Source organism: Rosa rugosa, chromosome 3 (assembly GCF_958449725.1).
Source record: "Rosa rugosa chromosome 3, drRosRugo1.1, whole genome shotgun sequence".
In the NCBI taxonomy this organism is placed as follows: Eukaryota; Viridiplantae; Streptophyta; class Magnoliopsida; order Rosales; family Rosaceae; genus Rosa; species Rosa rugosa.
Window position 1 is genome coordinate 34,908,405 of NC_084822.1, and position 71,645 is coordinate 34,980,049.

Genomic DNA, 71,645 nt, shown 5'->3' on the forward strand with positions numbered 1-71,645 from the left:
AGAAATTCGAAGAACCCTAGATTCCCAATCTTCCAAATTCGAGCTCCATAGGTTGAATCGTTGTAAGACGCTTGGAGGGAAGCATCTATGTCCTCTGGGCTTCAAAAGCCCCCAAGAATCACCACCTGAAGTGGCCGGAATCGGAAGTTCCGATCTGGGTTCGAAGCATCGCCGGTCCCAAAGTTCCCGGCCTTGTAGCGCCGTGTACAGGTCTACCCATACCGTGAAACTTCATTGAGACGAAGTCAGGACTGAGGCAAAGAAATATGGACAAAAATCGCGGCCTATGGTGGCCGGAAGGCGGAGAACGAAGCCGCCGAAGTTGGCTGGGTGGAACTGAGGTCGGGGGAGAAACTTTCCCTTTTTGGAAATTTTCGGGTTTTCTGAAAATTTTTGGGATTTTTGCTATTTAACCAAAATGGAAACTTTTTCCGAATGCCATAACTTCCTCATATGAACTCTGATTTTCGCGTTCCACATGTCCACGAACTCGTATCGACGTGCTCTACAAAGTATTCCCAAATTCTGTACGTATAAAAAGTCAAACTTCGTAACCCCCTAAAACGTGCACTTCGAATAATTATTCGTCCGAAAATAATTCCACTCCACCCTCGAACCACGAAATCGTACAAACGAACAGCTTATTAATCCCAGGAAACATTTAGGAATTAATAACAAATTTCTGAGGTCTTACAGCTATCTACACCTCTCTAATCTTCCTATAATGCCCATCGTCTGATAAAATCAATAAAATCTTTTTTTTTTAGATTCTATTCATACTTTCAAAAATCATTAGTTGGACCTCCTTTAGTTTTTGAAGATTTGGAATTGCAGCAATTTTTTTTTTTTTGGAAGTTCATCCTCCATATACGAGTTACAGTGGTGCTAGCACTTTTTCAATGAATTGTAAACTCTTGGTTAGTGTAGGCAACAATACCATGTTTGCTCATCATCTCATACAAATATGTTTTCCAAGTATGATTTTCATTGCATTTAGGTGTCATTGTCCCTAAACTGATTCAATAGCAACTTGAAATGAACATGGTTCTTTTGTTTTAGATATGTATGAGATAGTGAAGGAAATTACAATAATCAACCATGAGTCTAGTGCATTCTATATAGATTTATATCATAGGGTTGAATTTTTCATCATATCGATCTATAGAATAGTTCCACATAAAATTGCTCTGACTGATGATGTGCGGGAAGATCTTGTGGACAACTATTCATTGCTACGTTTATCATATAAACGTGCTGGAGTACTGCTTTTTGTCGCCGCTCGTTCACATGTTTGTTTGCATTCAGAATGAGTAAGGCTTCATCAACTGAGGTGTCTTTGTATTTCCCATTTTCTCTCCTTTTATTTTTTATTTTTTTATAGCACAATGATAGATCTTGTAAATTGTCAGCTATCTGAGCAAGGAAGTCTATCACTTTACGAGGACAAAGTCAAATTCTGAAAATTTTGATTACAACGTTAAATAACTTTTGGCGATATATATTTTAGCGTTTACATTGGAAGAGAAAGTTTTCCCCAAGTTGAAGAGTATTACTGTTCGTAGAGATAAGAAGGTTTTTTTTTTTTCCTTATTTATGTCTTTATTGGTAATTTGACATGAGTTGACAAAGTCAACTATTATTTGGAAAAAGAGAGAGGTCCAAATACCAATATTGGAGGTGATTAATCTCTTTCATTTTTCTCTTCAACATAGTTTCCCCTCAAATCAATCTGTCATGCTGGATGATACATCCATCATGTTAAACAATTGATTTGAATTGAATTTCTTTTATAATTTTCAAAGTATAACAACTCATAAATTCTTTCTCCATCTCTTCTAACCTGTAACTCCAATTTGTGCATCAAAATCAATGAAAGCAAGTGATGGTTTAGTAATTGAGAATTAAATCTTCTTTCGAAGCCTTCATATATGCATGGTTTTGCATATTTCCATTTTCCCTTTTTCTATTATTTTTCAATATGGGCTCAAAGAACTTCTGTTTCATAAAAAAAATATGGGCTAAATACTGTTTAATATCCTGTGGTATGAGTTCAACATCAATTCAGTCCCTAGACTTTTAATTTCATCTAAAACACCCCCACACTATCATTTCTCGTCCAATAGGTCCATCCGTTATGATTCCGTCAATTTCAGCCGTTTAGTTGCTGACGTGGCGATCCAACTCAGTACAGGTGGGGCCCACATGGAGGCGAATTTCCCAAACTGACCCTGACTCTGTTTATGGTTGACTATAATAAAAAAACTTATTAATTTAATACTTTTATTATTATTATTATTATTATTATTATTCTTTTTTTAATAAAACACCAAATTTTGCGGTTCTCTCCCTCCCTCTCACCCACCATCACCACTGCCACTACCACCGCCGCCACCCAGTCCCCAACCTAACCGGCTGACTCAATTGGAGTTAACACTGAGAGCATCACCTTGAACTGGTACTTTGGAAATGACAAGTCGATGCTGCTACCCAACTGTATTTTCCAGTCCGGCGACCGGCGATTCTCCTCTTCAACAAGCGCATAACTGGCCCAAAAATTTCAAACTTCAAACCCAACCCCATTTCCCTCAATCCTTTCCATGGCCTACTCGGCCATCGTCGTCGATCTTCCTCCATCAACCACTACCTGCCGCGACGCCTCCTACAGACGAAAGCAGAGGTCCCTGAGCCTCCTATGCGAGCTCCAATTTCCTTAGCCTCTACAATCGCGACTACGTCCATCTCCGTGATCGACCTCGACGCCGCCGCCGCCTTTCTCTTCAGCGTCGTCCGCCGCCTGATCTACGACATCGTCAACGTGCTGGAGAGCGTTAGACTGCTAACAGAAATTCGACCAAACCAACGAGCATGGGAAGTGAAGAAAACAAAACCAAAGACAGAACAAAAGAGCCTTGATCTAGATACACAAAGAATACCAAATTGCAGAACATCATCAACTAGACCCGATCTTTCAATCTTTGATTATGGCGGTTCCTTCCCATTCTCCATCATGAACTGTATCAATCTCACCCAACCATACCCAATCACCCATCACTGACCCATTCTCGACTCAATTTCTCGGCCTTTGTTCATCTTCTGGGTATTGCCTCTCAATTCTTGACTCAATTTCTCATTTTATCTGTTCGTGTTGTTTGGTTTTAGTTCAATATAGCGAATCCTGGGCTGGGAGATTTGAATCTAATAGAAGCTCCGAATCACATAAAGTACGGCATCCCTCTCACGTCTGAAAGAAGCTCAAGAAACGAAGGAGGACAACGACGACCCAAGACAAATTCACCATCCCAGATCTGGAATTTTTTTTTTACACTAAGAACTCATGGTAAAGCTCAAAACAAAAGAGAGAAAAAAGAAATAGAATCAGAAATTAAGCAAGAAAAACAAAGTCAATATTATCATGATGTGAACAATTATTATTTCTTTTTGTTATTGTAATTCAATTTGTTTTAATTCAAGACATCTTTTCAGTCAGGGTCAGTTTGGGAAATTCGCCTCCATGTGGGGCCCACCTGTGCTGAGTTGGATCTCCACGTCAGTAGCTAAACAGCTGAAATTGACGGAATCATAACGGATGGTCCTATTGGACGAGAAATGATAGTGTGGGGGTGTTTTAGATGAAATTGAAAGTCGAGGGACTGAATTGATGTTTGACCCATACCACAGGGTACTAAACAGTATTTAGTCCAAAAAAATATCCTCTAGCGTCTTCTTCAACCCCCTTTTTGTTTTTATATCAATTTGTTAATGGTTTATCAATAAGCAAGACTGGCATTTTTAATAACTTTGAAGCTCTAGATTGTTTATGTACTGGGCCATTTAAACATGAAGGAAGAAAACAAGCTGCTAAAAGGCAATTCTAAAATTCTTGGCTTATATGTAAGTATCCTGATTAATCATGTTTCAATTATATTTCAATATCTTTGCTTTAGCTCATTTTGACTCCCTTGTTTCCCTTGCCCTTTCAATGATGGTCTCGTCCGATTCCTTGGGTAAACGATGAGTGGAAGGAAAACTTGCTTGTGGGAGTAAAAAATTAAGGGCATTTTAGGGAGATTAGAGAGGTGTAGTTAGTATATTAGGTTTTTGAAAAAGCAATTTAGAGGTTTAATAAGTCGAGAGGTCCAACTGCTAATTTTGGAGGTTTGAATAGAAATACCCCTATATATATTATTGGTCTTATTTTATTGCTTAATTATATGTATAGATCGAGATGTTTAATTATGGCATTATTTGTTGATTAATAATGTGACAAGGAACCAACCAAAAGTACAAAAAATTTGCTTTGATCCACTATATATGTAGAAATATTACACTGTACGTAATACCAATAACTCTTTTCAAACATCACAACCAAGAGTACGTGCCATCTACTTGGGATTTGGCACAAGTGGGGAAAAGTCGGAAAACAATATATAAGTAGCTAGCTAGGATAGCTAGGGTTTTACAATTTCGAACATAATATCATCGACACTGTGACATTACTTTTCAATCACGTTGGTTTGAAGAAGCTCACCTTAATACCAGTATCAATTACGACATAAGTACCAGACACAATCAAAAGCACGCTTAAACACATACCCACAACCCCAAGTACCCAATTGATCCACCAGCTTGGAGTGTACTTCTTTGGCTTCTTCATCTTGAGCCACATGAAACATGGATAAGCCAAAGTCACCGGCAATGCAATCCCTCCTATCAGTCCAGCCAAGCTTCCCAAGAAGGGGATGGCCACGGCTACGAAGTAGCAGCCGTAAGTAAACATAGCTCGCATAATAGCCCTGAGCCACCATGGAGCAGCCTTCTTGAACCTCCTAGTGTAATGGGACTCCATTTCGTCGAACATGGGCATGCCGTAGATTTGGAAGGAGCTCAGTGCATTGACTATCACAAACAAACTTGCTAGCCCTAGGACGAATTGGGAGGTGTCAGTCGAATGGAAGGTGAACAAGGCTGCAAACATACCCCCTTGTTCCGGTATCTGTGAATCAAAGACAATGTTATTTAATACCAAAACGCTATTTTAGGTGGACAAATTGTTAATTCTGAAACATATATGCGGAAAAAAATTCACGTACCTTTTGACCATATGCCCAATAACCTCCAATTGCGAGAGGGAAGATGCACAATGCTATAAGTGTGTATGAAAACCGTACACCTCTCCACATAGGCACGCGTGATGGGTGTTTTTCACTAGAGGGCATTGTAGCCTGTAAAATTGAAGCAACAAAAAAGAGGGCGATTAGTATAATTAAAGTCAGAAGTCATGCACTCTAAAATTGCAAGCAATACAAATTGTTTTTAGGTTCAAGAAAACTTTTTTTGTTTTTTTTTGGCAAATAGGTTCAAGAAAACTTGAATAGCCATCAGCAATTAGTAGGCAGTCAACTCTTTGTGTGTTGAATTGTTGTTGTTGCCCTTATCATATGCTTAAAAATATTCAACTGAATTGTTGAGGTTTCATTGTCGAGCAAACAACGACTTTGTCGCCACCACATACATCTTGAGAATAAAATAATTACTCAAATAATTTGTTCAATCACATGGCAGGTACAATCCATGATTTGGGAAGAGAGAAACTACAGTGATTCCCGCTTGTTTGATATGCTAGCCAAGTTTGCTACGTAAGATTGTAATTATTAAAATAAAAAAGAAAATAAAACACATGATTATTTGTCTCGAGTCTATTAAGTCCATTAGGTAGCTGTTTACGATATTTTCAGTGTTGACTTTGTATATGTTTATGTTTAAAATTGCGTGGTTTGAAAGTTAATATAACTGTTTTCTTGTAATATGAATTCAAATGTTAAACTGTACTCGGTTAAGTTTTGAAATCCAAAACGAAATCATTTTGTACACAACTCAACATGAGTACCAAACAGATTGATAAAAGATTATAAACATACAGTTATGAGATGAATGAACATACCTGGATCTCAAGGATAAGGTTGTGGCCTCTGAAGCCAAAAGCAATCATTCCAAGAGCATTCAGAACATCGAAGAATTGTATGAATTGTTTGTCGGCCTTCAGGGGATTGTAGGACACATGAGGTAGTCTACCCTTGTCAACAGACACAACCCAAATGAGCGTACAATAGCCGATAGCAGTGATGGCACCAACAAGAGACACTCCGGCGATGGAGTTCAAGTTGGGAAGCTGAGACAGGATCACTGCCGCGCATGTAAAGACCAAGTACCACTCTGCGGGTGTTAAGGTCTTGATGGTGCATGTTTGACCGCACACGATTTGGAAGAACATCTTGCATGTTGCTCCTCCGAGGACGATTAACGCCACGCAAGTTCCGCCGGAGAGGTAGAGAATTGGGAACAGGGCTAAGAACTTCGATAGCTTCTCACCTGATTGAGAAAACAAAAGTTAAAAATTGCTTCCAAATTGGACATATCTCAAGTAAAGTTTAACAGAAATAGATAAAATTTTTGAGAATTACTAAAGCACTTCAAGTTCTTTTAGAGACGCATACTATTGGAAATATGAGATTTATAGTACTTGAGTTCATCATAAGGTAATTACTTGGGAGTAAATTAAGAAAGTGCAAACCAGCAAATATTAATTCTACTGATCGACTAGAAACCTAGTAAAGTGCTTTGTACGATAGCACTGTAAGAACTTCCAAACTAACTCATATATATCTCGGATGCAGAAAGCACTTTAAGAACTTCCAGACCATGAGACCAAATAGCCCATATATCAGATGCTAGCTCTTACCAAAACATGCGTTGCAAAGTTGAATGTATCTGCAATAGCGAAGGCCTGTTTCAGAAGATTCATGAAGCTGCACGAGCAGGAACAGAGTGTAAAGTTGCCATAAGAACGCTAACGTCATGCATATAATCCCCCATGTCCTGTAAAACCAAAGCAAAACAACCATAAACACTGGTAACTTCAAAATATATAGGGTCAGTAATTGCATGTCGTTCAATTAGTTTTTGATCTTCGTCTGACTTACCACCCAAGAATGGTGAAGGCGACAGGGATCACGAGGGCCTGAATCCCAATGCCGGAGCAAAGAGTGTGGAAGGCGGCATAGTAAGCGTTACCATTTCTAGACTCGGTGATGGGAAGCCAGGCGTCTTCGGGGTCAAGCCTCGTGAGCTGAAGAGCCCTCCTAACGGGGCTCCCTATAGGAGTCATGAAGCGTGGAGTACGGGATCTCGGAGTTAAGGATTTTGGGGTTTTGGCCTTTATCTCTATCTGGTCAACTCCACCGCGTGGCGGAATCACGAGCGGTTCCCGGGACACGGACGCCGCCTTGGACATCTTCGGCTCTGAGCTCTGAGGAGCAGCGGTGGTTGCCGGAGTAGCATCGGTGGTGACCGGCCGGGGTGTAATCGGAGCGGCGGTTATTTCCTCCATACTAATTTGGTTTTCTTAGTTAAGCTAGCAATAGCTGCTCACAAGAAGCAGCCACTTACATGAAGCTCTATATATAGACCTTGCATTTAATACTGTTCAAATTAGGGGTTTGAGTTTAATAGAATTGGATTCAGACTATTTCAGTACAACTTTTTTGACCCGATTTTGTTTATACTTGTGTACTAATCATTGTTCCTCTAGCTAATGGAAGGCGATACAGAAAGATTATTTGTAGTAGCAAATCAAATGGATATATATTTGATATATTATTCAAACTATTGGCGGCCATACATTTAATTGTGAGGTATGTGTCACTATTTGGTCATAACAAGCTGTCTTATAGCTTAGAACATGGATGTTCAATATAAACGTACTTAATTAAGGGCCGCTGGGATTCTTTATCAAATTGGTTTTGCTCTTATCCTCTTTTTTTCTTTTTCGCTTGACTTGGACTTGGTCATATTGATCATCCAATTTTTCATTTCATTTCCGTTTATGTCCCGGAATTTGACTTGGAAGAAGGCACTAATTAAGCACTTGAGGCCTTTAGCTACGGTACTTTTGTCACAAGGAACCAAACTATGTATAATAGAAGTCTTGTGAGCTATCTGAGCCGCTGTTGTTGCCTTTGCTTCTGCAGATACAGCCAACATGGCATGTCTAATTCTCCAACAAACATTGTCTTACATGATGATTTTATTAGTATAAGAAGATGCATGGAGAAGCAAGTACATATAATTATAGGGTATAGCAAAACTATTGGAAGAATATATGAGGTGGTGCCGTAAAATTAAAGCCTTGATTTATGGGCAAATGGGATTAGAAAACCAAGAGAATCTAAGGAATCAACCTCAATATATCTATAATATATATATAAACTGTGTACATGTGTATGTGTGTGGCTATATATATATATATATATATATATATATATATATATATATCAGATCCTATTCAGAGTAAAATTTTGTTTTGAAATTAAAATGCCCATTTAGAGTTTATGGTTACTTTTCGGTCGCATATTCACATCTCAACCGTTCAGTTTTTAGGTACTAATGTATAGATCATCTCTGAAATTTTTTATCAAATTGATGATCATTAAGATATTGATAACTGCCTTAAAGCTAGTACGGTTCAAGTTTGACAGATTCAATTCGTCCATTAGTTTAAGCGAGTTAGATACCTTAACGATCATCATGTTGGCTGAAAATTTGTAAAGATAATCTATACATTAATACCTAAAAACTGAAAAGTCGATATATATATATATATATATATATATATATATATATATATATATATATATATATATATTCGTATTATTGGGTATAGCCCAAAATTATTATGTTATATTATTCAGAGTCGTGGTAAGGTATTGTGGGGTTATGGCGCGTATAATGAAAAGACACGAGTTGAATAGTCTTGCCTTGTGTTTGTAGGTGAGGGAAAAGATGAACAGAAACAAAGGAGAAGAGTGGAAGATGTACCAGAAAGATGAGGATGAATAGGGTTAATTAGGAGCCACTAATGACCTATTCTCTGTCGGTTTTAGTAGTAGGGTTTTCATTCTGCATTCATCAACTGCAACTAGTAGTAAAGATCGTAGACAAATAGAAGAAGACGTACGCAAACTAGTAAAGATCAGAACGGCTTCTTGGATCTTCTGTGGTATTTCTTCTTCTATCTTTAATGTACATGTCATCTGCCTGGGGTAAAGATACCTACCTGCTAGCTAATGAAATTAATAGAATTGGCATGGTTGAATTATTCATTCCTATCACATTAATTAGGTTGGCTAACGTAAATGAAACTAACATACATACCTAGCTGGCTAGCTCGATCAATCTCCACCTACCGTAACACTTTAAATTTGCTCAACTTCTCCTACCAGTCCCAGATATTTAGTCTCTCTCTCTCTGTGGAGAAATATGAGTTTGTTGTATTTCATTGAAGAGGATGAATATTACACATACGCACATGATCAACTCAACTTAAAAAAGAAAATTAAATCATTTACCTATAATAATTATACGCATGCATGTGTGACTCATTGAGACACCCACAATGTTAATTCACGTACACGATACATCCAAATTGCTCTATCTTAGGTTAGATGCCATTTACTTTTACCTTGACATCGGATTAATTCTTAATCTCATGATCCGTATATCGTTCTTAATTAGTAATAGTAAAGTTGTGGTGTCAGCTACGTCATGAAGATAGAGCAGATTGTCTGAGATCTTGAGTTGTATGTTTTAGTCTTTGAGTTTTGATATCAACTTATTCGGGACCGATTTTGAAATGTAGTTTTTTTTTTTTTTTTTTAATTCAATTTTTTTTTTAATTTTAAAATATTTTCTAATTTTTTTTTTAATAGGAGTTAATTGCATTAGTAATCAAGCCATGAAGACAGACCAGAGTCTAACTGAACTTACATAAGAAATCCCGGAACAAACCGGGTAACCTATCTAAGCCACAAACTAAACTCATTAAAATCTAAAGGGACGCTCACTGAACAACAAGCCTAAACTAAGCAAGATTAATCTCGCTCTCTAAGGAAAATAGATTCATCTAGTCTAATATGCCAATCACGCAATTGTGGTACAAATATCAACTAGAAACGTCTTAGAAAGCCTATAGAAATTATACCCCTACATCAAAAGGCTTGTGTTCAGAATGTCTAAAAGCTTGGAGAACTCAAGAAAGGGCTAGTCCCTCCGCTATAGGGTTGGAACCAGCACCTTTCTCAGCCTCCTCAGTAGCCAACAACCTCGGCAGCAGGTTGCTCCTCGAGCCCTTTTGGAGATTCTGCAGTATAAAGCCCAAATTGAGCCCCCTACAAACAGGCTCAATCAAAGACAGCGACCCATGAAGAGCAGACCCAAATCCAGCCACAACCTCAGGCCCAATCATAGTCAGTGGCCCAGTATCCAGCCCGGTCAAACCAGTGAGCAGCCCTAAGTCAAACCTAGAGTTTCCCGTCGGTTTTTCCGACCTCTCTTCCTGCGCGCAGCCCGCTGCCGCAGTCACCTCCAGGACCAGCAAAACAATCCCAGCCAACTCCAAATCCTGCCCAGCCATCGCCGGCGTCACGGCAAACCCTCCTGCCGCCGCCATAAAGCGCTGCACACTCGCAGCATCACAACCCGACGCCACCAAAGGTATTACCTCCAGCCACCCAGATCTGACACAGACCAACCAACTCCGACACCACGACGTAGAGCCGGATCGCTGACACCAAAGTCGCAATTCCGACTCGATCCGCCAACCCACAGCCAAAAAGACACCCTCAGCCGAGAAACACCTCAACCGAAGCCTTCGAGAATTTTGGTCGAGATCCCGACGTCGTTGCAGAAGAGACCACGGACTCTTCAATCCCACGCCGCCGTCATCTCGCCTCTGCCTGGACTGGAGAGCACAAGGCTCGCTGCTGCCATCACAAAAATGAATTTTTGCCTTACCGAGTCGCTCCGCAAGTTTCGGAGACCCCCTCGCCACGAGAATTTTAATTTTAAAATATTTTCTAAAATGTCTAAATATCACTTGTTAAAATTCAAAATATATTTTTTTGCAGAAGTATAAGTGCTTCTCAAAATCACTTTTAAGTGTTCTTAAAACTCAATCAAGACACATTCTATTAATTAATTTTCTTTATCAATTCAAAAGTGCTTTTGGAAGGCTAAAAGCAATGTGATCAAAACAGGTTTATTTCACAAAAAACTAGTTCTATCATCAAAATGAATAAATGAGATTGCTAATTAAGCTAGATTAGTGACTTTTCTAACGTGGTTCTTAGGATAAGTCGTTATATATAATTTTTTGTTTATTGAGTATAATCGAATGCGTTCTGCTCTAACACCACCTCCTATTTTCGATCACCTTTTATTTTCTATATTTAGCTAAAAGTCACATGGGGATTACTTGTTGATCGATTTAATGCATGTTTTGAACTCATTAAGAAAGTAGACTTTGGTTTTAGGATTTAAAGTCTATAGTACTCTTTCAGACCTATCACGGAATACAATTTAGAAAAGATAAACTTAATCCATAGCCACGTCGACTGGCCAGATGGTTTAAGACTTGGATGCTTAATCATAGAAAAAAAAAAACTGAAGAATAAGCTATCTTTAAGTACGTAGAAATTGACAGGGTAGTTTGTTGGATGGTAGCTAGCTACAAGTACAAGCCTATAAGTCTCTTCAATTAGCTAGGATTTAGTTGCAACCTCTTTCATTGTTTAAGTCCACTTACAACAGAAAGAGGTCATCACAAGCAATGTATAGTGTGCTAGCTAGCTGGAGAAAGATCATTCACACGAGTAGTTGAAATTAATTATCTTCTTCTCCTCCTACTTGTAATTATCAATGATAATGTTAATTTCTCAACATCGCTAATGAGAACTTTAAAATAAAGACTCAATAATGATTAAAATAACTTTTGGATGTTAACGACTAAAATTCTTAACACATTATCCAATCGTTTATAATTGTTATTCTAACCTCATTAGATAGACTCTCCTCGTAACATATCCCACGTAGTTTATAATTCACTATGCATACGCCTTCTTTGACATTCCTTTCTCATCAATTTCATATGAAACCCAAGGACATAAAAAATGGTTGAACTATTAATTGTAAACATTAACAAATTTACAACAACAGTAATCTTGGACGATATCCAATTCCAACAAATGGTTTGAAATTGAAATTACAGTCAAACAGCCTTTTTTTTGTTGATGAACTCAGTCAAACAGCTGAATTCAATAGAGTAAGCTCAAACTGGACGCTTAGTTATCTGATTTGTTTACATGCATGTTTCAGCTCCAATTTGGTAAAGAAGTTCTAAGTTGCCGGCTAACAATTCTGCCCAATCATACGACATCGACGGATATAGCACTAACGTGTATAAATGAATCACTAATTGTTTATTTAATTCGTGAATACTAATTAATCAATTGTAGTGCAAGTGGCCATTAGTGACAACGGATTGCATTCACGGGGTTTAATTTAGGCTTTGGTTAGGAAATATTAGGAGGCCGTCGACCAATCGATATGTGAGTCCTTGCCAAAAAAAAAAAATCGATATGTGAGTCATCTGTGAGACCAGTAAAAATAGTATAGGATTTGTGTTGGCTCTAATTCTTCGGTGTTAATTTTGAACAACGAAGTCAACATATACAAGAAAAATCTCAAGGGCGACACATATAAGAATTGATCATGAGATAAGACTCGTAGAATATGATCGAATAACAAAATGGTTGAAGAAATTTAATATTGGAATGAATGATGATGCTATGAAGCTGGCGGCTTTTTTTAATCAGCAGCAGAAAAGACCTCGTGATCGATCATAAGTAGTCGAAAGTCTTCATCTCAAAAGTCTGTAGACATGTGAAGAAAGGTTACGACAACTTTAGATCTAAACTTAATTTTTGGTTAATCGTCAAAAAAAAAAACTTAATTTTTGGTTCTTCTTAGTGGTTCTGTGTTCAATATTTTATTGTAGCACATTATGTTCAAGACATGCAATGAATAGACTAAATTAAATCAAACATTTAGGTGATGTTACAATGGATGGGAAATTAGTCTTAACGTTTTTTTTTTTTTTTTTTCAAAAAAAATAAAATTCAAATCAAATCATTCAATTTCATGGATATACGCTTTTGGTGTATATATTTTGGAATAAAAAAAGATACTTTACATATTGTACGTATAGGTATGTAAGTGTATATTGGAATGCGATTGGTACGGCTTTTGATGGCAGTGTTCATGGTGGTCAACGAGAGAATTAAGTTTCTGATATTGGAGAAATCAGCAATGATCGATCGTCAGTTGCTGATCCTGAAAAAGGTTACTAACCTTTTGGTTTCTTTAGTTAGCTAGTGGGGAAATGATAGCTTTTGGTTGGGTCGAGCGGTTAGGTCTCCAATTACTTTGGGTCTAGATCAGAAACTTTGGTGAACTTTGTTTCCCAAATTGACTCGGAGTATTTGTGTTGAATCGATTTCAACCTATGACAAAATATTCGCATTAGCTAGTTTAGACCACAAGAGAAATCACAATCAGGTCGTGCCTGTCCATAACCATTAAAAGGCACCTCTACAGGTGGAAGGTTTGCTTCTATCCTATAACTAGGAATGATACAGTCCTCTGCACCTCTACACCACAAAATGAAAAACCTAAAACATTTCCCTGCATAGGCACCGATTGACTGAACGTACTGTAACGTAACACGCCTGACCTTATCTAAAAATCTCTCTAGACACAATTAGGCCGTGCTTGTTCATAAACATTTAAAAGGCGTGGAAGGTTTGCTTCTCTCCTAATTGAATTATCTTTTTAACTAGGAATAATAGTCCTTCATATCACTATATGTGGTGTTATGTTTATTTTTATTTAAGGATTAAATACTGTTTACTCCCTATACTTATAGGGTTTCATCGTTTCAGTCTCTGACCTTCGAATTTCACCTAAAAAGTCTCTGAACTCTCAATTTCCTCCCAATTGGTCCCTGCCGTCAAAATTTTCTGTTAAAGTTGCCAAAAATGTCTATTATGCCCTCACTTACTTTGTTTTTTTTTAATTTATTTTTTCTCTCTCTTTTATTTCTTTTTTTCATTTCACCTCTAAAAGGTCTGTGGATTGGAACCATCTTGATGAGGAGATGAATAGAAGGAAGCGAGAGAGCCGGAAGAGAAGAAGAGGTAAAAAGAAAAAAAAATAAAAAAAGAGAGGAAGAGAAATATATATATATTTTTTTAAGTAAATGAGGGTATAATAGACTTTTTAGGGGAAGATCGAGTTTTTGAAGGATGCTTGACGGCAGGGACCATTGGGAGGAAATTGGGAGTTCATGGACTTTTTAGGTGAAATTTGAATGTCAGGGACTGAAACGATGAAACCCTATAAATATAGGGAGTAAGTAGTATTTAACCCTTTATTTAATTTTTGCACCAGCACCACAATGTACCTTCATGATTTAATATCTTTTACTAATAAATATTATTGTCTCCTCCCTATATATTTAGATCAGCAGAGCCATATATATATATATATATATATATATATATATATATATATATATATATATATATTTTAATGCTGACATATATTAAAGTAAAACTAGCCGTACAAATTTTTTTTTTTTTTTGGAATCAGCTCGAGGGGCAATAATATAATTCATCACAAGCCAGAATAAGCCGTTAGATAATTTATCTTGAGAGTAAATTAAAATTAAAAGCTAGAAAACATAAGAAAAAGAGGTAGTATAGCAGTAGATATATTTTCTAAAAGAGAAGAAAGTGGTCATTTTCTTCATAATTAATTTTTTGTCGATGTTATTTTGTTATTTACCGTAATGTCCTTCGAATATCAAATTCTAATAGGAAGATTTGATATAGTTTGGGAATTGATTTCTTAACTAGTATATTTGTAGCGACCAAAATTTTAATATTCATCTAAAGTTGACTCTCTGGTTTTTTTTTTTTTTTTTTTCTTATAATGAAGAAGGTCAATATTTATTCTTAACAAGTGTCATTAGAATTAATGACCAATTTTTAAACAATTAAAAAAACTACAGATTATTAAGAACACAAAATTTATAGAGCTTAATCTAGCTTTACGACATCCACTGTTGGCGCAAAAGTTATAAATTCATCTTGAACTCAAAGCACGGCCCAAACCGATTGAGATAACGTTTCACATCATAAATTCCCCAAATTCCACATTCAGATTTTTGAACTAGCATTATCCCATATCTAGATCCAAAAAATAAAACTCGTACTCGTACTCATACTCATACTCAAGCTAATTGTGCGAGGGAGAACACTAGCACCTTCTTTCTTCTATTTACTAGTGTATAGCTACGTACGTAGCTAAAGTCGGACATGATCCAAATCACAAACTTGGATTAACCAAATCGAGACACAACAGTAGCAAAACACCAATCCCTTTGAAGCTTGAACAAAGCAAAGACCAACATCCACCAGGACCAAGTTTGTTCCGGTAGGATTCGGGTTTGGTTAAGATTTGAAGCCCACTACCTATCCCTAACCAAGCTCCAAGCTTTGAATACGTGGACCTCTATAAACGGCTTATCCGCTCCTTTCCAACGTATATAATCTCCCGTTTGAAATTCACTTCCTGTTACAGTGAGACACAGCCATGGCGAGCCTGAAGCTCCCACAGACTTTAAGCAATAGCAGCCACGGCGGGAAAGCCCTCGTTCCATTTCCCGCTTCGAGCTTATTGCCCAAGTCAACATTCCCCGTCTACAAAGCTCGCAAAGTTGCCTTTTCCACCGGTACTTTCTTCTCCGACTCTGTTTCATTCTTTTGTTTTTTTTTTTTTTTTGGGTGCAATTACTCAACTTTGAGCTATGATTTGGTTCCTTGAAGAAAACCCATTTCAGGGCTGATTGTTAATTCTCCTTGTTTGTAGTTTGGGCTCTGGTTTGATAAGTTTTTTGAGTATGTTTTCATTTTCTTCTCAATTTTATGGGTCCAGGATTGGTGCTTGACATTGGAACTACCTCAAATTACTGAAATTTAGTCACTAAATCCTTATCCCTTGACGCATAGTGTCATTGCACACACTAGTTTTTTGCTGAATTTTACTTTAGCTGAAGTATTCGTATTATCGTTCAAAACCCCCTATTGATCCTAGGATTCACAGACCCAAATGAGCTCTTCCTCATGTCCTTGGGCTCGCTACATTGTTTGAGATGGAAATAAATTTGTATAATCAACCATTGTATAACATAAAAACCAAGATACCCTTAATGCTTGAATTTGTTGTGCTAAGCCTGGAGGTCCATATTGGTCATCATATTGGTCATCATATATGATGTTCTGACACATGAAAACCAGGTTTTCAAATTGGAGAAGAAAAGATTGAATTCCAAAGATTTTTTTTTTTTTAGATGCAAAACAAGATATCTTTAGTGCTTTATTGTTTGGTTTTAGTCCCCACCGGTAAGACTTGAGGCTTAGTTTTAATACCTTATTACCTGCGCATTATGACTTATGGAGCGTTCATATAGCCCTGCATGTTGTATAGTGGAAACAATTATTTTTCATCAATAATGAGAGTTTTCACATATGTTGTAAAGCTTATTTGCTGCATTAACAATCTCCTGCTAAGTTTCACTAACTTGATTTAATAAAAAATGCCAACTTGGTTCAGACTATTCAGTGCTTTACTATTATGTTCTTCATGTGGGTGCACTAGTTTCTGATCGGTTATCTTTTGTGGGACTTTTTCAGGCTTAATTACGACAACAACTGTAGCCCTCTTTTCTCCCAATATCTTTCCTTCCAGGCACTGCAGTGTAAAACAAGCTCGGAGCACACATTTTAGCACTAGAAGTACATCAGGTTTCTGTGGCTAATTGTATGAGTTTTGGTTTAAGACCTTATTGATTCTTTTTCAGTCTTGTCTCTTTATGGGATGTTGTTCTTACATAGTTGTTTCTCAGCATCTGTACAGTCTGAAACGGATGAACTAGTGGAGGATAAGGCCAAGGATCTGCCTTCGAGTGGGGATTCTATACGCCGTCGATTTCTTGATTTTTATGCTAAACGTGGTCATAAGATTCTTCCAAGTGCCTCTCTTGTGCCAGATGATCCCACAGTTCTACTCACGATTGCAGGAATGCTTCAATTTAAGCCTATATTCCTTGGTCAGGTATGGCACAGACATTCCAGAAATCTGACATGAAATTGTTCCCGCTTACATTTATTTCATAAAATATTTATCATTGAAAGTAAAAGTGTTCACAAGTAATTACCTAGTAAGTATGACTTTTTCATTGTTGGATATTTTGCACATGAAAAATGATTTTAGTCATAGCCAGTATTCGAGCACCAAATTCTGGATATTTTCATCCCTAATGTCATATACATGACACTCTCTGTTATGTGGCATTTGCTCTTGTTTATACTTTTTTTTCTTTCTGAACTTGTTGATTTCTTACATTCTTTTAGAGAACCTCTAGCTTATCTAATGATGCTAGCAGATCCTGTTCAGGTTCCAAAACAAGTACCTTGTGCTACAACTGCTCAAAGGTGCATACGTACAAATGATGTGGAGAATGTAGGTCGAACATCCCGACACCACACATTCTTTGAGATGCTTGGAAACTTCAGTTTTGGAGATTACTTCAAGAAGGAAGCAATCCAGTGGGCATGGGAACTTTCAACTGTAGAGTATGCACGAACTTGAATGCTCTTTGTTGGATATTAACTCGAAAATATATTTTGGTTATTGTTTGAAGCATGATCACATTTTTTCTCAGCAAAATCATTCTGGAAATAGAAGTTAGCCATCTCCTCCACATCTTTTTCACCATGTAGACATGAAATCCATACTGTTTGCGAACTCCCTGTAAAGAATTGTATCTGAACTCCTTGTTAAAAAATGAAGGAGGTGTTTCTTATTCAAATAAGGATCCACTCATGTTCCATAAGAAAAACCATGAGACACAGAGAACTGTCATTTTGTCCTTTCTGTTGGTGTTGTTGTTGTTCTGGATTTCACTTATGATTTTACTGTCTCATGATTCTGCATATTTCAATTATTTAGTCATCTGTAAGTATTTTACTCTCCTGTTATGCATAAAAAAATCATCTACATACCTCTTTCCTTTCAGGTTTGGATTACCAGCGGACAAATTATGGATTAGTGTGTTTGAAGATGACAATGAAGCTTTTGAACTTTGGCATGATGAGGTGAGCTAAAAAGTTCACCAATAATTTCTTTTAGTTTTGTGTATTTTGTTCCTTGCTCATGGATTCTCTCATTCTCAGCTTACAATTTATCAAGCAGCTTTGTCTTTTTTGTTTTTTCACTAATGAGCAAAAGATGCTTTTGTAATTAGTAATGTTTCACTGTTTATGGTGTGGATATACTATATAATGCACACAGAATTAAGGGTATCTTTGGCCTTAATGTATAACCACAGTTACAGTAATAGTGCAATTTCTGTTGGCAACATTATTTGAGCGAGGGATTTGCTTCAGGTGGGTGTTCCTGTTGAGCGAATAAAGAGAATGGGTGCAGATGACAACTTTTGGACCAGTGGAGCAACTGGTCCTTGTGGTCCATGCTCGGAGATTTATTATGATTTCCATCCTGAGAGGGGATATTCAGACATTGTATGTATTTGGTTTCTAAAAGTTCCGTGTAGAGAGAATGAATTTAACTCTCAAATACATTAAAGAGGTGTTTCTTCCTTCTTTCTTTAACGTTTTGGATGGATTTAATTTTCAGGATCTCAATGATGATACCAGGTTTATAGAGTTTTACAATTTGGTTTTTATGGAATTCAACAAAAAGGATGATGGTTCGCTTGAACCCTTAAAGCAGAAGAATATAGATACTGGGCTTGGCCTGGAGCGTATGGCTCGAATCCTTCAGAAGGTATCAGCTTATCTTCCAGTATCACAATATAATGGACACAAATTTCTTCACAACCTCATTATCTTCCTGTTGTTCACCATGGAATACATTCATTAAATACCAATGTTTCAACTTGTTCAAGAATTTTTAGCAAGTCATTCTTTTTCTGCAGGTTCCAAACAACTATGAAACTGACCTGATTTATCCAATTATAGAGAAGACCTCAGAATTGGCAAATGTATCATATAGCCTAGCTGATGATCGTTCAAAATTGAACCTCAAAGTAAGCCCGCTTTTGAAAAACTGCTAGTTTTGTTAATCTTGTTTCAACAAAGAAATCACTTCTTGGAACAGAGAAAGCTACCTCAGCAGCTCAGCTTTATATTATTATAATAATAATAATAATAATTATTATTATTATTATTAATTTTTTTTTTTTTTTTTTGTCTTTCAGATTATAGGAGATCATTTGCGTGCAATTGTCTATCTCATATCAGATGGTGTTGTTCCCTCAAATATTGGGAGAGGTTATGTAGTTCGACGGCTAATCAGAAGGGCTGTTCGTACTGGTAGGATGCTTGGTATAAAGGGGGATGGTCAGGGAAACCTTGAAGGAGCATTTTTACCTGTCATTGCAAGAAAAGTAATAGAGTTGAGCACCCATATTAATCCGGATGTCAGGGGTAGAGCAGCCCGTGTTTTTGAAGAGTTGAAAAGGGAAGAACTAAAATTTGTACAGACACTGGAGAGAGGAGAAAAGTATCTGGATCAAATGCTAGTTGAGGCACTATTAACTGCCAAAGAAAGTGGAACTATACCATGCTTGTCTGGCAAAGATGCATTTCTTTTGTATGATACATATGGATTTCCTGTCGAAATAACAACAGAAGTGGCTGAAGAACGCGGTGTTAGTATCGATATGCATGGTTTTGATATTGAAATGGAAAACCAAAGGCGTCAATCTCAGGCTGCACACAGTGCTGTTAAACTTGCCATGGGAAATAGTTCAGATCTTACAAAGAATGTTCCAGACACTGAATTTCTTGGATATGATACCCTTTCTGCAAGAGCAGTAGTGGAAAGTCTTATAGTGGATGGGAATCCAGTCATACAGGTTTCTGAAGGAAATGATGTAGAAGTATTGTTGAACCGAACTCCATTTTATGCAGAATCAGGTGGTCAGATTGGAGATCATGGATTTTTATATATCCCAGGTGAAAACCAACATAAGGTTGTGATGGAAATAATAGACGTACAAAAATCATTGGGTAACATATTTGTTCACAAGGGTACAATCAGAGAGGGAGTTCTAGAGGTTGGCAGAGAAGTTGAAGCAACAGTGGATGCAAGACTCAGGCAGCGAGCTAAGGTACAGAATCAAATGCAGGGTTAAACTCTTTTCTTCCCGTAAATAATGAAGTTAACATAAGTATCAAAACTATAGGTGCTATGAACAAATCCTGGTATCTTATTCATGCATAGATAGCTGACTCAATTGCAAACTAGAAAAGTCAAAGTATATGGAATCATTTAATGGTCTTCGCTTAGCAATTGCAGTATATTCTTTTCAAAATCTTTTATTTTGCAAACTGAACCCCATTTGGTATTCTGCAGGTGCATCATACTGCTACTCATTTGCTGCAATCTGCACTTAAGAAAGTTATAGGTCAGGAAACTTCACAAGCTGGTTCACTGGTGGCTTTTGACCGTCTAAGATTTGATTTCAACTTCCACCGGTCAATCACTGACAGTGAGCTTGAAGAAATTGAAAAATTGGTTAATATGTGGATTGGGGATGCAACACTGCTTCAAACTAAAGTGATGCCTCTTGCTGATGCAAAAGGGGCAGGGGCTATAGCAATGTTTGGTGAAAAATATGGTGAAGAGGTAGAATGTTCTGCGGAATATGATAATTGGTGCATACTTTACTGCTTATCTCTAATACTGAATTCGCTTTGCACCTTGTATTGATCAACTAAACAATTTGTTTAACTTTACCAGAGTTTCAGAACTAAATGAATATTGATATGTACATGGATTGGTTTAGTCAGCATATAGATTAGAAATATAATAACTCTTGTAGGAAAAGGGTGTTCTTTATTTTTTCTCTGTAGTTAAAGGGAGTTATTTATCTTTTGGATTGCTGTAGTAAATTATTTACTAGATGGCTATTTTAATCCCTTAAAGTTTAGTATTCATTTTCTGAAAACAAGTTTAGAGGGTAGTTCCGCATGTAAAATTTGGTTTGAAATTATTTTACTGAACTATGACCTATTGTAGGTACGTGTCGTAGAGGTTCCTGGTGTATCCATGGAACTCTGTGGTGGGACTCATGTGAGCAATACTTCTGAGATTTGTGGTTTCAAAATAATTTCAGAGCAAGGTATCGCATCTGGAGTTAGGCGAATAGAAGCTGTGGCTGGTGAAGCTTTTATTGAATATGTCAATTCCAGAGATTATTATATGAAACAGCTGTGTTCCACCCTCAAAGTATGTTTTCTTCAAGTCCATTCATCTGCAGGTTTCATCGCATTTTATGCATGCAACATAAATTGTATTTTATCATGTTTACTATAGCTTAAGTAGAAATTTCTTGCTGAGATCAGCCACCTTACACTATTTTTCTTTGCTTATTTATCAGATTCCGATGAAGATATGCTTCTTTAAGCTTCTGTTTGTTAAATACTAAATAATGTTCCCACTATAAATGGAGAATATATTCTTGACCTGGAAGTCCTTATTTTAATTTTAGGCTAATTAATTGTTCTGGTGCTGCAATTGCTTAAGTGGTCAAATTTACATTTGATTGTTCCATAGTAGGCTTAACTTTTTCAAAATACTGCAATTCTTCATTCAAGCATACTTTTATTGCAGTCCCTCGATTGAGTATAATCAGATAATTTAATGTCCTAAACAATTAAAATTTCCCACACAAAGATGACAGTTCCGCATTCTGTCCCCAACTCAGTGGGATTGTTGACAACATTGAGACTGGTAATAGAAACTTTCACCTTCCATGTATCTGGAACTTCTTTGATTTATTTCATCCACTGTGGCTTATGGTATTGTTTTCTATTTTTCTTCTTTCCATTCTCTTATCCTTTTCAACCTAATAGTGCTCCTTGGTGCTTAATACTTCACCTGTGAGTGAAACAGTGGTTTTTTACCATTGCATGCTGTTGCTTTTGTGTAGGTGAAAGCTGAAGAAGTAACAAACAGAGTAGACAATCTCTTAGAGGAGTTACGAATGACAAGGAATGAAGTTTCTAGTTTGCGTGAAAAGGCTGCTGTTTACAAAGCATCACAGTTGGCAGCCAAGGCGGTTTCTGTGGGAAATTCAAATATCAGGTAATATCTACCCACCTTGGGATTTGTAACAGAGTTTATATCATCATCATTTATCACCAAAACCCTAACCATTACTCATGTGGAGGGCGATTAGTCCTCTTCTTTCTGTGCTTTTTTTATGTATCTGAAGCTCCTACCTAGCAATGATAATCATTACAAAACTCGTCAGTTATGTGCATATTAAAGCCCAAGAAATCTCATAATCTTGGTGAAGAATTTAGTGATTTCTATGTTAACCCATGTGGTACCAACATGTGGAGGACTTAAATTTGAGTTCTCTACTCATTGCATGAGGTTTCTAAAAAAAAAAAAAAAGTGAAGTCATTTTTCTTTTATTTTCAAATGTAGTGGAAATTGTTTTTTGTTTATATCTTTATTGATTTTTTTTTCTTATATCCTGTCACAGGGTACTAGTTGAATCTATGGATGATACTGATGCTGATTCACTAAAAAAAGCAGCTGAATATCTAATAGATACGCTACAAGATCCGGCAGCTGTAATTCTGGGCTCTTGTCCTGGTGATGAGAAGGTAAGTTTGGTTGCAGCATTCACTCCAGGGGTTGTGAAGTTGGGAATGCAGGCAGGGAAGTTTATAGGGCCAATAGCTAAGCTGTGTGGTGGGGGAGGGGGCGGAAGACCCAATTTTGCTCAGGCCGGTGGGAGGAAGCCTGAGAATTTGTCAGATGCACTTGAAAAAGCTCGATCAGAAATCTTCTTACGTCTCTCTGAAAAGGCAAGCTAAAAGTCTTTCAAGTCAGCCTTGTATTTGTGTAGGGTTTCTATGTTGCTTTGCAATATCACATAGGCTCCGAAGGAGTAGTGTCTGTACGAACTGTTAGGGGTATGAAAACCCATTGTCCTGAGGATAATATTGTAGCTAGTAAATATTACTGAGATTAGGGACACTCTGTTCTACAATATTAACTTTTCTTTCCAACTTCGGCCAGTTTAGAATTTAGATGAGGATTCCCAGTTGTACAAATACAGCTCTGTGGGCCCTTCAAAAAAATAAAAAATAAAAAATAAAAACAAATACAGCTCTACGGGTGCAAATTGAATTGTTAGTTGAGAACGAATTGGACATTGTGACTATTGAGATTTTAACAATATTTTACTAGAGCTACTTTCCTAATCTATCTAAGTGGTCATCTTGGTTGCTTCGCGTCGATCTCCATGTTGGTTCATACAAAATCAAATTGGGGTCTTGAAGATTTGTGATTGATGGCTTTCAGAAGCTTCTGAGCCGTGCGACCCAGATTCAAGAATCGTCGTATCTGCTTGGAAGCGACTGGTATTTCAAATGGTAATTTTTTATTATAGACTCTCATGAATTGATTGGCATGGCCTGGCATATAAAGCTTTACTTTGGAGACCAAGAAATCTGACTTGAGCGCGAAGAAACCTTATTACATTGAGTTCGACGTAATTACTGTTTCTGAACTCTAATTAGGAGACAAAAGAAATCAATATATAATCTCACTACTTCATTTTCTGTTTTTTTTTTTTTTTTTTTTAAAAAAAAACCCCACCCCATTCCCACCCTTGATGGGGCTCGAACTCCTGACCTCTTATATATGAGAGCAAAGCCTTACCACCCCACCAAACACACACACCCTCTACTACTTCATTTTCTGGGAGCAGACCCAATTCACCAATTAGCAATCAGAGTTACTCACAAACCCCTAAGCATCAAAATAGAAATCAAAATGGCAAAAGATATGGATAACAATCTGCCCCCTTCTGTAGAGTCTTCAACCAATGGATCCGAGGAGCACAAGTCCAAGGATCTCTCAGTGAGTGGCGATTCGATTCGTCACCGTTTTCTGGAATTTTTTGCTTCCTGTGGTCACAAGGTTCTTCCTAGTGCTTCTCTAGTCCCAGATGATCCCACAGTTCTACTAACAATTGCTGGAATGCTTCAGTTCAAGCCTATATTCCTTGGCCAGGTTCAAAGACCAGTACCTCGTGCAACAATTTCTCAGAGGTGCATTCGCAGTTTCGCACTAATGATGTGGAGAATGTAGGTAGAACAGCTCGGCATCATACATTCTTCGAAATGCTTGGCAACTTCAGTTTCGGAGATTACTTCAAGAAGGAAGCAATCCAATGGGCATGGGAGCTTTCGACTGAAGAGTTTGGAATACCAGCTGACAGGTTGTGGGTTAGTGTCTTCGAAGATGACGATGAAGCTTTCGAAATCTGGCATCATGAGGTTGGTGTTCCTGTGGAGCATATCCAGAGAATGGGTGAAGAAGACAACTTTTGGACTAGTGGAGTTACCGGTCCATGCGGTCCATGCTCCGAGATTTATTATGATTTCCATCCTGAGAGGGGATATTTAGATGCAGACCTCAATGATGATACCAGATTTATTGAGTTTTACAATTTGGTTTTTATGGAGTTCAACAAAAAGGTTGATGGTTCACTTGAGCCCTTGAAACAGAAGAACATAGATACCGGACTTGGCCTGGAGCGTATGGCTCGAATCCTTCAGAAGGTACGTATCAATTGACTCTGCAGTTTTTCAATATAATGAATACAATTATGCATGTGTTTACAAAATTTGTTGTCAATTAGAGAATTTTTCATATCAGTTTGTACTAGAACTTCCAACTAAATCGTACTTTTCGATCTTGTAGGTCTCGAACAACTATGAAACTGACTTGATCTATCCAATTATAGAGAAGGTCTCAGAATTAGCAAAGGTATCATATAGCCAAGCAAATGAGCTGTTCAAACTGAATTTTAAGGTACCGCCCGTCAAATTTTCTTCAATAAACATATGCATTCTTAATTTCTTATTAATTATGGTTTCTTCATATATATGTTTCTTTTCAGATTGTCGGAGATCATCTGCGTGCAATTGTGTATCTCATATCAGATGGCGTTGTTCCATCAAATACCAAAAGAGGGTACGTATGTCCTTCGAATGCTTATCAGAAGGGCGGTTCGTGCAGGCAGGTCGCTTGGTCTAAAGGGAGATTGTCAGGGAAACCTTGGAGAAACAGTTCTACCGGTCATTGCAGGGAAAGTAATTGAGATGAGCAGCCTTATTGATCCGGATGTGAAAGATAAAGCAGGCCGAATTCTTGAGGTGTTGCAAAGGGAAGAACTTGTGTTTGTGAAGACATTGTGCAAAGGAGAGAAAAAGCTTCACCAAATGCTAGATGAGGCATTATCGAGTGCAGAGAAAAGTGGGAGTATCCCTTGCTTGTCAGGCAAATATGCATTTGTGTTGAAAGATACATATGGATTTCCTGTTGAACAAACAAGAGAAGTGGCTAAAGAACATGGTGTAGGTATAGATATGGATGGCTTTGATACTGAAATGGAAAACCAAAGGCGTCAGTCTAAGACTGCACACAAAACTGTTGAAGTTGTCGGATGCACTTGAAAAGGCTTGGCTCCGGAATCATCGCGATCGACTCATTCTGCAAGCTATCAAATAGGAGTCCCTGTACAGTTGTACGTTGTCTGTATATAGTAGACGTTTAAATATCACTTGGTCTAGTTCTTTAGGATTAAGTACTGTTACATATACAAATGGCCAGAGCTCAAATCTGGGGTGTTGGGTCCTATATTGTGGGCCAGTAGGGATGGTGCCTTGCTACCCTCATTTGTCACTTAGTGACGAAGGTGGGTTTGGCCTGAGATGTGGACCTTCTTAGGCTTTCAGGTCGACTTATGGTCCATGACTAATCGTTTCGGATCATGACTTTTAAGGGAGTTGGTAATTATCTAGAATAAGATTGGTTGTCAAGCAGCTTATGGATGAGAAGTTGCTCCTATTTGTTTGATGGGAAGTGACGTTCTATTGGTATCACAATTGCGTGCTTGGCTAATGGGAGACCAAAGTCATAACTACCCTAGGAGACACGGAGTAGTTCTTTGTGCTATAAGCTCGCTGCTATAGCAAGCTCAAAACAGACTTGTAATGAGTTTGCATTTACTTGATAGAGTTTGGGATTTGTCCATATCCTATTCAAAGTTCATGGTAGACTCTAGCCCACTAATGGCTATTGAATCTAATGCAATCAATACCCTTTAAAAAAAAATACATATGGTAACTAGTTTGTACTTCAGTATTTAGTTATAAAAAAAAAAATATTAGTTTTACCTCACTGCCACTAGTTTTGTGACAGATATGGAAGATAGTGATGGAGTATTGTACCAAAATTATTATATGGTGGGAAAAATAGGCGAATTGCTCATACTGTTATATAGTTGTCAATTTACCCTCAGATTATTTTATTCTGCTAAATTACATAATTTTATATTGTTTTATTTTTTGTCAATTTCTATAATTTATTTCAAGTTTTGAGTTCATGTGCTATGTACGTCAAAGTATTTACAAATGTGTTATGTAAACATATTTCTAGATACTCTATGGAGAAACGTAAACTCACAAAAATATTATTTAGGATAAGGTAATTACAAACAATTAACATATGGAGGTAATAAATATAGACTGAAACATATATATATATATATATATATATATATATATATATATATATATATATATATATATGTTGGGAACAAAAGTGTCAGATGACCTAAACTTCAGGGTTCAGGGACTGTAGAATCGTACAGAACGCCGCCCTTGGATATGCGTTTCTGCAACTTCCTCTATCTCCGATGGAGAAAATTTCCGGCACTTCCCCTGGTGTCGCAGCCATCGAGTACGGTCCAGGTCGTCTCCCCCTTTTATCTGTTAGTCTCCAAGACGTCGAGGTCCTCGACCCGTGTTGTAGCGACTTCGTTCATTCCTCCTCAGATTGGTTCGATCTGGGCCTTGAGGTCGCTATCGATTCATCGTCCATTTGGATTGGGGATTGTTGGTGACTGGAAAATCTCGGGCAGGACAGATCCGAGAGTCGGACGTCTTCGGCCATCTCGGGCACGGCTTAAGTCGACGGTGTGCGGATCTGGACTGGGGGCGAGTGAAGGGCTCGTGATGGGCCGGTTGTTGATCCAATTGTGCATTGGAGCGGCAATCGGAGTGAAGCAGTGCCTGGGCTTTCGGCTGGACCTGCGCTACATCTGGTGGAGGTGGGTGGAGTCGTGCTGGAAGGATCAGGTTCTCCGACGTCGGGCGATGGTGCAACTGTTGGGGCCGAGATCCATGCGGCGGCTGGAATCTGAGTTTGGTTTTGGTGTTCGCTGCCCTGCAGCTTTTATCAGAGGGGGTTGGGTCGGGCTGAGACACAACCTTCCTCTGGTTCTTCGTGGGAACCGCCCCAAGGCTGGTGGGGTAGGTGGCGGCGCATTGAATCGAGCGGCCGGAACTGGGTCTGGGTTTCTCCGGCAAGGGATGGCGGAACAGGGGAGGTTAGGGTAGGTTTGGGTGCCCATAGAGGTTTTGGGTGCCCAACTGGTTCTGGGCTTCTTTTTGTTTGGGCCATTCAAGATGGGCCTTTGTTTGGCCTTATACTCTGTTTGGATCCGCATTTGGGACCCAGGAGACTTTTTCGGGACGCTGTTCCCTGCTATACTTTGGAATTGGAATTGCGGCAACTTAGGTAGAAGATTGTTCTCTACTTGACGTATTATTTTGCGTGGGGTGGGCAAGGTCGGTCACACTACCGGCGGTTATCTTGATAGAAGGTTACCCTCTATTAAACGTATTTATATGCGTGGAAGCATGGTCGGCCATACTATTGGAACCATTTTACACAGCCCGAACTCTGTTCTGGGCGTCATCAAATGCTTAATTGCATCCCTTCGTACCTATGTTAAGTTTTATTTCCGATGCTTTATTGCATCTAGTATTTCCCTTATTATTTTATATTTTGATGTAGTTTCTACATCTTTAAGTTGTAATTTTTCTTATGTTTATTATTAATAAAATGGTTGACTATTATTCTCAAAAAAAAAAATATATAGACTGAAACATATAAGACACAATTTATCGAAATAAAAAAGTTATGGACATTATATATATTCTCTCATGGAAGATGTTGATATAACACAAAAACAAATTAAAGCATGTTGCTTGGTGTGGTGCTTCTTCTTTCCACGAACTCATCTCCCTAGCGATTCCACAATTGTGGTGCCTCGATGAGCTATATTGTTTCATAACTACAAAACCATCTCCAATCCTAGATTCAAAGTCAATTTTTAATTTTGCACTTCCTTCGCCTTCCCCCTCTTTTCTCCTCCCCATTTCACTCACATATATACTAAACTTTCTCTTCCTTATCACAAAATGGCCTCGAAAACTGGCCTTGGAATGCCTAAGAGTTTTGTAACACCTTCAGCTGACTAAATTTTATTTTTATTACATTTCCAAAAAAAAAAAAAAGTTTTAGTTTTTGGGCCTTGAGCTTCATTACCCCCAAAAAAACAAAGGCCTCCAAAGCTCTTCACTCATATATACTCAAAAGAAACTGGCCAAGGCCCACAAGTACATGTCTCAATTTCAGACAATCACTTCACGACCCAGAACCAGAAGCAAAATAAAAGTCCAGAACAATAGCCATTAGCCAGGCTCGGGTCTAGCCTCTATTACACATTTACACACACACCTGCCTTGTCGTCATTGCTACCATTTTCCCGCCCCCCCAATTCCGCCTCTCTGGTCAAAACAAATTCTAGGGTTTAACAGACGCTAAAATTCGAACAGTCTCTTTTAGGGTTTTTTGACCCCCAACCAAAATGGACAATTACGACATATCGCCGGAGATTCTGAGAGAAGAGCCACACGGTCGCGTGTACAAAGCCACGTTCAAACCCACCGGCGAGACCGTCGTCATCAAGAAGATCCCGTCCGACGCTAACTTCCCGACGTACAATTTTGTTGGACATTTTGACCTATTGCTGATATATATGTAACATATTACTATAACGTATGTATTAATCCTAATAATAACATATATAATAAGCCCAACTGCCCAAGGGCTTGAAGCCATATACAGGAGGAGGGTTCGGAAGTAATTTACTTCCAAAATTAACAATTACTAGGGCTTGAAGAAATTGGCATTTAGACCTTTCTGAGCTAAATTCCATGCTGCTGCAACCACTAAAACAACACTCAAAACCAGTCCCAAGCATCCAAGTCCCACGTTAATACACCACATTAAACCTTTCGGCTTCGGTTTCTTGAGTGTGATCCACATGAAACACGGATAAGCATAAGCCATAGGCAACGTCAAACCTCCAATTAGAGGTGCCAGGCTTACAACGAACGGAAAGGTCACCGCTATAAAGAATACCCATCCTCCAAACAAAAAACGGAAAGCTACTCGGAGCCATCTTGCACACGGCTTGTTCTTCCTCGTAGTGTACTTCATCTCCAAGTTGTCAAAGGCTACCATGCCATAGATTTGAAATGTGCTTAAGCAGTGTATTATTACAAGAATGCAGATTACTCCCAGAACATACCTTGAGGTGTTATTGTGTCGAGGTAGTTGTGCAGCTGAGCTTAGTATTGCAGTTATTGCTAAAACTGATGAGGAGGGCACCTGCATAATCAAAAGACATGCTGTGATCAAATGCAAACGATATGAGTAGTGGAGTTACTTACTGAAAGGAGGAATTGGTATTACCTTGTTTCCATGTGCCCAAAATCCAGCTATGGCTAGAGGAAGCAAGCATATGGCAATGATAGCATACGATATAATCACCCCTCTCCACATTCGCTTATGAATTGGGTGTTTTGGCTCTGATGGCAATGTTCCCTGCATCAGTTGAAAAACGTTAGCCTTACATGGATGCATGGCAAACTCAAACAACTTCATGCATAGTAATTATTGTTGAAGAAAAAAGGATTTTTTTTTTTTTCCGACTCTATTCCATTTTTTTATTAGAGATTGTTTTTCAACTCCACTTAACTTCATGCTCACACTCCAGTTTTTAAAAGTGAGTACTAGTGTTAAGTTTGTTAAAATGTGGAGTGCTAAATCCTTGCTCTTTGATTAACTTAGTTCCCTATGTATTCTAATATTTAGACAAAAATAAGGATGTATTTTAATATCTGGACAAAAAAAAATGATGTATTTTAATATAGTAATATATGAAGGTACTTTTGTCATAATTACTGGGTGTACTTGACAAACCCTACTCTCTGGCATAAAAGTGTATAGATCAGATTGCCAGATGGATCAGCAACTTCATAGCCATATACAAAACTCTAATGATCTAACAGATGGAAAATCATTTCACAAAAAAGACTCACCTGTATTTCAAGAATGACGTTGTGACCTCTGAATGCCAAAAACACAATGCCAATCGCATTCAGTATCCGACCAAATCTATCCATATTAGACTCCATTTCTGGTGGATTGTATGATATACCATTAGGTCTGCCCTTGGCAATTGAAATAGACCAGATGACAGTGCAATATACAATTGCTGTGATAGAACCAATCAAAGAGACCCAAGCTATGGAGTTCAAGTTGGGAAACTGAGCCACAATAATAGCCATGATCATGAACACCAAGAAGCACTCTGTACCAGTCATTGGATGACAATAAGTAGTAGCCCCATCGTTACACACGGTTTTGAAGAAAAGCTCCATTGTTAGACCTCCTGCGATAATAAGTTGGACACAAGCACCATTTGATAGATAGATCATCGGGAACATTACTAGCAACTTCCCTAGTTTTTGACCTGAAAATTTGAAAAAGAAGATTGTCAAACTTTAGATAGTATAATGTCTATATATAGACACCTAGTTTTTTTTTAAAGGTATATAGACACCTATTTGGTTCATTATATTTTCTCCTTTGACATTATTAGCAAGTCCATTATCACTAATTACATCATAAATATATACATAATAAGCACACTCGTACTACGTACGATAGTCTAAATCAATAACCGACAATAAACAATAATGTTCATTTGTTCAGTAATTGAGTAAAAAAATTATATTCTCAGTTAATTACCATTGGATCCCCTTGGATCTAGTTCCAACGGTGAAAAGAATTAATATTAAGTTTGAGTTGTTTTATATTCTACCCTTAGATCTAATTGAGCAAAAAAAATTTACTCAATTACTGAGCAGGCGAACATCACTCCTAGAATTATTTGTCATTTTTTTGGGGTTATACGTGCTTAATTTAATTTACTGTCACAACTGATATATGTATCTAATCTTGCTTGATTCTTTATAGAAAAACTTATATGAGATACTAACCGAAGGCTCTAATAGCAAGTTGGAGGTATCTACTATAACGAGTTCCGGTATCTGATTCGTGGGATAGTACAAGGAGCCGTATAGTGTAGAGCTGCCATGCAAACGCTAGTAACAAGCATATACATCCCCATGCCCTGCAAACACATATGATGGACATTGTTATTAATTCGTTACATGATCGTTGTTATGTCATTACGTACATGGATCGATATATTTAACAAAGGATGTATAGAGTTAATATTATTTAGTTACCATCCAAGAGCGGCGAATGCAACGGGGAGTGAAAGAGCTTGAGTCCCAATTCCTGAACAAAGTAGATGAAACGTCACGGAATAGGTACTGCCATTCTTGGATTCTGTGAGAGGCAGCCAAGCATCCTGCTTATCGAGTTCACCACCTACGCCTACCGGATTTGTACCATCTTCGTTTGCACTGGAACTAATTGTCATGGGAATGACTAGAGCAGCGGACCGTGAGCTTGTACCCATGGCGGTGTTAAAGGAAGGGTCCATAGCTTGTGCTAAATGTAAATCTCCCATGTTGTTTGTTTCAATAACCACTTCTCCCATGACTGAAGTTTTTTTGCAGAGCAAGATTGTAAAACGCAAGCTTCGAAGTGATAGCTTGTACAAGAGAGAGAATTTTAGAGAGAAAATTGGTTTCTATCACTGAAGCAATAGTCGCATAAAATGTGAGGGTAAGCAGATGACTGACACGTGTAGATGAGCTGTAGGGTAGTAGCAAGATTATAGCACGCACAATTACCTAATTAGCTAACAAAGGTTTGTCCTAACAAATTCGAGAGCTGTAAGCCTGTACGAAATGGACTATTAACAATCCGGAAAAGAGGCCTATACTCTCAACACAAAGCTCGCGGGTATATATACCTTCGTGGTGTTGCATGACTTCAAACTTAATCACGTTTACTTGATAATCAAGCATACTGATACTGTTTCCTGCACTTCGAGTAGAGCAATCGAATTTGGTTACTGTCATTCACCTAGGCATATTAACTCGATCTATTCGGTTGATTATTACGCATTATCAAATGATCAACGAAGGCTTGCAAGAAGCTAGGTTGAAAGTGAGTAAAACTTTCAACTTTGCATGTTAGTATGAAGGGACCCATCATTTTAGTGTTTGACGTAATGCACCAATTGATCTTTATTAAAAGAATATAACTGCACCAGAATGTGCTGTGCTGGTCATTAAAAATGTATTAGTTAAATCTTACTGCTGACGGGGATGAAATCTGCTGTCCCCAAAAATACTGTGCCAAACCAGTCCCCATGCATTCATTGGTCCACAAAGAATAAAATATGGAACAAAAGATTAAGAAAATATTTTCTTAATCTTTATGGACCAATGAATGCATGGGGACAGGTTTGGCACAGTGTATTAGGGACAGCAGATTTCTTCCCCTGCTGACGAGCCGTTAGAGACATTTCAATTTAATATTCAAATTGTGATCTAAGCAGTGATTGATCTGTAGTCGATCATTACTTGTCGACAAGGTCTATCATTACTTCACTTCCTGTCGATTTCAAAAATGACTCCGTGCAAAATGAGGCAAAAAATGTACACATACCGTATAGAGGGGAATATGCGTTTATCACCTCTTCTAAAAGAGATTGATCAACTTTTGATTTCACAAATGGTATAATTGCATGATCTGTGAAGCAGCCAACATGTCGAATACGAAAATCCTAATTCAACACTATTTTCTAAACTCACAGCATCAGCTACGTACTGTAAATATAATATAAGGAAATGAAGGCTGTTCCAATGACCAACAGTAAGGTAGAGACTTGAATTTGTTAAGAATCTACCATGATATGAAAAGATTTAGATGTAAATGTAAATTATTTCCTACAAATTTTGTCAACTGTTTTAATTTATTTAATGTTAATGCTTAGCATCTAGATTATTTCATATCATAAATGGTAGATTGATTTACTATATATTTTGTAACATTCGGAGTTGTAATGATCAACAATATATCGATCAATTACTATTTTTACATTGTATCAGACTATCAGATCAAAATGCTTTTAGAACTAATTTATCAAAATATTTTCGACTAGTGTTGGAATTTCTTTGAAAAGCTTTTAACTTCTCCTTTTATTTATCATGGTTGCTGCTCATTCTACCATCCATAAACTTCAAGCAATTGCTCTCAATCTTACCGCTGAATAATATATGCCTACAAATTATGGCATTGGTAAATAGTAAAGGTGTTTTTGTCTCAAGCAAATGGTACAGGTTTACCACATTGCTCTTTTTTTCTTAATCATTGGATCATAGATAGCAGTGTAACAGACCATATTATACCAATTCCTAATTCTTTATCAAATCATGTTCCTACACCTTTGTTTCCTCCTGTCAAATTATCTAACTGTAGACATGCTCCCATTCATTCAATTGAGCATTTTTCTTTCAGTTCTAATCTTCGACTAAATGACGTGCTTTGTGCTCCAAGTTTAAAGTTAACCTTATCTCAGTAAGCAAGCTTACAAAATCTCTTAAATATTTCATCACTTTTTTTCCCGACTTGTGTCTTTTGCAGAACTTGGTTTCAAAGAAGATAATCTGTTTGGGTAGGGAGCATAATGGTCTCTATATCTCACTTCAAATTTAGCCACTAAACCATCAGATATTCCTTCTACTAATCATGCAGTCATTTATTCCACCTTGTGACATCGACATCTTGGTCGTCCTTCTCCAAATCGTTTGCACTAGCAACAATGCCCGCGCTTTGCCGCGGGATGTGAATTGTAACCATAATGTTTTTTCTTACTCCCTAAACTTTAAAAGGAAAGGATATAAATACGCAAGATCTACTACGCAAGTGTTGGTTTTGATCTTTCAAGTTTGATTTCGCCTTTCCTACAACAATTTGTATAGATAATTGATGCATTTGAAGTTGATCTTTTAATAGCTTCTCCAAGCCAAAAGCATGCATCACAATGGTTACATGAGTACACATTATCCCCTGAGTCTTCGTATTTCACAGTTAACCCTACAACCAAAAATTTCTCATTCATTATAACTTTTCACGTGATTTTCTTCATTTTTTTGAAACTTATAATTAAAAGAGACTTCATAAGAATTACCTTGTCTGTTTTGTTGATATGACGCTTGATCAAATAGTCGCGAACGTTGATCTATCAATAAAAAAAATAAAAAAATTTAAATCTTTAAATCAAACTCAAAACAATTAATCTTTAAATCTACCGAATAGATGACAAAGTAACAATAGACTAACAATCTAAAATCAAAATTGTATGCACTTGACTGAACGCTATTCCAAATTTTGGGTTTGAGAGTGAACCATTAAAAAAAAACCATTACATCTGAATCATTTACCATTCATAAAACTTTTTTAACCAACCAAACATGCTATGAAAATCCAGTGTGTTCTGAATCAATGTGTAACTAATTATGTTTTGATGACGTTTTCAAACAGAGTCAACTCAATGAAGAAGAATTTTTGACAGAAGAATTTTATTTTGAAAGTTGACTTAAGACATTCATCCCTACGAATTCAAATGTTCATTTTTATAAACTCCACTATTGGATGTTGGAACTACTGAATGCTTGCCAAAGTTTTATGCCAAAAACATACAACAAACATAATCTTTACTTAACATGTTTAAGCATTCAACATAGTCCCAAAATGTAAAATCATTGACAGCATTAAATCATTTTTTAACCACCAAAAGAAGAAATGATATAAGAAGACGTCATCATGAGAAGCATTGTTAAGTATTTCAATCAACTATTTTCCATGATGATCATATAAAAAAATTACCATTTTAAATCATAAATAGATCTTCGTTTATACCTTGAACACTATTTTCAGCATTACCTCTGAATTTGGTCTCACTCTGACATTGATTATCTTTTTCATCAATCTATCTGCAAAACACTGACATAAAAAAATCATATAATATGAATTAATTTATATTAACATGCATAAATACCAATGTTTAACAAAGCATAAAAGCTATACTTACTTCTTTTCAATCTCTTTGATTTAACATGACTGCATTCAGTTTTTCCTTCATTAATTCTCTTAGTAATAGGTCGTTTTAACAACCTTTTCTTTCCTCTGTTGGCATCCTTAGTTGTTATTCCTGTAACTCCACATATAATTGAATATCATAATAAAAACTTAATTTGAATAATAAATAAATTAAATATTCAGTTATAAACAGTATTTCATTTATACCTTGAGCAGCTTTTTGATCATCATTTTCTACTTGCATTTCATTCTGACATTCAATAGATCCTTGAGCAATTTCTGGATGAAGCACTGTAACCAACAATGAAATAACATGACTTAATTTACACTTCCAAATAGAGCCACTATAATTTAAACTTCTTCATTACCATCTATCTATTTACTTACAAAAACTAATATGTAAAATGAAAAACAAACCATTAAAAATAAATAAATAAGTAAATAAATAATAATAATAATAATAAAATAAATAAATAATAAAAAGAAAAATAAAAACATAAACACTGAATAAATAATAAATATGTAAAATTGATTCATACGACTATCCCTACAAATTTCAAATGTTCACTGTCCACTATTTGATATTGGAGCCACTGAATACTTGCTAAATTTTTGTGCCAAAAACATAGAACACACACAATCCTTATCTAACATCTTTAAACATTCAACTTAGTCTGAAAAATGTATAATCATTCACAACATCAAATTATTTTTTAACAATCAAAAGAACAACCAATATAAGAAAACCCTACCATGAAAAATATTTTTAAATGTTTGAATGAACTATTTTCGATCATGATCATATAAAAAATACACCTTTTTCAATTATAAAACTATTTTCGATCATGATCATTTAAAAATTACACCTTTTTCAATTATAAATGAAATCTTCATTTATACTTTGACTATTTTCAGCATCACTTCTAAGTTCGGTCTCACTTTGACAATGATTATTTTCTTCATTAATTTCTGGGCAAAACACTGTAACAAAAAAAATAAAAATAAAAAATAAAATAAAATCAAACAATATGACTTAATTTATATATAAATGCATAAATTCCAATATTTAATAAAGCATAAAAACTATACTTACTTCTTTTCAATCTCTTTGATCTAACATAACTACGTTCAGTTTTTCCTTGATTAACTCTCTTAGTAGTGGATTCTTTTGACAATCTTTTTTTTCCTTTCTTGGCATCCTTAGCTGCCATTCCTGCAACTCCACATATATTCGAATTAACATTTTAAATCACTATATATGTTCATGCATAATAATAGATCATTGAACTTCAACATAAACACCACATGCTACTAAAATAACCGGAATTATACATAAAGACCACAGAACACTGATTCAGTATATTGCAACACAAAATATGAAATTCTGAATTACAAAACTCATATGTTCTATTTGAGTCCTATATAAAAAAAAAATGGCAATCCTTTCTCAATAGCTTTATCAAACAATCTCTGGAGATAACACAATGTTATTTAACAACCATGAAACATTCCGTGTCCGAGTTACAGATTAATACTAAGAAATGAAAGTGTTTAATAAGGGCACCAAATTCCATACCTCAGCCTTCACACAGTTCATAACTCTCAAGTAACTTCCTCTACTAATTTATAAATCAAGCATCACAGAAATAAATACAAACCAATACATATGCTCTAAATTAAAGAACTACAATATACAGTGGTTTTAAAACAATTGTTCCACCAAGAAAATAGACCTAATAATCAAGGAAAGTCTTTAAACTCTCATAGATGAAGAGAAAATAAAGACTAACAACATAAAAACTTAAAATCATGATTGCTGATCTTCCAAACTTTATTATGTGGCAGCCATTAAGCTCAATCGAATTTCAACAAATTACTTTATCAATATTGGCTCCAAAAACTAACAGCAATAAATACCCACCACACATACAAAGTAGCCCAAAAAGTTTCCATCTTTACCTAAATTTCAATATGGCAATCTAAACTCAATTTAAACAATGAATAAATTAAATATTTATGGATAAAACTTCATTTATACCTTCAGCAGCGCTTTCATCATCACCCTTCAATTGCATTTCATTCCGACATTCATTAGATCCTCCAACAATTTCTGGATGAAACACTGTGACCAATGATGAAACAATATGATTTAATTTACACTTCCACAGATACAATTATTTTTCTTCCCATTACTTATAAATATCAATGTTTCAGAAAGCATAAAAGCCATACTCACTTCTTTTCAATCTCTTTGATCTGACATGACCATATTCAGATTTTTCTTGATCAATTCTCTCACCGGTAGATGGTTCTAAGAACCTCTTTATCCCTCTCTTGGCATTTTCAGCTGCAATCTTTGTATTCACAGATGTAATCCAATTAAAATTTTACATCATAATAATCCTCACTCACTATAATTTATCAATCAATACACATATAGGAACGTAGGACAATTGTAAAAAGCGATTGCTTAGATAAACTGATAGACATATATGCAGCTAAATATGTACAAATCCAACATTCACTCATATACAGCGATCACCAAATAACAACAAAAAATCAAAACCTCAACGAAAACCACCCATTGAAAACCACAGAACAACACCCAAACACATGGAAACCAAAATCAATACCCATAGAAACCATCATCAATTAAAACCCAAGCACAACCAAAATCACCCATTCAAAACCACAAAACTACACATATTGATAGAACGCCATCTCCCATTACACACCTCTTTCCTTCTTCTTTTGATTCCAAGAACGGAAGATCTACTATTGCAAGACTTCCTATCGCTTTCGTCTGTCCGGTCTTTCTTTCAATCACAACAACAACGCAAGATCTACTACTGCAAGTGTTCCTATCATTCAGCGAGAGAGCGAAAAAACCCGAGAACCTTCTGGAGTTCTAGCATTCTACTGTCGGCGGGTGTTTATAACAGACTGAATGGCAGGTATGTAACTTAAGAAAAAATTAAGGGCAAAATAGTCATTTACTTCGGGCTCGAATGAACAGTTGCCCCGCGAATGAACAGTCCACGCGCTTTAGATTATAGATAATTTGTTAGCCCAAACAATTCTCGGTGTTCCTTGTAGACTACACTACAAAAAATAATTGCAATGGCCACCCCAGTTAGCGTCGGCGCAAAAATGCCGTAGCTAATGGTCCTAGATTTGCTACAGGAAACAAGGCGTCGCAAAAAAAAAAAATTTGCGACGGCAAATTAAGGGGAGCCGTAGCATAAAAATTAAAAATTTTGCGACGGCAAAAGAGAGCCGTAGCATGAAAATGGTTAAATGGCAACGGCATTAAAAATGCCGTAGCAAAATTTTTCCTAATACTTGCTTCGCTGCAATTGCCGTAGCCTTTATTTACAAACTTAACCTAGCTCTAAGGCGCCAAGAGACGAAAATTAGGCGCGTCTAGATTTTAGTTCCCTGTGAACTAAACACAAACTCCCCTGAGATCTGAAACCTAAACACAAACTCTCTTCTTTTCTTTCTGGCTGGGCGGATTTAGGCCTTTTTTTTTTTTTTAAGCTCTTTTCTTTTGATCGCAAAACAGATCGATTCATTCGATCCCCAAAACCAGCAAAACAGACCCAAGCGACCGCAGCTCTTCACCCTTCACCATCCCCCAAGCCATCGCAGCTCCACCGCAGCGCTTCGCTCGTCGCCCTCCCCCAAGCCACCGCAGAACAGATCGATTCATTCGATCCCCAAAACCAGCAAAACAGACCCAGCCACCGCAGCTCTTCGCTCTTCGCCCTCCCCCAAGCCACCGCAGAACAGATCGATTCATTCGATCCCCAAAACCAGCAAAACAGACCCAAGCCACTGCAGCTCTTCGCTCTTCGCCCTCCCCCAAGCCACCGCAGGTCTTCGCTCTTCGTACTCCCCCAAGCCACCGCAGCTCTTCGGCCTTCGCCTTCCCCCAAACCACCACAGCTCCACCACAGGTCTTCGCTCTCCGCCCTCCCCCAAGCCACCGCAGCTCCACCGCGTCTCTGCCTCAGACTCCCTCTGCTCCGTGCCTTTGCCTCGAAACGGTAAGTTCTAATTTCTAAACTTCAACCGCAATGAATCTTCAGTCTGCTAAAATCAATCCCAAAACCATGTCATTGCTTGATACCCTTTGAAACCATGATGATCTTCTGTACAAAGGAAACTAATTTCATTGTAAAGATTCTACCTTTAATTCATTTTCTTACAAATTCCATTCAAATCGACGGAAATTTCGATACGATTGGAAGTTTGAATTTGTATTTCATTATTTTGGTTTGTGGGTAGTTGGGTACTGACTACTGAATCTGCTGATCTATTTTGGATACATGAATTGGTGTTGATTGTTGAAACATTGATTATTGGTGTTGATGTTGATTATTCTTCAGTTCTTCGCATTGTTCTTCTGTTTGAAGAGAAGAATTAACTGTTGATTGTTAATTAATTAATTACTAATTATGCTTTTACTTCTAAGTTTACTGTGAATGTGTGATTGTGTGATTTAGTCTTGATTGAGTGAAATTCCTTCAATTATTCATGTTACTGCATTGAGTGCATTCTGTTAATGAATAATGACTAAATTAACAGGTGCAGCAGAAAGTTGAATTGAATCATTCTTGTTGTTATATGTGTGTGTGTGCTCAAGTCTTATATATATGTTTCTTCTTTGAACTAGCTTTCAATCTTCAGACATAATTATACACTCTCTTCCTTGAGAAGAATCAGTGCTGGGGATCAATCCCTGGTGAGAAGAATCTGAAGACTGAAACCAGATCTTTCCGAACCAAAAGAAAACCCCCAAAGCCTTCTCTCTCAGCCTCTCTCACATCTAGCCCTAACTCGCTCTTCGTTGGTATGAAATTTCAACCCTTTCAAACTTTAATTGATACGTTTGATTTGCAATTCGCAGTTTTCAACGGAGGAAGATGAACAAAATCTCGACAATTAATTCTTCCTGCTCTAATTTTCTCTCCTGGGCCATTTGATTATATGGCTTTGAAAGTGGGTATCTTAGTTTTGCATCATGGATTGAGATAAGCATACAAAATCAGGTATCTGATGATGTGTTAGAAAATTAATTTCTGCTTTCCAGTCGGTTTTGGATTTGGTTCATATATCCAGTGCTCCATAGACATCTCTGTGACGCTAGTTTGTATGTCTTTCTACAGCCAAGTGAACGTACTACTTATGCAGATAGTGAAGCTGCATATAAGTGTCTCAAAGAGAGATATGAGACCAAGCAGGAGGACATAATCCTCTATGGTCAATCTGTCGGAAGTGGCCGTATTTGCTGCCCGTTTGCCTCGACTAAGAGCAATTGTGCTGCATAGTCTGATATTAGAAGATAATCGAGCTGGTGAGCGAGTCACTGTTGATTCAAGGAAGAAAAATCCTGCTGATTTTGCTTTGGAAGGTAGTGTCTTGAACTCAAGTAACTGATGGTAGCTATTGGTTATGCTCTCTTATTTTTGTTTATTAGTTCAACTGCAGAAGTTATGTTACAGTCGATCTGCAAAGGAAGGTGAACCCTTCTGGGACAGTCCATGGGCACTGGAAGACCTGGTTGGCATATCGAGTGCAGTGCCATGAGTACTGCTTATCTGGGTTACTCTTTTGACATACATGGTGGAGGGATGGACCTTCTGTTTCCCCCACATGAGAATGAAATTGCTCAGAGTTGTGCTGCTTGTAAACAAAGTTATATAAGCTACTGGATACACAATGGTTTTGTCACTATAGACTCTGAACAAATGTTCAAATCGCTATGGAACTTTTTTACAATTTGACAGGTACAAGTGGTCACAATTTTTTCTTCTAAATTGTTGGGAACCATCATTCTAATGGTTGAGTATCTAGCTTTAGAGTCAAATCCTTGTCTGATTTAATGCTTACGTTATAAATATTTGATATTTCAGGTAAAGTGACTCGGTTACCAGCTCGATTATCCTCTATGTATTCTGTGAAGTGCATTTGTTGGTTTGATATCCGCATGGTGATGTCCTTTAGCTGATGAGTATTATCAAATTACTTTATCTAGATAATATTGAAGCCTGTGTATGTGTCCCTAACCTGATTTTTATTTAATGTGCAGAACATTGATAAATTCCCTCTGGTGAAATATCCTGTGCTGGTAATACATGTAAGTACTTGGATATGTTATTCTGCATTTTCTTCTATTGTTGACTGCTCAATATAGGGAACTTGTGATTGTTTCTGAACATGTTATTCTTCTAATACAGAGAAATTGTTTTTGCAGGGTTATGTGAACAATTTGATGCAAGGGATAAGTAACAGCAGTCAATGGAGGAGGTTGTGTAAATTGTTCAGCAGCATTGGGAGTCAGTACAAATCGTCTCGGACAGGAAATCTGTGGCTAAAGACCAATAGGTACAAGAATCTGTCCCTAATACCATCAATGGCCATGAAATTATGGCTGTGGCCATAGGGCATATTTCTAGTAGTGATTGGCACCCATAACCCTTCTTTTCGAATTAAGCTCTTAATATCTTATAGCAGCTGTATGCATCTGTTGGTTGTGTAATTTTGCTAATGGTTCTGCTTCTTCTGTTGTTTTTCTCCTCCTGTAGATTTGAGTAATGTTTTTGTTGATTTTTAACTTTCGTATTGGCCTTTCTCAAAATTAGAGTCTGTTATTCTCCATTTAACTAATTTGGTTTCCCAAATTGCACAGTTTTTTTCTTTTTCATGTCGATGGGCTAATGTCTGTATAATCTCTTTTTTTAATACGTTGTCCATGGGCTATTGTAACTCCTTAATTGTAATACTTTGGTTCAAGTTTAGTGGTTGATTCTATTATAATTGTACTTTTTCTGTTTTCTGTGTGGTGATTAAGCATTTCTTCTTTCCTTTTTTTTTTTTTTTTTTTTGGGGGTTCCTGAACAGGGTAGTGGTAAACAATTCTGGTGTGGAAGAAAACAAGGAAAAGACAATGGTTTTCTAAAGCTTGACTTGTACGAGAATTCTGTTATCTAAAGTTGGGTTACTGCATATTTACCTTGCTAGCAATCTAATTTCATGGTATATTCAGCTTTGACAAGAATTGTTTAGTTTAATATGCTTCCCTATATAGATCATATGTTGGTTTTGTATAAAGGTCTCTAAAAGGTCTTTTTAGTGGGATGTTTTTCCTTGTTTAAGTATGTCACTTTTGTTAGTTCTATATGTGTATAGTAGGCAAGGGGATCATAATGTTTTATTATGATCATATATGTCCTCAGTCCTACAATTGTTCTATTATTTGATATGTTTTCCCTTTGCTGTTATTTTATCAATGATGAATATACATACTAGTATCAACTTGTAAAAGAAACACTAGCTTTGATGACACTTGGTTTGAAATTTCCTCTCATATTGCCATTCTCCTTGTAATATGATTATAAAAAATGATGCAACCTGCGAATCTGCGTGTTTGGTTATTGGAATTGGGTTATGGTGTGACATTGAAAAAGGGTGATATGCAAAGCCATACATGATATATTTAATTTTTTTTTTTTTGATGTCTTAGGTTCCAGATGCAACTAGTGACCATGAAATTTGGAGAGAGTCTGTAGGAGAAGAAAGGAATCCAGATTCAAGCAGTGATAGAGCAATGGGCTGAGTTTCAATATGTTATTGCATATTTTTGTTAAGTGTTACTCTTAGTTGTCTTCATTAGGAACTTGATTTTGGGCATATATAACTTAATTTGTACTTCTTCTAATTACCTATACTGACACTGCAACAATTTAATTACATTGCAATGAAATAGATGAGCTAATGAACAATATATGTGTTGTGTATTCATGATATTTTTATCCCATTTTTGGATATTGCAAAAATATAGGTTTTGTTAAAAAAAAAAAACTATTGGTTGGCTACTAACATCAGTGAATTGCCGTAGCCAAGAATATATTTCTATATAACACCACATTGAAGCTACGGCAACGAGACCCTAGCAAAATTTCCTATTGAAAAATTGGCGGGAAGCAAATTAGTTTGGCAGCCAAAAAAAAATTGGCGGGAAAAAAATTTAGTAGGAAACAAATTTTGGCGGGAAGTAATATAATTATCTTAATATTAATTATGCTGCGACGGCAATTTGCCGTAGTATATTTTGTAATGGCGACGACATTAGGGGTAGCATAAAACCGTCGCAGAGTTAGTGTCGCAAAAATTTTGCCGTCGCAAAAGTGGTCTGCTATGGCAAAATGCCGTGGCAAAAGATATTGGCGATGCCACCAACGGCGTCGGAAGCTTTGCCGTCGCAGAGCCGTCGCAAATGCTTTTTTGCTACGGCAAAATAGCTTTTCGCTACGGCAAGACGCCGTGGCTATTGCAATTTTTTTTTGTAGTGCTAGATAAACTATGTGATGTATGTCCATTAACCAAGAAAACACGTCTCCCTTTTAATTTGAGTACTAGTTTCACAACAAAATCATTTGCTCTAATTCATTGTGATATTTGGTCCTCACAAAATTGCATCTTATTCTAGAGCAAGGTGTTTCTTGACAATTGTGGATGACTTTAGTATGATGTACCTAGTTGTATGTTATGCATGTCAAATCTAAAACTCAAAATCTTCTTACCTTTACTGATACACAATTCAATAAAAAGGTACAACACATTCGTTCAGATGAAAGTGAGTTTTTATCTATGCATGCATTTTTTCAAGCTAATTCATCATTCATTAGCACTCTTGCGTTTACACACCCCAACAACATGGAGTTGTGGAATGAAAACATCGCCATATAATCATGATTGCATGTGGATTGCTTTTCCAAGCTACTCTTCCATTAGAACTTTGGGGAGAGTGTGCCCTCATAGGAGTTTATATTATCAACCATCAGCCTACACCACTTTTGTCCGGTAAATCTCCATTTGAAAAAACATTTCAACATGTTCCCTAATATTCACATATTCCCGTTTCTAGTTATCTTGCATATGCCACTAATGTTCACCCCAAACAAAAATTTGATCCTCGTGCTCACAAATGTATATTTGTTGGATATCCTTTTGATCAAAAGGCATATAAGCTCTATCATCTAAAAACCAAAAAGTTTTTTCACTAGTAGGATATTATTTTTATGAGGACATATTCCCTTATAAGCAAGATCCTCATCATGTTTCTCTGCTGTATTTTCATGATGCAATGCTTCCTGATAATGATATCCCTCAAGAACTCTTGTTTGCATTTAAGATTGCTCGCATTGAACAACTCATTTCTCAAGCTGACAATTCTTTATCTCCAGATGCCTTGTCTGACCATAAGACTCATCCCACTGATCAATCGATCACCTCCTCTAGCTGACAACTCTCACCTCACTCATCGCCTCATGTTGACAACTCTTCACCTCCATCTTCTCCTCCAGTAACTAATGAGGATATTATCCATGCACTTTGCTGCTGATCAGAAATCGTTACAAAACCAAATGTCAAACTAAAAGATTATGTTTGTTCTCATGTTGTATTTTCTAGCTAGGAGGATTCATCGTCTTTATGGTCATTTTTAATAAAGGTACACGTTATCCTCTTTCTATTTACATTTCCTATCACTGCTTTTCTTCATCTCACCGTTCTTTTATTGCCAATATTACTCAAGACGTGGAACCTAACACTTTTGCAGAGGACATTAAAAACCCTCAATGGCAAGAAGCAATGATCTCTTAAATTCAAGCATTAGAGGCTAACAACACCTGAAGCCTTACTCATCTCCCTCCTGGTAAGGAATCCATTGACTGCAAAGGGGTGTACAAGATCAACTATAATTCAATGGCACCATTGAACATTACAAGGCCCGCCTCGTTGCCAATTAAGGGATGCACCCAAGTTCAAGGGATAGATTATTGTGAGACTTTATCGCTCATTGCCAAGCTCACCACATTTAGTGTCTCCTCGCTATTGATGCCTCACAAAATTGGAGCCTTCATCAAATGAGTGTACAAAATGTGTTTCTTCATGGTGACCTTTATGAATAGGTTTATATGCTTCTGCAACCTGGATTCAGTCGACAGGGGGAGAATCTTGTATATCGACTAAATAAGTCATTGTATGGTCTTATACAAGCTTCCCAAAATTGGTTCTCCAAGTTTTTCAATGTTATTTAAAAGGATGGTTATAGACAATCCAACGTTGTTTATTCATTATCTACACGTGTGGTTTGTAATTCTTTTACTGCCGTACTCATTTTTGTTAACGATATTGTTCTCACTAGATATGATCCCAAAGCCATTGAATCATTAAAGACATTTCTTCAAAAGGAGTTTTGCATAAAGGATCTTGACATTCTTAAATATTTCTTGGGCACTGGAAGTCTCAAGGTCCAAGAAATAAATTAATTTTCATTTCTCAATGAAAATATGCTATGCATTAGATATTCTACTTGATGCAACTCTTATAGGAGCACGCCCAGATCATTTTTCTATGGAACAAAATTTAAAGGGTTTTTGTCTATTTACCCCATTTTATGGATTTTTTTCCCACTAACCCCATTAAGTTTTTTTAATTCCCTCTTACCCAATACACTCTAAGGGAGTCTTCCCTAATACCCCATTAAGATTTTTTTTTTGTTTTTAATTTTTTTTAATACCATTTTACCCCTCACCCTTTTGTTACTTAGAGAGAGAGAGAGAGTGAGAAAATGGAAGAGAGAGAAACCATAGGAGACTTCGCCGGATTCCGGTCGCCGGTCGCCGGATTCCGGTCACCGGTCACCTGATTCCGGCCAACTTTTGCCGGATTCCGGTCATCGGCCGCCGGAATCCGGCCAACTTTTGCCGGAATCCGGTCACCGGCCGTCACTCACCGGACTTTTCTAAAAACCTCTATTGCCCCCAATAGGCGTCTATTGTCGCCCAATAGAGGGGCAATAGAGGTCTATTGCTCCCCAATAGACGTTTATTGGCCCTCTATTGGGGGGCAATAGACGATTCGTCTATTGCCCCATAATAGACATCTATTGCCCCCCAATAGACGTCTATTGCCCCCCAATAGATGTTTCAATTATCGAAATAGGAACTAATCTTTCTAAAATTACACAAATAAAACTTTGATTAAAGAAAAACAAAGGGGATTACATCAATTCAAAATATCTATTACCCCCCAGTAGACGTGTATTGCCTCCCAATAGACCTTTCGGTAGCCGATATGGGAACTAATCTCCTTAAAATTAGACAAATAAAACTTTGATTGAAAAAAAGAGAAAGAAGATTACATTAATTCAAAACGTCTATTGCCTCCCAATAGACGTCTATTGCCCCCAATATGCAGCCTCAACCTAATGTAATTACCATCGGTGATCAGCTAAACGAACCTAAAATCATAGCCTAATGGTACCATGGATATCACCAAGACTCCATTAAATAATCAATTACCATGGACCAAAATCTAGATTAAACTAGTCCCTGCCCAATTAGTGTGGTTCATGTTTGCATTTGGGGGCCCTGTTTTGGGTCCATTATTTTTGTAACGAAAGAAAGGCTACAACCATGAAAGTCCAAAGCTCTGCCAAACTTCCTTCTCAAACAGTTCCTACCAGGCTTTGATTCTATATGGTATCTGCCAACCTCGGTTCAAACTCAGCATCCAACATGACATTTCTCGGCTTCAAGTTGTTATGCATAATCTGAGGCACATATGCATGAAGATACTGAAGCCCCTTAATCACCCCAACTGCAATCCGAAGCCGAAAATGCTCTGGGCACCCACGTTAAGAGCTGCTTTTCTCGCCGGTGGTCCAACCGGAGCTTCGATCGGAGAGGTAGCTTTGAGCGGAGCTTCTTCGTCGCCTTCAGGTAGCTTCAACCGGAGCTCCACCGCGTTCGCTCCACTCACATTCACCACCTGATGGTCCCGGGTCGACCCGGCCGGCAAAAACGCCTTCTGACATCCAGTCGGTTAGGGCCATCGGCAGCAGCGAATTCTTCTCAAGTCGGATCTCAGACTCTGTCCGCTCTTCGCCGTCGAAGAAAGGTTGAAAACCTATCAACCCAGCCAACTTGACGGTCCGGAGTCTCGAAATCCGGTGAAACCTTGAGGCCGACGAGTTTTAGGAGACAGCGATTTTCGGTGCCATCAGGGCGACGAGTGGCCTTCTGGACCTTCGACACTATCGGCGACGAAGAGTGGAGCGACGAGGAGAGAGAGAGAGAAAGCCGACTCCGGCGTCCGGCGTCTGGAGAGAGAGAGAGAGAGGGGTCCGCGTGGTTGTAATTATTTAATTGAGTTGAGGGTAAAATGGTTATTTGATGTGAAATTGGGTTAGTAGGAATAAAAATCTGTTGCTGGGGTAAGTGGGTTAACTTTGGCTCATTTTGGGGCTTTTGGTCAAGAACCCAAATTTAAATCTTATGCCTACAAATGCGGAAATACTTAAAGATCCCACACAGTATCGGAGATTGATTGGGAAACTCACTTATCTCACTATGACAAGACAATATATTGTCTATTCTATTCGGATTCTTAGACAATTTATGAACCAGCCAAGGAAACCTCATATGGAAGCTTCCATGAGAGTATTGCATTTTATTAAGGGAAATCTGGGTAAAGGCCTTTTTTTTCCATCAAAAAAATGATTTGACTTTAAGAGCTTATTGTGACTCAGATTAGGAAAGTTGTCCAACAACAAGAAAGTCAACAAATGGACATTGTGTTTTTCTTGGTTATTCATTGATTTGTTGAAAATTAAAGAAGCAAAATAATGTGGTGTGTTCATCAGTAGAAGCTGAGTACCGTGCTATGGTTATGACTTGACCAGAATTAATTAGGGCTAGGCCCGTTCCCAACCCGACAAGAATTTACCTAGGCTCGAGACCGACCCCTTTTTTTTTTCGGTCCAGGCCCGAAACAAATTTAAGTCCCAATAGGGACCGGACAAAGACAAGCCCGAACAGATTCAGCCCCAAAATCCGAACTTTAGTCCCAAAGAAACTTTTATTTTTGAATTTTTCCAATGCTGATCAATTTGATTCAACTAAAACCGAAAGCTATGAAACTCAAAGAAAAATGCATAAAATTAGATCATCAAATCCATTCAACTTTAGCTAAGCTCTTATCTATCATTTCTGTCATCATTGCCACAAGAAAGCGAACCCAATCTAACCAGCATCAAATCATCTAACTACTCAAGTCCGTACAAATTGAATAACTGATGTGTTTTAGGGAATCAAAAATTAGGAGAGAATGAGTTGTGCTTTCATTGATAATAAGGGGCCTCTTTATATAGAGGATTACAAGCAGAGAATTTAAGTCTTACAAGGAAGCTGAATCGTATAATGATTGAAATATCTCAATAGATATGCGTAAGACTAACCCTATTACAACTCTAGCAAGTAATCAGAGTTTAGGCCAGACACACAAACAAGAAATCCTTAAACACCCTCCCTTGTATCGCCCAAACGTGGTGCTCCTCTCGTTGTCTCGTCAAAAACCTTGCCAAGTAACAAAAACCAAGTATTGCCAAACGTGGTGCTCCTCTCGTTGCCTCGTTAAAAACCTTGCCAAGTAACAAAAACCCAGTCCAATGGGGTCGCGTTGGCGCAGAATTATATCTAGCTAACAAGTTCACTGCAAATGAGATGTCCGCTCTTATGCATTGAGATAAATACAATAATGTGTCTATTGCACTCAAGTAGGACACTTCTGCCTCTAGCACATCTTCGTCATCATCCTTCAGACGAAGAGGATCCTTTTTAGCATCAAGACTACGGACGATCATATGCGTGCTTTAAGGCTTGACATTGTCAAAATGCCTAAGCATCCATCAACACGGTGCTCAAGTTCCAAACTGAGGCAAAATCGTGTTCTCCCAAGATCCTTCATCTTAAACTCGGATTTCAATAGTTCATCAATTTCCCTTAACTCTTTAAGGGCTTCCAAATGAAGTTCATGTCACCAATATAAACCGCGATAGAATCCGAAATGTTAATGCTTGGATCCGTTGGGGATCTAATTAACGATAAGTAAAGAGAGAGAGAGAGATAGATTGACACGAGATGTATAGTGGTTCGTCTCCGCCTTAGCGGGAGACTACGTCCACTTGAAAGCTTATACTAGTGTGTTGAGCCTTGCGGCCCAAGAGGGATTACAAAGCATGTAATGGGATGTGTTGAGTTGTGGGAGGAGAGTTCCTTTTATAGGTGAAGGAAGCCATCTCCTTTACATTTTCTTAGATGTGGGACAAGAAAAGATAACTATTCTAGTGTAGAAAGCCTAGTTTGTGGAGGCAACTTGGCAAGGCTGGAAAGGTGGCTTTCCGGCGACGGATTTGCGACTTCCGGATACCGTAGCGTAGCTTGAACATAGGGCTACAAGATGCAAGTAGTGGTTGGACCTCACCATGGCTTGTGGGTGTCCCAAAGAGGATGTTAATTATGCTTGGTGAGATAGCAAACTAGTCATGCTAGTAGAGGTATCTACAAGTCCCCGAAGTCCCCAAGTAAGAGGAGCTTCTTGGTTGGGGAGTTATACACATGATGTCACCGAGCATAAGTAACCGGGCGGTACGGAGCCCCTACAAATCCCCGAACACCGTAAGCAAGAAGGGACTCGTTAACCTGCACAACAAAGACAAAAAACAGGCATATGTAGAATGCTCGTTGCATTGTGCAACAAATGTGAGTTGTATGGATATGCGTTGGCATATATAAACGTATGAGGTGCGTGATACATGTTGATGCATATACGCGAATGGTGCCGAGTACGATCGATTATGGCGTACAAACTCGAGAAGGCGTATGGTCGTGTGAGCGTATGGATTGAATATGATGAATGTAAGTTTCATGAGCGGTGCGAAGGTAAGCGTTTGTAACTCATGAACGATGACCGCGCGTACGGTTTGTGTCTGTTTGGTTTTCGGTCGTATTAATGGAACGCGAAAAGAATTTGATTTGTCGCGGTCGGTAAACGACAAATGGTAGAAAAATTCAATGTTCCATTAACGTGTGGTGTGTCGAGTAGACATGAGCGTAAAACTCGAGGATTGCCGGGAAGGCATGAGCGGAAAGCTCGTGAGCGGGAAACTCGGGGTTGCCGGGAAGGCATGAGCGGGGAGCTCGTGGGTTGCCGGGAAGGCATGAGCGGAAGCTCAAGGGTTGCCGGGAAGGCATGAGCGGGAAGCTCAAGGGTTGCCGGGAAGGCATGAGCGGGAAGCTCGTGGGTTGCCGGGGAGGCATGAGCGGAAGCTCGTGGGTTGCCGGGACGGCATGAGCAAAAGCTCGTGGGTTGTCGGGGAGGCATGAGCGGAAGCTCAAGGGTTGCCGGGAAGGCATGAGCGGTATGCTCATGAGCGGAAGCTCGTGGGTGCCAGGAAGGCATGAGTGGAAGCTCGGGGTGCCGGGAAGGCATGAGCGGGAAGCTCGTGAGTGAAAGCTCAAGGGTGTCGCGAAGGCATGAGCGGAAGCTCGTGGTGCCGGGAAGGCGTGAGCGGAAGCTCAAGGGTGCTGCGAAGGCGTGAGCGAAAGCTCGGCGGTGCCGGGAATGCACGAGGGCGAAAGTCGGCGGTGTCGCTGAGGTACGAGCGCGAAAGCTCGGCGGTGCCGCTGAGGCACGAGCGCGAAACGCTCGGAGGTGCGAAAGCTCGGCGGTGCATTAACGGGTAGCTCGAGGTGATGCCCTGAGGCATGAGCGTGACCGTTGCTAATTATGCTGGGCTGTATGTACAAGTCCCCGAAGTCCCCAGTCAAGGAGGGTGTTCTTGCGGGTTGATACCAAAGCGTAGCTTTGTGCCGTATATCAAGCATAATTAGTGCGAGTGCGTCGTCCATCTAGAATTGGTTGGAGCGAACGCTTTTGCCCTTTCGGGTGGGCCCCTGCCAGGCCCTGCTAGGAGTCCCCCACTCCTGGCTATAGACCTCCGGATGGTCGGAAAATTGTTTGATGAGGGGAGCTGCGCGGAGCAGAGGGTGTTGGGTAGCGAGCCCAATCTTTGGTACCCAAGCGTCGGGGTTAACTGCTGTACCTACATGTACGTTTGCAAAGCATAATTAGCTATAATCAGCCACGCTCATCGTACCGCCAGAGGTACCAACTACCGTCAAAGGAGTGACCCACGGATAGGCAGCCAGGCGGGCTACGGCCTGAGCACAAGAATACCCCGGGATCACCGCTGACGCGCCGCCACGCGCTATGCCAAGACGGCATCAGAAGCTACTGAAACTGGGAACTGAAGCACTTCAGTCCCACATCGAAAACAAGGAGAAGATCGGACCTCTCCTCACCTATAAAAGGTCCTCTCTTCTCTCTTCATTATTACGCATTAACTACTCATTTATTATTGTGCTGCCTGTATGTATCAACTGACTTAGGCATCGGAGAAGTGAAGACCGCCCAACGCGGTCTCCCTCTGACGCCCTGTCTTTCATTTGGCAGCCAGCAAGGATCATCAAGTATACAGAGTAGCGGTCCGCCCGCCGGACCTGCGTTAAACGGAGGTTTGGCTACCGCCAGATTTTGAGCATTAACATTGGCGCCGTCTGTGGGAACCTTTGAACAAAAGGTCATCCCATCACAACTACCATGACTAGCGGTAGCGGGGGAAACGCCGATGAGCAGGCAGACCAATCCGCCATCCCCCAACCATCCAATCCAGCGGTAGGTGTTAACCGCGCACTATTCAACACCCCAACCAACCCCGGCGGTGAGACGAATCCAAGCAGCAGTCGCCCACCAGGCCAGGACCTCGCCGCCATGTACGAGCTGGCACTGGCAGACCTTCACAAGGCAAAAAGAGAGCGTGAAGAGGAGCGCAGAGAGAAGACCGAGGCCCAAAAGCAGGTGGCTACGCTGATGTCACGTTTTGATGACCTGAAAAGGACGTTGGAAAGAACCGCCAATCCGGCACAGAGCGAGCATTCGCACAGCACAAGGCGTAGTCAGCCCAACGCTGGTACATTGGTACCAGAACCAGTCGTACAGATGCAGGTTCCGCTGGACCCACCTGAACTATTGGGGATGGGACCACCGCCCATCCCCCAGCTCATGTTGGAGCAGGAGGCAGAGTCGGTACCGCACACCAACCGCTCGGAAGCTAGGGCAAGAACTGAGGGCGATCCGTCTGCGCCAAGGCGTAGGCAGGCCCAGCGGAGTACATACGCCGGATCCGCCGGCGACGCAACAGCCCAAATTCTGGAGAGGATGCAACAGTTGGAACAAAGGTTGGTCCGGGCGGAGTCGGGCGCCACGCCGCCAACTCAAAGTCCACTTTTCACGTCCAGACCAGGGCCCTTTACCGCTGCAATTCTGCAAGCTATCAGGCCTGCGTACGCAAAAACTCCAAAGATGTCGCATTACAGCGATACATCCGACCCCTTCGTCCACATGGACACCTTCAAGAAGGTCAACAACAACAAGGGATTTGACGACCCCACTCTGTGCCACTTTTTCAGCGAAACACTGGACGGAGAGGCAATGAATTGGTTCTTCGAATGTCCGCCAGGATCCATTGACTCATTCAACGCACTATCACATACCTTCCTCTCCCGGTTCATCTTATTGTCCGCCGGACATCATAACACGAGTCAGCTGTTCAGCGTCAAGCAGGGAGAAAACGAATCACTAAAGGCATTCGTCACAAGGTGGCGAGCGGCAGCATCTCAGTGCCGCGATCTAGACAAATCGATGGCATCGGCGGCCTTCAAGCAAGGACTCCTCAAGGGGCCGTTCCTCTATCACCTCAACTACAATCATCCAAATGCGGCATATGACCATATCATGAGTGAGGCGGTCATTCACGCCCAGGCGGAATTCATTACATATGGAGAAGCCCCACCGCCACCGGCAACGCCAGCAAAGACAACGCAGCCCATCTCCAGTCATCATGAGACCGTTAATAAAGCACCCGCCGCACCGCCAACTGACAAGAAAAGGGAATGGCCACAGGGCCACTACCAGAGCAAGCGGCAGAAGGACCAATACCACAAGGGCAACCGCCCAACCCAGGAGGATAACCGCAACAGGCAAACGGAGTCTTCTCAACGGTATGCAGTGTTTACGGTCCTCACAACCTCGTATGAGGAAATATACAATCAGTGCAAGGATCAAATCCCGCCACCTCCCCCAGCAAAATACCCAAAGACGGGCAAACCTAGAAACACCGGCAGATGGTGCAAGTACCATGAAGACAGCGGCCACAATACCAACAGCTGCAACGCACTGAAAACGGCAATTGAGACCTTGTACCGTGAAGGCAAGATGGAACAATTCAAGGTGCGCCAACCGCCACCCGTGATCGCCAACGTAGAGACGTTGGGCCGCATTAACACAATCGATGGCGGTGCTCCAATCACGGGCATGTCTCACAGAGCAAGAAAGCGTTACGCATGCATTAATCACCCAAAGGAAGTCTGCCATATCCGTTACGAGAGATCCGCCAAAGTCCCAAAGGTGGGTTGGGAACCTATTACATTCTCAGAGGAGGAGGAGCGCGGGGTGAACCTACCCCATGATGACCCCTTCTTGGTCGACGCCATTCTTGGCAGGTTCTCAGTGGGGAGAATATTGGTAGATAGCGGGTCCGCTGTCAACGTCATCTTTAACGGTTGCTACAGCCACCTCAAGCGGAATCACAAGTTGCTCCAGGACCATGAGCCACTGCTCAGCTTCTCCGGTGACGTCACACAACCGCTCGGTTCTGACTACATGCGGTTGACTATTGGCGCTAATCCATGTATGGCGGAGGTACATACAGAATTCATAATCGTTGATTGTCTCAGCTCGTATAATGCCATCCTCGGACGACCGGCGCTCAACAAGCTTAAGTGCATTATCGCCGGATACATGCTTCTCATGAAGTTCCCCACACCTAATGGCACGGGCAGTGTGAGGGGAAGCCAGCAGTTGACACGCGAGTGTTATTCAACGACTATAGCACGGTCAACACACCGCCATGATGTCCTGACAGTGGGAAACCAGGCACCGCCACCAAATATCTTCGAGGACCCTAGGGATGAGGAGGAGAGGTATGTAAGGAAGGAGCCGGTCAACCCGGACACATCCTTGAAAGTTGTCTGCATCTCAGACGAGCACCCTGAGCGGACAGTCCGCATAGGCGCCCAACTAGACCCAGAAGTAGAGGCAGAACTCATTCAATTCCTACGTCATAACGCCTCCGTCTTTGCATGGTCCTACGCGGACATGCCAGGTATCTCCCCTGAAATTATCACTCATAAACTGACCATCAAACCCTCCTTTTCCCCCATCAAGCAGAAGCGGAGGGCCTTCGATGAGGAAAAATACCGGGCAATCGGAGAGGAGGTCGCAAAACTCCAGGACATTGGATTCATCCGCCAAGTCATCTACCCCCAGTGGATCTCAAATTTGGTAATGGTCAAAAAGCCCAGCGGCAAGTGGCGGATGTGTGTTGACTTCAAAAATCTCAACAAGGCATGCCCAAAGGATAGTTTCCCGCTACCCCGTATCGATCAGTTGGTCGATTCAACCGCCGGACATGAGCTCCTCAGCATGATGGACGCTTTCTTCGGATACAATCAGATCAAAATGCACCCCAGCGACCAGGAATGCACCACCTTCACCACCGATAAAGGCCTCTACTGCTACAATGTCATGCCTTTCGGTCTGAAGAACGCCGGTGCCACTTACCAGCGGTTGATGAACTCCATGTTCGCTGAGCATCTGGGAAAAATCATCGAGGTCTACGTGGACGACATGCTAGTTAAAAGCATAAAGGCCGGAGGCCATGTGGCAAACCTCAGGATCATAGTAACCATTCTCTTGGCCTATGGTATGCGCCTCAACCCAGAAAAATGTTTCTTCGCAGTCACCGCTAGCAAATTCCTGGGATACATTGTCAGCGAGCGGGGCATCGAGGCTAACCCAGACAAGGTACAGGCCATCCTTAATCTGGCGGACCCCGAGTATAAGAAGGACGTCCAGTGCCTCCAGGGCAAGTTAACCGCCCTTTCTCGATTCATCTCTCGACTCACTGATAAGTGCGCCCCATTTTTCAAACTCCTCAAAACAACGCACAAGAAGGTCATCGACTGGAATCCAGAATGTCAGGCGGCGTTCCAGGGCCTGAAGGAATACCTGGCGGCAGTCCCTCTCCTTTCCGTCCCTGTGCAAGGAGAAACCCTATTCATATACCTAGCGGTATCCGCATCAGCGGTAAGTTGCGCAATTGTCCGAAGGGAAGGCCAAGAGGAGCTCCCGGTTTTCTACGCCGGCAGAGGCATGAACGGAGCAGAAACAAGATATCCTCCCTTGGAGCAACTGGCCCTCGCAATTATCGTTGCCGCCAGACGCCTCCGCCAATACTTCCAGGCTCACACGATCCATGTGTTAACCAATCAGCCGCTGAGACAAGTGATGCAAAACCCCGAACATTCGGGGCGCCTCAGCAAGTGGGCCATTGAGCTCAGCGAGTTCGACATAGAATATAAGCCAAGAACCGCCATGAAGGGCCAGGCAGTGGCGGATTTCATCGCTGAACTCACCAAGCGTCAGCCAGAACACGGTACTGAGCCAGAACCCGGACCAGAAATGGTAACCGTTGAGACAACTCCCCTACGGTCAGAGTGGAACCTGCATGTGGACGGCTCCGCCAGCGCCAAGGCCAGCGGCGCCGGAGTCATTTTAGCAGGACCCGGGGGACTGAACGCGGAGTACGCGTTGAAATTCAACTTCAAGGCTTCAAACAATGTGGCGGAGTACGAGGCACTTATCGCCGGTCTGCTCCTCGCCATTGACTCAGGGGCTAACAGCGTCAACATATTCAGCGACTCTCAATTAGTCGTTAACCAGGTCAACGACAGCTTCCAAGCCAAGGACCAGCAGTTAGCGGCATACTTGGGATACGTCAAAACGTTGCTAAAAAAGTTCAACTTTCACACCATCACACAAATCCCCAGGGAAAAGAACGCCAAGGCTGATGTACTGGCGAGACTGGCAACCGCCCAGCCGCATCAAAGTCCAGCGGACACAAAGGTGGAATGCCTTGACAAGCCAAGCATCACAAAGACCCTAGCAGAGATCTTCAACATTGAAATCAACCCCAGCTGGATGGACGAGATCACTGCATACAAGCGCAGCGGCACATTACCAGAGGATAAGGTCAAGGCACGCCAAATTCAGCGGAGAGCAACCCGCTACAATATCCAGAATGGCAAGCTTTACCGCCAGGGGTTCACTCACCCCAACCTCAGCTGTTTAACCCCGGAGGAAGGAAAGGTCGTGTTGGCAGGAATCCACGGCGGGGAGTGCGGAAACCACTCGGGCGCCAGATCCCTGGCCAATCGCACAATGCGACAGGGCTACTTTTGGCCTACGCTTGGTGAGGACGCCCGGCAGGTGTCAAGATCTTGCCACAAATGCCAGCAGTTCGCCGATCTCCCACATGCGCCGGCGGAACCACTTTCAATCATCATCGGTCCATGGGTTCACTCTACATGGGGCCTCGATTTGATGGGAAAATTCCCAACCGCCAAAGGACAGTTCAAGTACATCATTGTTGCTATCGACTACAACAGCAAGTGGATAGAGGCAGAGCCACTGACGGCCATCACTACCGCCAAAGTCATTCACTTCCTCTGGAAAAACATTTACTGCCGCTATGGTGTCCCACATACAATCATTACAGACAACGGCACACAGTTCAACAACGAGGAGCTTATTTCATTCACCGCCAATCTGGGCACCAAGATGAGCTTCGCATCTGTCGCCCATCCCCAAACCAACGGCCAGGTCAAAGCAGCAAACAAGATAATCAAGAAGCTGCTAAAAAAGAAACTCGACACTGCCAAGGGCTTGTGGGCGGAAAAGCTTCCAGAAGTGCTATGGGCCATCAGGACGACTCCATCCTCCGCCACTGGTGAAACCCCCTTTTGTATGACGTTCGGAACTGAGGCCGTTCTGCCTGTTGAGGTAACTCAACCCACCGCTCGGGTCGAGTGCTACCGCCCAGAGACCAACAGCGATGGCATCAACCTGGACTTGGACCTCCTAGAGGAAAAACGACACAAGGCCCATTTGCAAAACCTGCAAAACAAGCAACGAGTATCGCGTTTCTATAACGCCAGAGTCAAGGCCCGGAACCTCCAACTGGGGGACTGGGTAATGAAGGAAGTCATTCCACCGCCAACAAAACTCCGCCCAACTTGGGAAGGTCCATACAAAATAGTAGAAGTCGTTAGCCCAGGCACCTTCTACTTAATGGACAAGGATGGCGTCACTACGACCCACCCTTGGAATACCGAACACCTTCGATATTACTACAAATAGTCATGTCGCTACCCAGGAGCATCTTGACTTAGCTAAATTTTTGTTCAATATTTAGCTAAGGGAAGCTACCCAACGGGTACATCCCCACTTTTATCAACACTGACCAGTCAGTTATCAATGAAACGAGGAATTATTCAAACCATTGGTACCAAGTCTAGCACTGAGGGCAGCTGGCAACGCCAGTAATCGTCAGCGGACCACATCCGCTACGTTGTGCACTTGGACCAATCTTAATTCCTTTAATATTTCATTGATTGCAAAAGAAAATCCTAAGTCAAAACTCTAGCGGTATAGACATGTCATCACAAAACATCAAAAATTCCATAATTCATATATTCAGGGCTGGGACTCCCCACCCAAAAATATTCCTTACATTCAAAAAAAAAAAAAAAAGTACATATATCTTCAGCCTCAGCGGCTACACAATCATAGAAGGCAAGTCCGGCATCTCAGGGGTTGTCCCCGGCGTCGCCTACTTCGGACTGCGGCGGCTGTACGCAGCTTACTTGGTCAGTCCCTCGAGCGGTGGGACTTGGCGTTTCTATGGTCCCATCCGCCGGAGTATGGTACCCACTGCCTGAGCTGCCGCCTCCTGCTGAGGGACTGGGTACTGGCGGGAGTTTCTTCGTCGGCGCTACATTCTTTGCTTGCGGCACCTTGGGCAGGGACGCCTTCGCCCAGTCAATGACACCCTTCGCTTGCAGCATCTCCACGTTCGCTAGGGCGCCGGCCTTCGCCGATTCATTCATCGCGTTTTTGTATTCCGCCGACTGCTTGAATTTCTCCACAGCGGCGGCGGCGGCTCGGCTTCCCTCGTCCCTCAGCCAGGTCACCTCACCCTCCAGTCTTTTCACCTCCCCTTGCCTGGCGGCAGCCTCCCGCTGCAGGATATCAATTTTCTTATCCTTGGCGGCCACCCGCTCTTGCAGCAAGGCCATGTCCTGCTCCAGCTTGGAAACATGATCATTTCGTTCTATGTCCCGCTCGATAGCCACGTCTAGCTTGCCTCGAGCGTCCGCAGCATCACAGTCCGCCTTCATCAGGCGTCGCTCCACATCCGCCAGCCTGTCCTTGGCATCCAGCAGCTCCCTCTCAAGCCTCTTAACCTCCTCCCGGAGCTGTACCTCAATTCGGGGTTGCTTGGAGGCCGCCAAGAACATTTCGTTCAGCCCAACCGCCAGGTGCCCAAAGGCTGAGCTAAAGGGCGACTGCTCGATCGCCATTGGCCGCGTCATCCCTGCTAGACCGCCGAACCCCAACCGCTCGCACAGATGATAGAGAAACTCCCGCTCACTGTCGGTCATGAACTCGGTGAAAGCGGCGAAGGAGTCCAGATCGCTCACAGGCATCTCTCTCTCGGCCGTCACGGGGGCCTTCAACGGGTCTTGTCGGGCCTTCTTCTGCATGGGGACCTCGAGGGTCTCGTCATCATCCTCCTCCCCAGCCGAGTCACACTGGCGCCGCTTCCGCAAGATCCCCCGTGTATCTCCAGTGGGCGCAGCCCTGGACCCCTTGTGCGGTTGTCTCTCCACCGCAGTAGCGGCAGCCCCCGCCGGCGCCACAACTCTTTCTTTCTGTGGCCCACGTCGAGTGGCGACCACTCTTTCCTTCTGCGGCACGGTAGAGGACCCCTTTTTTCCCCCGCCCGCATTTCCATCCGCCTGCACGCTGGGCAGACCGTCGGCCCCTAGGTGGGAGTGGTGCGGCATGGGCAGCACCACCGGAACCTCGGATGCGCTCACCTCCAGAGTCTCCGGGTTCACCACTGTCCTTTGGGCCGCCTCCCCTGACGCATACATCGCCTCCAAGAAATTGTCGATCTCCGCACGATCCATGGCTTTGTCAATAGCGTCGCGGCTCGCTTTGTTGCATGGCGGAGTATCTGAGAATATGCAAACATCCGTCAGCTTTAACCAAGTTATCAAGAGATACAATGTGGCGGAGATCTCTTACCAATAGCGCGCGTTAGTTGTTGATCGACCAACAACTCCCAGCCGGTGAGGAGACGGAAGTCCAGCAAATTGCGATTCCTCCAACAGCCTTTGATACGCGCAACACGGCACTCTTCCTCACGCGTCAGGTTATAACGCAGTCCCGCTAGAAAACAAGAAGCAAGGCGTCAGTAAAACGGTCGCAATACATATACAGTAAACCACCAACTATGTTCAGCGGAGATCGACGGACAACCTCGGATTGGCTGAAACTCCGACTTAATCCTAAACGTCGGCTCCCCCTCGTTGGACTCCGATTGATACTCCCACCCTGTCATTGCCACGCAAAACGTCCCCCGCCAGTAGGACATCGAATCCCTCAAAATTCTCTATCAGCTTGGGCGCTCCCTGCCGGCGGCTCAAGTTTACTTGCCCTCTGCAACCTTGGCGATTCACGTACACCAGTTCGTAGAAGTGCAGTACCTCCGCCACAGTCGGCCCCTCGCACCCGGATAGCCGCCACAGTGAGTTCATCGCCAGCATCAACCGCCACATGTTGGGACAGATCTGCCCAAAGGCGACGCCGAACTCGCACACTAAGATCTGAAGGTTGGGTACAAGCGGCAATGTCACTCCTTGGCGGAATATTGCCTCGTGAACAACGGCGAACCCCGCTGGAAGAATTGAGGCCTTCTCGTCCGCCGTCGGTTGACGAAGTCTCACCACTCCCGGCAGCCGGTATATCCGCTTCATCCGGTTGACAGCGGCGGCAGTCATCCGCCCTCCCGCCTCGTCAACGGGGGTCCCATCCTGGAGAACCCATGCCGATTCTGTTTCCTCCCCCGTCACATTTCCCCTGTCAGCGGAACCACTGGCGGCGCTGTTACTTGCTAGCCGCTCCTCACTCCTATTCCGCGCAGCAGCATCCTCACCCGCCCTAGAACTCTCCGAACGCGACGTACGGCCCATGACTACTTCCCAGGGTATGGTTTGTAGCGGCTCGATGTCTAGCGGCTCTGGCAGTGAGGTTCCTGCACGGGCAGACGGACGCAACGAGTCAATAAAAACCCTATCCGCCGTACTGATTGACACGTCAGACCCGGAGTCCTCACTGCTTGAGATCTCTATGACGTTGGCCATCCCAAACCCTAAAACCCAAATCAGTTAGCCCACAGAAGGATCTAACCTATCCCTACATCAGGTATAGCAAAGAACACCACGAACAGCTACCCAAAAAATACCAAAATATGAACACACCTCCTCAACCCAGATTCAACCATCTAGCAAAACCCTAACTGACAACTCTCTGTCAAACACCATAACCTACCCCCAAATCTCACCCTACACCCCCGACCAACATCAAGAAAACCAGTTCACACACCAAACCCATAAATCGACAAAAACACGAATCCGACAAGAAGGATAACCAGAACACTAACCTCAGTCGTGAACTCTCTGGCGTACTGATGCTCGCTATGCCCCGACGACGGAAGTTTTCGTCTCTCCGACCGCGAGAACTCCACCAACGCGCGGCACTCTCTCTCTCTTCAATCTGGGATGGGCAGAGCTTGAAGACGACTAAGGTTCGAATGGTTTTCGTGATGTCCCTTCTCGATGCGTTCCCCCCCTTTTTATGTCCACATCAGAGGCTTTTGGGCCGTCCGCTAGAAAACGACATCACACCCCAGCCGTACACGTGTCCCCTGCTCGCACTAACCCTCCGGGTTAACCGAGGCGTCGTCTCGGTTACGAAATCCATCATTACTCGCATTAATGGCGAGAAGACGGCCAGACTGAGGAGACGCGTCTCCGCACGCTAACCCTCTAGTTATTTGCCACGTGTCAACCGCCGTCAAACGAGGCGTATCATGGAAGCAATCACAAGTACACCCTTCTCCAAGTGACGGTCTCCGCTGAGCGAAACCCCGCCAGCGGAACTTCTCACTTGTCATCTCCAAGTGACTGTCTCCGCTGGGCGAAACCCCGCCAGCGGAACTTCTCACTTGTCCTCTCCAAGTGACTGTCTCCGCTGGGCGAAACCCCGCCAGAGGAACTTCTCACTTGTCCTCTCCAAGTTACTATCTCCGCTAAGCGAAACCCCGCCAGCGTAACTTCTCACTTGTCCTCTCCAAGTGACGGTCTCCGCTGAGCGAAACCCCGCCAGCGGAACTTCTCACTTGTCATCTCCAAGTGACTGTCTCCGCTGGGCGAAACCCCGCCAGCGGAACTTCTCACTTGTCCTCTCCAAGTGACTGTCTCCGCTAAGCGGAACCCCACCAGCGGAAATTTTCACTAGCTGTTATTCACGAAGTCTCCCAGCAGCGGAACTTCTCCCTTGTCATCATGCAAACGGGGCGCCTTCCGCTACACACCTCTAGCGGAAACCTCTTTTATCTGGCAAGTCGCGTACTTTATTCAGCGCGGTACCGCTCAAATAAAGTAACGCCAAGCACGTCTACTGGACGCTGTTTACTGCTATAAACCAGCGGGGGGACACCCGCCAGCGGCGGATCCCGAGGCCACGCCTCATTCTGACAAACGACCGCCACGCGGCGTTACAATCAGATTGTCCCTACGGGACACGGGGACTAGTCAACAGTCTACGACGGCCCTGATCAGGTACGTTGACCCCCGTCACTCGGGTACTAAAGATTGGGCTCGCTACCCAACACCCTCTGCTCCGCGCAGCTCCCCCTCACCAAACAAATTTTGCGACTATCCGGAAGTCCATCTTAGCCGGGGAGTGGGGGACTCCCTGGGGGCCTAGCAGGGGCCCACCCGAAAGGGTATAAAGCGTTTGCTCAGTAATATCCATGGCTGACAACGCACTGACGCTAATTATGCTTTTGCAAAGTCTAGCGGAAGAAAACGCTTCAAACCGCCGATCAACTCCCCAACCAAGATTGCCCTCCTTGACTGGGGACTTGGGGGACTTGTACCTACATGTACGTTTGCAAAGCATAATTAGCTATAATCAGCCACGCTCATCGTACCGCCAGAGGTACCAACTACCGTCAAAGGAGTGACCCACGGATAGGCAGCCAGGCGGGCTACGGCCTGAGCACAAGAATACCCCGGGATCACCGCTGACGCGCCGCCACGCGCTATGCCAAGACGGCATCAGAAGCTACTGAAACTGGGAACTGAAGCACTTCAGTCCCACATCGAAAACAAGGAGAAGATCGGACCTCTCCTCACCTATAAAAGGTCATCTCTTCTCTCTTCATTATTACGCATTAACTACTCATTTATTATTGTGCTGCCTATATGTATCAACTGACTTAGGCATCGGAGAAGTGAAGACCGCCCAATGCGGTCTCCCTCTGACGCCCTGTCTTTCATTTGGCAGCCAGCAAGGATCATCAAGTATACAGAGTAGCGGTCCGCCCGCCGGACCCGCGTTAAACGGAGGTTTGGCTACCGCCAGACTTTGAGCATTAACAACTGCCGGATCAATGGCTGCCGTAGGCTGTGTTAACTAGTCCCTTTACTATTTCTCGGAGGAGAAACTTGACTGCAATGCCGCGTAGCGGTCATTGTCATTATGAGGCGTTGCCTTACCGCTTGGCGGTTGGTCGTAGACCATAGACTCGTAAAGTTTGTATCTGTATGAAAAATGATAAACACATAGAGCAAGTAATAATATTTTGTTTGAGTGTCCCATGTTTATTTAATTGGGTTGCGATTAAATAGGAGCATGGCATATGTGTCTAGCAAGTACTTGTAATGTGGATGCTAATATCATTTTTGCATTTTTGTAGGCATGCTTAGAGATCGTTTGAGATCGGTATATGAAGCATGGCATATCTAGCATGTGAGGTCTAGAAAGTGTTGCCAAATCTACGAAATGTTGTAGGCATGCTCAAAAGTTTACGGAAGCATGTGAAAACATATCAAGTGTGATATTCTATAAGCATGCTTAGAAGTAGTAAAAGCATGGTATTGGCATGGCATGAGCTCAAAATTGAAAGAGCGTAAAAGCGAAGATATAGTTACTTATCTTAAGCCGATTTGGAGCGAGTTGGAATTGGATTTGATATAAGTACGCAAATCATGTTGGAGTTGTCCAAGCATGACGCTCCATTGCTCCGGCGATGCATCCTAGTAGAATGATGATGATTTCGTTTAAATGGAGGGGTGATTGATGATTATATCACCTTGTACCAAAATAGGTGATTAGTACATGAGTGTGTAAAATCAACACTAGTATTTTGCATATGTACTTTGATAAGATATTAAGCAAAGTATATATGCGAAGTAGTAGTTGACGGCAAAATGACATATTTAATTATGTGCTCTAATATGCATTTCAATTTTGACCATGAAATTATGAATTTCAAAGTAACAATGGAAATAAGTCATCATGTGTGCACTAGGCGTTGGAGCTATATAAATATATATATCGATGCCAACATTGACCTATAATGACCAGATTGGGTTGTGTCCAAGAGTCGTTGCTATTTTGAATGTGCATTTATAATGTTGAAAAACATAAATGACTTTGTCGAGTCCTTTGATAAACACTATTTAATCAGGAGTGACCATGTTATATTTGCCATTTGGGCTGTAGCAGTTCAAAAAAGGCTTAATAATTTAATATGATGGCTGCTTTCAATGACCATGACATAGGGGGTATGTGTCGAAAGGCCAGTAGAGATGGCGCATGCGACCAATTAGTAAGTACCCAATGTAGGATGTACTAATGTAGTAATGTATATGTATGTACATATATTACAATTATTGCATGGCAGATAATTATATATCTATACTATTCTTGTATCATATGCATGTTGATGCATATATACCACGTTTATGCATGGGCAGACTATACATGGGACAAGCTGCAATGTGCATGAGCACATGTGTCCAAAGTCATCTTAATCAAACAGCCTACGACGGTATGACCGCAATAACTACGACTGTGAGTAATGAGCACATGCAAAGCATATAATTGTGCTGCGTGTACAGATGGGCATAAGTACAACATGCTGTGGCAGTATGGACAAATTATTATTGTTAAAGCCATGGGTAAATGGTGTCCATATAAAGCTCAATAAATAGATAAAGAAGGAAGAGAAACTCATCTTTGTTGGCCGCTTTGTCACCGTAGAAACCCAACACCTTAATTCATATTTGCAGGTGGGTGCTTCGACAAGATCAGTGAGAATAGTTTGGGGAGCTTCGCCTGATGATGACTGGTGCACAAATTTGCTTGTGCTCGTCGAAATAAGGATGGTTGGTGTTGGCAGAAGTGACTTTGGGTGTGGGTGCGCTGGTGAGAGCAGATGCAATTGGATGTTGGAGGAAGACTGGGCTTAGAATGGCCAGCGATGCCTTGAATTGATCGCTGCTCATTCGGTGATGGTGATGTGATAACTTTGGGCGCTGAGATTTGAGCATTGAGGTTGTGCTCCGCGGTGCCGTGTTCGACGGAGGCGGAACTGCCCAGCAGTGGATGCCTTGGTCGGCGGTGGCTCCTAGCGGAGCGGAGCTTTGGCAGTTGGCGGAGCTTTGACATCAGCGGAGACCGCAAGGCAGAGATGATCGAATTTTAAGATTGATTGATTGGTTGTTCAGTTGATGTTGATTAAAGCTTCATGGGTAATGGGTGTCCAAACCAAATTTGGACTGGGTGTCCGTTAATTGCGTCTGCCGCTAGTGGCAGCTAGCGGTGTTGCTGGAGCTACCCACTGACGTTGGTGCTACAGCCTGGCAGTGGCGGAGCTGTACCTGGAGGTTGGCGGGTAAAGCTCAGCAAGAATGCTTGAGCGGAGAAGCAGTGGAGGACCAGAGCGGTTATTTACGGCGGAGAATCCCCGCGGAGGCTGCCCGGTGTAGATGCCAGCGGAGGAATTCGGCGGAGCGGAGCCTGTGGCCGGCGGACGTCCTTCCGGCTGAGGATGATGTGGTCAGCGGAGGCTTGACCGGCGGTAGTCTTGGTGGGCGGAGGTTTTGGCTAGCGGGAGTGAAGCTCGGCGGAGATGTGCCTGGCTGAACACCCCAGCGGAGGATTGTAGCGGAGAAGCTCGGCGGAAGATCAATGTTTGGCGGACAATCAGAGGTCGGCGGAGATGCAAGTTGGGCGGAGGAGCTCCCAGCGGCGAAGCTGGGCAGAGCCCTGGAGCTGCAGGTTGGGCGGAGCCTCGGAGTTGCAGCTGGCGGAGCTGCAAGTTGGGCGGAGTTGCAGCTTCGAGTGTGGCGGAGCGGAGGTCTGCCTTAGCCAGCGGAGGATGTGGCTGGAGGCGAAGAAAAAGAAGAAGGGTGTCCAGAAAAAATGTCTGGGTGCCCAGAGAAATTATTGCCGCCCAGATTTTTTTTTTTTTTTTTGAAGGTTCAGCGTTGACCAAGCCTTGATGGGCGTTGACTGACCCCGCCGGGCGTTGACCGACTCCGCCGGGCGTTGACCGACTCCGCCGGGCGTTGACCAAGCATTGACCGACCCATATGTTGGTGTTTTGAGTAGTTTCTGCAAGTTTTGACCACTCCTTGGGCGTTGACTACGTGTTGACCGGCGTTGACCAGCCATGTTGGGCGTTGACCGGCCCCGATGGCACAAGTTACCGCTAAGAATTTCAATTATATAACTCAAAGAAAGAAATTATTTTGAGCTCGGTTAATATGACTTAACTCAATGGTAAGTGATGAAGCCTTTGTGTTGGCTTCCCACAGACGGCGCCAATGTTAATGCTTGGATCCGTTGGGGATCTAATTAACGATAAATAAAGAGAGAGAGAGAGATAGATTGACACGAGATGTATAGTGATTCGTCTCCGCCTTAGCGGGAGACTACGTTCACTTGAAAGCTTATACTAGTGTGTTGAGCCTTGCGGCCCAAGAGGGATTACAAAGCATGTAATGGGATGTGTTGAGTTGTGGGAGGAGAGTTCCTTTTATAGGTGAAGGAAGCCATCTCCTTTACATTTTCTTAGATGTGGGACAAGAAAAGATAACTATTCTAGTGTAGAAAGCCTAGTTTGTGGAGGCAACTTGGCAAGGCCGGAAAGGTGGCTTTCGGATACCGTAGCGTAGCTTGAACATAGGGCTACAAGATGCAAGTAGTGGTTGGGCCTCACCATGGCTTGTGGGTGTCCCAAAGAGGATGTTAATTATGCTTGGTGAGATAGCAAACTAGTCATGCTAGTAGAGGTATAACCGAAAAGATAAAGTTACTGTTCATGGTAATTTCCTATATATGGGAAGTTACTGTAGTAGATCAGAATCTACCAAGTGGGTAACTCCCATTTCTCTCTCTCTCCTCCTTCCCGTGGTTCTTTCTTTCTCTCTCTTCGGCTCACCTCTGCAACTCCGTCGTCCGACCACCTGGGGACGAGCCGCGGCCACCATTCACTTCCTCTCCCTTTTGTCGACTCGCCTGCGGTGGTGGAACACCGTGCTGTGGCCGGAAAACGAGGAACCATGGCCTTAAAGTTTACTGTAGCAAAATGGGTCAACGCCGAGTTCTCCAGATTCCGGCCACCAAAACTGACCAAACTTGGCCAATCAGAAGCGGCTTGACACGTAGATCATCCTCCCCCAAGCGTTTGCTGAGAATTGAAGCATGGAGGAAGAAAGCATAATTGGAAAATTTCACTGTACTTCGGAGTGCTTAATTGGTCGGCCACTTCAAGGAATTTTCTGACTTTGTCACAGTTGAGAAAGTTATTGGAAATGTTGAGATGATCCTGTGGATGAAATTTGGTGGCCGGAGGAGGAGTTGGCCGCCGCATGAACAGTGCCGCCGCATGAATAGTGCGACGGGGGTGAATAGTGCGGTGTATGAACAGTGAATTAAATTATGTTTTTTTTAGCTAGTTAAATCCTATATTTGTTGTAGAGTTTGTAAATGTGATTTTTGGTGGATTTTGGAGTGATTTGTTATGGATTAGGAATTTCCGAAGTTTAGTGAGACGGGTGTCAATTATGGGAATCCGACCTTCGTATTTTCCCTTGTTTCCGCTTTGGAATACTTAATCGATGAATTGGTAATAGTGGTAAAGTTTGGATTGAATCCGAGAAGAAGTGGATAGGTGATTTATGTGAATATGATATGAGAATGGTATTTAATTTCCGTATTGTTATTCATGAATTATAATTGTACGTGTACAGGACGACGTACCGAGCTATTGCTCGATGAAGGAATTCGTATACGTGATCCCCTAAATAGTACTGTGAGTGGACATTTGTTTTTAAATTAATTATGCATGCAGTATTATTATTAGTTTTCCATTTGAGATTTAATTTATGATTTGATTTATTGAGAGTTATTTATAAATTACGAGATTAGTATTGGAATTCCTTCCCGAGGGCTTTTAGTAGATTTTCGAGATAGTTATTTACGAGTTATTGAGTTGAGAAATGATTTCGGGAAGTGATGGATTAAGAAAATATTATGAAAATTATTGATTTCGAATATCAGTTTATATGATGATATACGAGTACGAAGGATTTAGCAAATATTTGAGCATAGTTGAATTATCGAGATTTATTGAGCCTTGAGCTCCACACTTATCAGCCTTGAAGTTAGATTGAGATTTCTTTCCGAAAGCATTTATTGATTTACAGAGTATTTGACTTATGCTTTTGAGGATTTATTGAGATATTGAGATTTGAGTTAGCGAGATAATCTTGAGTTATGCTTTCAGTGGATTATTAATGATTTATTGAAGTAACAGCGAGTTTCTTTCCGAAAGCAAGTAACTGAAAGAGGTTGTTTCCAGTTTATTGAGGAGGCTATTCAGTTTATTGAGAGGCTATTTACGGCGCATGCGCATATTACCTAGTTGACAGTCCCTTCTAGGTAATAATCTGGTTGGCAGTCCCTTCCAGACTATATTCCGGTTGGCAGTCCCTTCCGATGCGTCATCTGGGTGGCAGTCCCTCCCAGATGGCATGAGATGGTTAGTTGGCAGTCCCTTCTATCCACCGCCTCCTATTCCGGTTGGCAGTCCCTTCCGATGCGTCATCTGGGTGGCAGTCCCTCCCAGATGGCATGAGATGGTTAGTTGGCAGTCCCTTCTATCCACCGCCTCCTATTCCGGTTGGCAGTCCCTTCCGATGCGTCATCTGGGTGGCAGTCCCTTCCAGATGACATCAGGTAGTTAGTCGACAGTCCCGTCTACTACCTGTGGTTAGTTGGCAGTCCCTTCTACCACCGCCTCCTCTTCCGGTTGGCAGTTCCTTCTGATGCGCCATATGGGTGGCAGTCCCTCCCAGATGGCATGAGATGACTAGACAGCAGTCCTTTCTAGTCATCAAGCAAGCCTCTTGAAAATGATGTTTTTATAAGGATTGAGGATGAGATTTTTAGAGATTGCAAGATGTTATATTTTTTTTACGTGATTAAGATTTCAGTAAAGATGGTGATTAAAAGTATTTCCAAGATTGTTATTGCATGCGAGATTTTAGAGAATAACTTGGGAAAGCATTACGTTTTAATTATTCATTCGAAATTACTTATTTTTCGTCCACTCACTCTAACAGTTTTTAAATGTTTTCCCCTGGGCCCTTCGGTTTGAAATGCCCAATTTACAGGCCAGTTTAGCTTGAGGTCGAGCGTACTTGGTGTTGAGGCATAGCTGTCATAGCTTCCGCATTATAAAAGTATCGGTCTTTTATCTTGTATTCTATTCTCTTGTACGCCTGTACATTAGATTGCTCTGATAACCTATGAGATTAATATTTCTTAAGTTCAGAATTGAATAGTTTGTGATATGGGAGATGTTGTGATTTAGGGAGCATGGTGGCTCCAGAAAATTAAGGGTGGATTATTTTAGAAGTGTAAATGTCTTTCTACAGGTTTTTGGGTAGTCCACTTTTAAAGGGAGTTCCGCCAAATTTTTGGTAGAATTTCTTCTAAGGTGGGCCCCGCAGGGCCACTTTGGATTTCAAGGTGAAATCCGGGGCGGGTCCTGTCACAAGTAGTCACTTAGTGAGCGTTTCAACCTCGTGCTCCATAGTCTAGAGCCACTTGACTTAGGTGAATGAAGTCTACCAGGAACCTTCATGTATATTTTGTATCTAGATTCTCATAAAGATACGTAATGACCACATTCGCAAGCTGCATGTTCAGTTATTCAGAAACTACCAAACTGACAGAGTAGTGGATAACAATGACATCCATTATGAGAGAATATGTCTCCTCGTAGTTGATTTCAAGGCATTTTGTGAGAAGCCTTGTGCCATAAGGCAAGATTACCATATCTTTTTCTCATCACGCTTTCTAACGAAGACCCATTAGTCAATAGATTTTATGTTAGGAGGTGTCAGCATCACTGTCTCAAAAAACCTTCCTCTTCATTAGAGAATCCAACTCAACCTGGATCGCATCTTTCCATTTAGGCCAATCTTCTCTACATTGGTATCCATCATTCATCAACGAAGTATGGTTCGATGTCATTGGACTTGTCGCTATATGATATGTGCTAGGAGTGTAGTGTAAGCAGCATTACAAGTGGACAATGGCACAACACAAGACCAGCGTGTTTGCGCGTAAACCAATATCATGAAATATTTAAACGTCCACAAGTTGGTTAAATCGGTCCACAGAATCCCCTCAGATTCTATGTAAGAACGGAATGAGTATTTTTGTATCATTTGCGTAGGAAGGTCTCAGTCCTACTTTTCCTAAGGAACAAGCTTTGTAGAACGAGCAAGAGACCTTAGAAGCAACCAATGAGGATTTTCGTTGGGCATGAGCGTCTGAAACGCTATTAGAAACAGAGTTGGTGATTGCGACATCACCATGATGGACGCCATCCATAGCGTTATGGATATGGACTGCGTCAACCTTAGGCTAGAGGTGGATGGCGTCGGCGCCAAAAGCAGCGGCGGCTGTCACACTCAGTCCAGGAATCAACCTTTTATTCTTACTTCGTTTTTCTCAAAAGAATGGATGTATCACGGATCATCATTTGTCACTTAGTGACGAAAGTGGGTCTGGCCTGAGATGTGGACCTTCTTAGGCTTTCAGGTCGACTTATGGTCCATGACTAATCATTTCGGATCATGAATTTTATGGGAGTTGGTAATTATCTAGAATAAGATTGGTTGTCAAGCGGCTTATAGATGAGAAGTTGCTTCTATTTGTTTGATGGGAAGTGGCGTTCTATTGGTATCACAATTGCGTGCTTGACTAATGGGAGACTAGTTATGACTTTGCCTTAGGAGACACGGAGTAGTTCTTTGTGCTATAAGCTCGCTTCTATAGCAAGCTCAAAACAGACTTGTAATGAGTTTGCATTTACTTGATAGAGTTCGGGATTTGTCCATATCCTATTCAAGTTCATGGTAGACTCTTGCCCACTAATGGCTATTGAATCTAATGCAATCAATACCCTTTAAAAAAAAATACAGATGGTAACTAGCTTGCGCTTCAGTATTTAGTTATAAAAAAAAAATATTAGTTTTACCTGGCTGCCACTAGTTCTGTGACAGATATATATGGAAGATAGTGATGGAGTATTGTACCAAAATTATTATATGGTGGGAAAAATAGGCGAATTGCTCATACTGTTATATAGTTGTCAATTTACCCTTAGATTATTTTATTTCTCTAAAATACATAATTTTATGGGCTAATTACTGTTTAGTACCCTGTGGTTTGAGCCCAACATCGATTCAGTCCCTCGACTTTCAATTTCATCAAAAACACCCCTACATTATCAAATCTCATCTAATAGGTCCTTTCGTCAATAATCCGTTAATTGGAGCCGTTAACTCGCTGACGAGGCATGCCATGTCAGACCATGTGGGGCCCCACCTATCAGGCAAAATTCTAAAATTGCCCCTGCCTCTCTCCCAGCTCCAGAAGAACTCGGCTTGCCCCTACCCAGGCCCAGGCCACAGAGAGAGAACCACCACCTTTTCTGCAATGACCGCCGCTCCATCTCCGACCTCCGGCTATTCCAAGACGCCGGATGTTCTCTATGCCTCCATCTCCAGTCTCATACCCATAAGAGACTCGACTCCTCCAACTTCACCATCCAGAAGTTTCTGATGACCACCATATTCAAAGCACACAATAGGCTACATCGACGGCTCCATCACGCCGCCGGAATACTGACGGCCGCGAGGCCCTCCCTCCCTACAACAACCCCTTCTCCCTTCGCCGCAGCAACCCCAACCCGCCCATAAACCTTTACTGCCAAAAGCAACAACACTACACATTGAGTTGAAAAACTGAGATTTACCTCA

At 41.3% G+C, this 71,645-nt stretch overlaps 4 protein-coding genes and 1 pseudogene across 7 annotated transcripts; 2 read left to right on the forward strand and 3 right to left on the reverse strand.

Annotated features, from left to right (window-relative positions):
* Positions 1-4,282: 4,282 nt before the first annotated feature.
* LOC133740144 (lysine histidine transporter-like 8) lies at positions 4,283-7,471 on the reverse strand. Its single transcript, XM_062168063.1, has 5 exons — positions 6,981-7,471; positions 6,740-6,876; positions 5,942-6,369; positions 5,091-5,222; positions 4,283-4,993 (listed from the first exon to the last, which is right to left on the reverse strand). The coding sequence occupies exons 1-5, from the start codon at positions 7,385-7,387 to the stop codon at positions 4,505-4,507; spliced, it is 1,593 nt and encodes a 530-aa protein (XP_062024047.1). The 5' UTR covers positions 7,388-7,471; the 3' UTR covers positions 4,283-4,504.
* Positions 7,472-15,295: 7,824 nt separating this feature from the next.
* Positions 15,296-23,092, forward strand: LOC133738328 (alanine--tRNA ligase, chloroplastic/mitochondrial-like). Of its 3 annotated transcripts, XM_062165843.1 has the most exons (13): positions 15,296-15,685; positions 16,647-16,757; positions 16,859-17,067; positions 17,410-17,588; positions 18,032-18,110; positions 18,402-18,536; positions 18,652-18,801; positions 18,953-19,063; positions 19,235-20,149; positions 20,395-20,667; positions 21,061-21,270; positions 21,974-22,128; positions 22,535-23,092. In XM_062165843.1, the coding sequence occupies exons 1-13, from the start codon at positions 15,547-15,549 to the stop codon at positions 22,869-22,871; spliced, it is 3,003 nt and encodes a 1,000-aa protein (XP_062021827.1). In that variant the 5' UTR covers positions 15,296-15,546; the 3' UTR covers positions 22,872-23,092. The 3 variants fall into 3 exon arrangements, with proteins under 3 accessions (XP_062021827.1, XP_062021829.1, XP_062021828.1); XM_062165845.1 differs by lacking the exon at positions 15,296-15,685 and having other exon boundaries at positions 16,647-16,773; positions 17,399-17,588; XM_062165844.1 differs by lacking the exon at positions 15,296-15,685 and having other exon boundaries at positions 16,647-16,773.
* Positions 23,093-23,835: 743 nt separating this feature from the next.
* LOC133737624 (alanine--tRNA ligase, chloroplastic/mitochondrial-like) lies at positions 23,836-26,062 on the forward strand (annotated as a pseudogene).
* A 2,996-nt stretch (positions 26,063-29,058) lies between these two features.
* On the reverse strand, positions 29,059-31,844 carry LOC133741271 (lysine histidine transporter-like 8). The gene is made up of 5 exons (XM_062169202.1): positions 31,521-31,844; positions 31,269-31,402; positions 30,306-30,739; positions 29,677-29,808; positions 29,059-29,592 (listed from the first exon to the last, which is right to left on the reverse strand). Exons 1-5 carry the CDS (start codon positions 31,835-31,837, stop codon positions 29,089-29,091), a joined length of 1,521 nt encoding a protein of 506 aa, XP_062025186.1. The 5' UTR covers positions 31,838-31,844; the 3' UTR covers positions 29,059-29,088.
* A 2,191-nt stretch (positions 31,845-34,035) lies between these two features.
* Positions 34,036-38,175, reverse strand: LOC133740811 (uncharacterized). 2 transcript variants are annotated; one of them, XM_062168753.1, is made up of 8 exons: positions 37,529-38,175; positions 37,331-37,414; positions 36,386-36,505; positions 35,500-35,583; positions 35,285-35,404; positions 35,137-35,196; positions 34,382-34,432; positions 34,036-34,287 (listed from the first exon to the last, which is right to left on the reverse strand). In XM_062168753.1, coding segments are annotated over exons 1-6 (423 nt in total). In that variant the 5' UTR covers positions 37,530-38,175; the 3' UTR covers positions 34,036-34,287; positions 34,382-34,432; positions 35,137-35,182. The 2 variants fall into 2 exon arrangements, with proteins under 2 accessions (XP_062024737.1, XP_062024736.1); XM_062168752.1 differs by having other exon boundaries at positions 34,045-34,287; positions 35,113-35,196; positions 37,529-37,792.
* Between the last annotated feature and the right edge of the window lie 33,470 nt (positions 38,176-71,645).

Coding starts and splice junctions, on each gene's coding strand:
- LOC133740144 (XM_062168063.1), bottom strand. CDS start 7,387: ATGGAGGAAATAACCGCCGCTCCGATTACACCCCGGCCGGTCACCACC. Junction 6,370..6,739: donor ACTTTGCAACGCATGTTTTG/GTAAGAGCTAGC, acceptor TTTCTCAATCAG/GTGAGAAGCTATCGAAGTTC. Junction 4,994..5,090: donor ATTGGGCATATGGTCAAAAG/GTACGTGAATTT, acceptor TTTGATTCACAG/ATACCGGAACAAGGGGGTAT.
- LOC133738328 (XM_062165843.1), top strand. CDS start 15,547: ATGGCGAGCCTGAAGCTCCCACAGACTTTAAGCAATAGCAGCCACGGC. Junction 20,150..20,394: donor GACTCAGGCAGCGAGCTAAG/GTACAGAATCAA, acceptor GGTATTCTGCAG/GTGCATCATACTGCTACTCA. Junction 21,271..21,973: donor AGCTGTGTTCCACCCTCAAA/GTATGTTTTCTT, acceptor GCTTTTGTGTAG/GTGAAAGCTGAAGAAGTAAC.
- LOC133741271 (XM_062169202.1), bottom strand. CDS start 31,837: ATGGGAGAAGTGGTTATTGAAACAAACAACATGGGAGATTTACATTTA. Junction 30,740..31,268: donor ACTTGCTATTAGAGCCTTCG/GTTAGTATCTCA, acceptor TCAAATTTTCAG/GTCAAAAACTAGGGAAGTTG. Junction 29,809..30,305: donor ACGTCATTCTTGAAATACAG/GTGAGTCTTTTT, acceptor CAACTGATGCAG/GGAACATTGCCATCAGAGCC.
- LOC133740811 (XM_062168753.1), bottom strand. Junction 35,584..36,385: donor ATCAAAGAGATTGAAAAGAA/GTAAGTATAGTT, acceptor TGTTGGTTACAG/TGCTTCATCCAGAAATTGCT. Junction 35,405..35,499: donor TGATCAAAAAGCTGCTCAAG/GTATAAATGAAA, acceptor GTGGAGTTACAG/GAATAACAACTAAGGATGCC.